At 37.5% G+C, this 72,089-nt stretch overlaps 2 protein-coding genes across 3 annotated transcripts; both read right to left on the bottom strand.

Annotated features, from left to right (window-relative positions):
• Positions 1-50,508: 50,508 nt before the first annotated feature.
• Positions 50,509-61,458, bottom strand: LOC145571238 (uncharacterized). Of its 2 annotated transcripts, XM_081630324.1 has the most exons (10): positions 61,310-61,458; positions 56,082-56,142; positions 54,277-54,344; positions 53,333-53,604; positions 52,582-53,233; positions 52,240-52,484; positions 51,922-52,125; positions 51,728-51,820; positions 51,511-51,627; positions 50,509-51,428 (listed from the first exon to the last, which is right to left on the bottom strand). In XM_081630324.1, the coding sequence occupies exons 5-9, from the start codon at positions 52,724-52,726 to the stop codon at positions 51,574-51,576; spliced, it is 741 nt and encodes a 246-aa protein (XP_081486450.1). In that variant the 5' UTR covers positions 52,727-53,233; positions 53,333-53,604; positions 54,277-54,344; positions 56,082-56,142; positions 61,310-61,458; the 3' UTR covers positions 50,509-51,428; positions 51,511-51,573. The 2 variants fall into 2 exon arrangements, with proteins under 2 accessions (XP_081486450.1, XP_081486491.1); XM_081630365.1 differs by lacking the exon at positions 54,277-54,344.
• On the bottom strand, positions 58,514-59,554 carry LOC145629334 (uncharacterized). The gene is made up of 2 exons (XM_081681911.1): positions 58,869-59,554; positions 58,514-58,760 (listed from the first exon to the last, which is right to left on the bottom strand). The coding sequence occupies exons 1-2, from the start codon at positions 59,552-59,554 to the stop codon at positions 58,514-58,516; spliced, it is 933 nt and encodes a 310-aa protein (XP_081538037.1).
• Positions 61,459-72,089: the final 10,631 nt, after the last annotated feature.

The following is a 72,089-nucleotide window of genomic DNA, read 5'->3' as shown; positions in this document are numbered from 1 at the left end:
TGTTGATTCTTGCTTTTATTATTATTTTACCTTGTTTTCCATATTTTTGTTCATTATGTTAGTTTAGGTTTTGTTCTAGGGAAATGGATGAAGGTTATGTTAATTAATTTAATGATTGATTGTGGTTAGTATGAAATTGTTTCTTGATTATTGTGTATGGATGATGCTTTTATGGATTAGAATCTTTCTAGCTAATTGATTCTATGCTTTTAATTGGTTTTTCAATCAATTGTGCGAAAGTGAGTTGTTTGAGAACCCTAAATTCCTCCATATCTTTGCTAGGCTAGTTGCACGAGAGTGAATTAGTCTAGTAGGATTATTAACATGTTTAATTGCGCGAGAGTGAGTTAAATGTGTAAATCGTCCTAATTGAGGTCATTTTCATCTAATTGTTTGATGTTGTTGAATGCATTGATGTAATTGGATTCCACTTTCCCTAGTTTTAGTTATTTGCTCTTAGTAGTGTTTAATTGAACCTCTCTTACCTCACAAGCTTTCCTAGTAGTCTAATTAGCATAGATTGATACACTTAGTCCTTTTGGGTTCGACCCTTTACTTACCCCTATACTCGTATTAGGGTAGTTTAGGTATTATAAATTGTTAATTTGATTAGGGTTAGTAGACTAACGACACTATTTTAACCCCCGATCAACAACCTGTCGAACTAGAAATACCATCTCTACGCATTGCGCTAGAGAGTAAACTCGATGAAGTTGAATGGACTAGGGCAAGATATGAAGAATTGATTCTACTCGACGAAAAACGACTAGAAGCTCTTCATCACACTCAGTGTTACCAAACTCGCATGGGTAGGCATTTTAATAAGAAGATCATGACAAGAAATATCAAAGTAGGAGATTTGGTATTAAAAGCACTAAGGAAAAATGTTTTAGACCCAAGGGGAAAATTTAGACCTAATTGGTCTGGACCCTACATTGTTAAAACAATCCTGTCAGGAGGTGCAGCAAAGCTAACTGATATGGACGGCAATGAATTCTTAAACATGACAAATCTTGACCAACTTAAGAAATACTACCCATAAGTACTTGAGTAGGATACTCAAAAGAGCTACGTTTGGCCTGATTCCTTAAGAAATGATACGTAGGCAACCCTTTACGGGTGCGGCCACTTTATTTTTTGACATCTCCGCGTTCCAGAATTAATTAAAAATTCAACAAAAAATCGGCGAATCATTGGCGTCGCAGAAAAGAACCTGGCGCCAGCAAGAAGTCATCAGCGCCAGCCGATGGAATTGGCGCCTGGCGCCAGACATAAATGACAGGCGCCAAATGTCAATAACTGGCGCCAATCTGGAAATAAATTCTGGGTGAATTTCGGTGTTTTTCGGAAAATTTTTGACTTCCATACTCGAAGAATTTCTGGAAAATAATTTTTTTTTTTTTTCGATTTTCATTGCTTTAATAAAATAAATTTAAAGTGAATAATTTAATTGAAAGCTGAAATTTCATTAATAAAATAAAATTACATTATTGATGGAATTTAAATAAAGCAGAAATAAATTAACTTTAAATAAAAAATAACAATCTAAGTCTAATAAATCTAAAGCTAAGCAATGCTCTTAATCTTTCTTTTCCTTTCTAGCTCTTTTCCAATTCTTGTCTACTTCCTCCTCTTCATCCATAACTTTAGCTAGTAGGCATCCTTTAGAGGACCTACATTCAATTTTGGAGTAGATGGTCTCCCCTTCAGCTAGCACTCCATGCTTCTTTTCCACCCAAGCTTTTTTATCTGTGGGGTTAGCTTTCCTTTTCCCTTTATCTTTGGTAGCACCTTTCTTCCTAGGCATTGCAGGTGTTTTAAATTCAATTCTTGCACCTAGGCATTCCTTGGCAGGAATCACCCTGTCACCTAGACGATTCTTCACATCGGTTCTACCCTGATCAATCGAAGATTTCTTCAGCAACCACTTCTTTACATCATTGGGCAAAGAAGGAGGGAGCTTTTGGGTAATCACTTCCCATAAAGGTCTAGCACCCCAGTAAGCATCAAATCTGTCTACTTCTTGAGAAATAGGGTACTCAAAGGGAGGACAAAGATCCCCGGAAGGAATATTCTGAAGCAAGTCGTATTGTCTTTTTACCCTACAGGGGTAATAATAAGTTACACGAGACAGGCTTGGAAGACGGCAGAAAGGTTGCTTGTTAACACCAACCATCCTTTCTATTTTCCACCATGGGACGACCCACTTGATAGTGAAATCACGTGATTCAAAGACTTTTCTCCACCCATGGCGCCCAATTTTAGGAATGCGTTTCCTCCTTCTCACGAAACAATTGGGAGTATACTTTTCAATGTCGTCCGGAGGGCTAATTAATCCTAGTCTCTCCATTAGCCACATCTGTAAAAAATTGCAATGCAAATAAATTATTATTACAATACAAAAATATATTTTTTTATTTCTGTAATCAAAAATATTATTTTTCTACCTGTAATAAAATTGGAGACCGCGAAGAGGCGCTTTTGGGTCCCTTTTCAATTCATCTAGACTAATCATAGTCTCTCCAACTATTAATGGCATTGGATTTCTCCCTGATTCAATTTATTCTAAAACAGTGGTTATAATTGATTGGCCCTCATTATTTTTACCACTACTAAGGAAAAATTGATTAAGCATGCAAAACAGGAACGCCCTTCTTCTATATATATGAAAAGATTCAGAAAGAGGTTTATCAAAATAATGGCGTGCAAATTCTTTCAAATTAACTATATTGCCATCTACTATTTTTGATAAATCCCTTTCCTTCAAATTAAAGAAGCGCTCAAAATCCTTATAATAATATGCATCTACTCTAGGGATTGCTATAAGGTCTATTGCAGGGAAGCCTAGGACAGCACAAAATTTCTCCGGCAAAGGGCTAATCTCATCATACCCTATTCTGAAACAATGAGTATCAACATTCCAAAATTCTAAAGCGGTATGTATGAAGTCTAGGTCAAGATCTACCCCTTTGATGCCATAAATTCCCCCCAGGTGAAATAATTCTAATTCCTTTCTCTCCCTCACATTAAAAGATCGACACCATTCATGAGTGTATTGGGTGAAGGTTTTGGTGACTAAAGACATGATTATTGTTTTTCTAAAGAAGAGAATTATTTATTCGCTGGAATTATGAGAAGAATCGACTGGGCAGGGGGCTATTTATACACAAATTGCGAGGAATTTTAATTAGACTGAAATACGGTATCAGCGTCAATTGGCGTCACAATCCCGTGATTGGCGCCAACTGCCAGCGCTTGACGCCACACGCTAAGTGTAGCGCCTGGCGCCACGCGCCATAGTGTGGCGCCAGCTGGCGCCAAGTTGCTAGACCAGCCGCGCGTGCTCAACTTGTGTTTTTAATATTAAACTCGAGTCGGTTAATGACTTTATGGCTCCGTTTAATTTTCCTAAACATCTTTTTTATCCTTTTTTCTTAATTAATTAAATATAGCTATTATATTTAATTTATATTATTCTTTTTGGACTTTATTTTAAATTCCAAACACCCGACATTTTATTCGATTTTTTCCTTTTTATTTTTTCTTTTTTGGGGGAGAGAGTCGGATACCCTCCATCAATAATAAAAATGACGGAATTTTTGCGCAAAATTGTTGTCACACTTCTCTTGCACACACAAACATACACACAACAGTAAATAAATTCATAATAGCATAAATATACAAAATGTGTCTAAATAATGAGTCTAAGGCAAAGTTCTATAAAAAAAGTCAAATAAAATATACACGGGAACAAACTACGGCGCCGGAGGACGTAGGCCCATCATATCATTAAATTGCGCCGTACGAGGAGTCACTTCTCCACCAGCTCCAGCTCCAGCTCTAGTCTCCGTAGGAGGAGGAAGACTCAATATAGGACCACTCCACCTAGGATCAACCTGAGGCTGAGGCCGCGGAGGCTGCTGCGATGACGAGCATACCTCGTACATCCCACCACCTCTGAAAGCCAAGGTAGCCTCTCCTACCGGTGCAGCATGAGCACCCTCAGAAAAAGATCCCGAGCCCTCAACAATGTCAGCTCGAGCAGCCTCAGAGCGACCGCCTCTAACCCCTGACGAAGTGCGACGACGTCTCGAGCTGGACCTCGCCGGATCCCTCCGCCCCTCAGGTCTCGCGCGGGTGTGAGAAGCGATAGGCTGACCCTGCAAAAAGAATTAAATCAGAAACAAGGCAAAATTGAAAAACAGTAATGCAAGGAAATACATGAAGAAAGACTACCTCTCGGGTGACGTCATCCCGACGGCAAGTGGCCGCATTCCTCATCCGGACGAGCTGGCTCCGGAAGGCATCTATGCATCGTGCCATCGCCGAAACCACCTCGCGTGAAAACTGTCAGAAAAATAAGTCAGTAAAAACGCATGATATATGAACACAAACATTCTGAAAAAACTAGGCTTACTCGGGTCTGGTGACGAGGAATCGACCGCTCTACGAAGCGCTCGCCCTCAGGAGCCGGAGAAATCATCTCCTCGATCGGCCCGTACATCTCCTGGTAGTGGATGGACATACGGGGTGGCGTGAACTTAGCAGCACCATCCTGATAAAGAAGTAAAAATCAGTAAAGCATTACTTGGGGGCTACTTAGTGGAAAGTAAAGCTAATAAAAATCTTACCCTCACATCCTCAGCCGGTTCGGGGGCTGGAGCTAACAAAGGTAGTAGCTCCTCAGCATAACACCGCCCGAGGATCACATGGGACCGCCAAGGGGTACCAACTCCCTCAAACATGCTCGACAACCGCGCCTCGTCGAACATATGACGTGGTGGAGCAGCAGGAACGACGAAGACATCAGAAGAATGCTGTCTAGCAACCCTTTCTCCTAAGTACGCGACCGCTCCATAAGTCCCCAAGAAATAGCGACGCTCAGCAGAGTACTTTGCGGCTAACCCAGGGACTGTCCAACCGCCCCACGGCCGGTACACCACCTCAAGTCCCTATAAAGAGCATCAATTAGGCAAGAATATATCTAAAGCACCGCGGAAGAGCAAGATAAACAATAAAAGTCGTACCGCGATGATTCGGTTCCGGACATGTGTAGTGGACATGTCCACATGATGACCGCCCCAAGAGGCGCTCACTGGAAATCCCCGCGGCGATGGTCTCGCCGGCGCAGCAGAAGGAAAGTACTCGTAGAACCAAATCTACAAAGAGCTAAAAGTGTGAGTAAATGCTAACTAATATGTAGAGCTAAACCTTATAGGGAATAATGTTTACCTCTACGACCTTCCAAAAGGCAGACATAGCAACGTTCGTCCCAAAGGACCAGTGTCAACACGAGTCCCTCAGCGCACGAACAAAGTCAGCATAGGCCAAGCTGGCCCAGTCATAAGTCCCGATCCGGTGAAGATCACGGACAGCAGGGAGGTAGTAAAGCAATGCCCTACTACCCTTGTCAGGGGAGAATGTCTCTGACAACAACATCAGCACAAAGATGCGCACCCGCTGCTCTCGGGTGGTCGCATCGTCATCAAGAGCCGCTGCCAGGGTCGAGCGGCGAATTCCTCTAGCACTAAACCGAGTCGTCTCGACCTCAGCTCGGGCTCGAAAAGCGATCGGCCCCAATAGCTCATCGACCTCCGAAGAGAAGACGTCGATTCCACTGTCAAACGGCAGTGGCACAGAGGTGAACTCCAGTCCTGTGATGAGACTGAAGTCCATAGGGGTGACCATCATCTGGCGTAGGGGAATTGGAAGGTGTTGGTGGTGTCCCAAAAGAAATCCACCAAAGCGCGCACTACATGATGACCCCCGCTCGAGGCTATCATAGCCTCGGAGGTCTCGAACAGAGTAGCTAGTCCGCAAGACTCACATAGGAGTCTCGTCTCAAGATCCCTGGAGATGTACATCATGTACAAATCGCCCAAACCATCACAGCCAGAGCCGTGATGCCGTGTCCTCCCGGGCGCTATGCCCTGTCTCACCCTCTCAGAAATGTGGTGGACAGGGGCGAAGAACAGGGTTCGCTCATCCCACTCCGGAAGTCGACCAAGCGAAGTGGAAGGCGTAACGTCATCCTCTACGGGCTCATGCTCCCGTCTAGTGTTTCGGGACCGTGAACCCGAGCCTCGTTGTCTAGCCATACTACATTGTGCAAAATTATCATAAATTAAGGTTCTATAGTATCTAAAGTTCGCCTAGCCGCATGATACTATGTTTGCAAAAAAAAAAAAAAACAGAGTACGTAGTACTAAAACAGAGCACTAATTCAAATTGAGCATGACAACATTTTTCAAGCAAACAAACAATTTCTTGCAACACTATAGTGATTATTGTGACAAATTGGACAAGAATTGCTAGCAAAAATATCAAGAACGAGTCACATTGTTCTTCACGACCTTAAGAGGTCCAACAATGGCAAATTGCTCATTTCTTCACCAAATTGAGTCAAAAAAGTATCAAATTACTCCCAAGGAAATATACAAACATAATTAAGCAATTTCATGGCATAAAACTTGACAAACAAAGCAAATTGAGCATTGTAAGTATCGAATTTTCATGAAATTCGTTAATAAACATGCCAAGAATTCATAAAAATTGATGTGAGTTTGAAGAAAACTTACATAGATCGGGAAAATAGATGAAAAGAGCTTTGATTTGCAACAAATTTGAGCGAATTCGGTTGAGAAACGAGCAAGCACCGAGCAATTGAAGTTTTCGGACTTCTTTCGAGCAAAATCGCGACGAGCAGCAGCAAAATGAAGAGGAAAGGGGTATTTAAAGAAATCCCTGTGTTGGCTCCAAGCCCTATGCATTGGCGTCACAAATTTGCCTGGCGCTAATGCTAATAAGGTGGCGCTGATGGTTTTTCAGCGGCGCCAAAGCACCCAGCCACCTGATGAGGTTGTGCTAGTCTTCTGCAACATAGTTTTGGGTTCCTAGGTACGCCAATTAGCCCCTCTAAGCAATTTGACATGATTTGGTAATCGGCTTGATTACATAAAGTGATCGACCTGATAAAAGATCATCTCACTTGGCCTAAAGCGCCTAAGCATTGGCTCATTAGCAAAAAGCACCGACATATAGGTTCAAAAGCAAAAGAGCACCGACATATAGGTTCAAAAGCAACGAAAGCGCCGACGTACAGGCATAGCGGAAGCAAATTTCAGGCGAACTTTTAAAGATTGACAGACGTGGATCTTCGGTAATTTCCTTTGGAAAATTAACGCATCAAATGAGGATGACTTCAAGAGAAGATATCTTCGACAGCATTCCCTAGCTTGCGGAGAGTTAGCACAAACAACTAGAGGTAATTTCGGGTGAAGTTGTCTTCGATCATATTCCCTTAGGCATGGAAGGTGATCATAATGCAGATGAGGATTATTTCAAGAGAAATAATCTTCGATGGTATTCCCTAGGATGTGGAATATTATCAATGCGGATGAGGATTGTTTCAAGAGAAATAATCTTCGATAGTATTCCCTTGGACGTGGAATATTATCATAGCGGAGGAGGATCGTTTCAGGCGAAGCAATCTTAAAAATTGAAAGCAGTTACGGGCGTAGCGGTTTTCAAGCGGGATGGCATTCTCTAGCTTGCAGGAGGTCATCAAAACATTCGGTTACTTTCAGAGAAGTTTGCTCGACGGTGCAAGATACGCGTTTCTTAAATCTTTTATCTGTTTAACTAATGCTAGTTTGCAGGTATCGGCGTTACAAGATTGATTTAGGATCGCAGAACGTTCTGAATCATTCTCCGTCCCTATCGATACTTTGACTTTTGTTTTCGAAACTTGCGTTTCTCCAAACTCAGTTAAAGTGGGGGCTTCTGTAGACACCCATTTGTGTCTACCCAAAACCAAACCCTGTGACGAGTACCTTTCACGTCGAATCATAATCGAATGAAGCGAAAGTGTGAAAAGTCTAGTGTTGCGGAAAGTTTTTATTTATTTTCTCTTCTCTCTGTTTTTGAAAACTTATTTTAAGAAAACAGCCTATCCAGTTTGGTTGGTCCATGATATGGGTCCAATAGTAGTGTAGTTGGATGGGGCTTGCAAAGACCTTTCCAACAATATATTATAAGCCCAATTCCGATGAATATTGAGGAAGTTATGGCCAATTTACTAAACTGGGCCCGGTTTAAGCTTTATGTACGGCCCAATGATCTTGGGGAGGGCCTAATATGATTTATCATTCCTAATGCAATTAGGAATGGTTTTAGTCTTCTAGATTCTTCTATAAGGTTCTTTTCATTCCTAATTCAATTAGCATTGATAAATTGACTTTTGTTGACTTTTCAGAGTTTTAATCAAAATTAAATAGCATTTTCGAGGAAATTATATGATTTTATCCTCCAGTACGGCAAATTTATCTGATTTTCGAAAACGCGTTAAAATCAGGCTTGCCGCCTAACCCCAGGCCTTGGTGCCTGGAACTAGGCCTGGCGCCTGACGCTAGTGTTGGTGCCTGGCGCCAGTTAGCCAGGGTTGGCGCCAGCTCTGTTTTTTGTGCGTCAGACTCTGTTTTGTCTAATTTATCTTTTTGGCTGATTTTCTTTATAAATATCGTATTAAAAACTCCGTTTTATTCATTCATTCATCACCTATTATCACCAATTCTCACCTATTCTCACTAATCATTCTCCAATTGATCATCTACATCCATCATTCACCTACAATCAGTTTTAATTAGCATTCTCTTAATTCTTCATTCATCGTTCTTCAATTCTTTCTTCTTACTTTTCTTTTCATACAAAATTCCGCATTCACAAGATCTAGAAACACCTAGCCATATTCGAAGTTGCCTTCGCCCTAGACGTGAAAGGTTTAATTTCTGAGGGTTTTGTCCCAAATCTCTCTTTCAATTTTTTAATTTAATTGTTTGTTTATTATTTTCCTTGAAGTTACTAACGTGTGTATTTTGTTATTAGAAAGAGGTACGAGGCATCAAAGTAACTACTTTAATTGGTTTTAATTGTTTATGATGTAGAAATCATGTTTACATTGTTCTTATCCTAGTATCATGTCTAGGGTATTTTTAATATTAAATATGATTGTTACGATGCTTCCTATGTTCTTCCTAATATTCATGATTATTAGTATCATGTTAGGGTTAAAGCTTTGATTTTTATTGCTTAGTGACATGCTAGGGTTTGTTATTAATCTTGTTAGTATCATGCCTAGGATCTTGCTATTATTATTATGCTTTAATATTAATATGATTATGATTATTATTATTATTATTATTATTTTGATGATTATTATAATTATTATTCATGATTTATTATTATTATGTTGCTTGATGCTTATTTATTTTTATTGCTTGATCACGCTTTTATTGCATGTTTAAAGAGTATTTTGTACTTGTAATCACGCTTAATAAGATATTTAATAATCTTGTTTAGGGTTAATTTGATTATAATTCAAGTGATCGCCAATAATAGTTTATTTGTACATTAATATTAAACCAACATAGATACACAGGTTTAGGGTTAATCCTATTGATTGCATGTTAATTAAAAAGCGCACATGAATACGATCTGAATAAAGTAGAGGCCTATTATTAGGGCAGGTTCAATCTCTTTTAGGTTGGATTTGTACCTTCATCCCCGAACCCTTATTTGGTTCTAGACCTTATGGAGTTGACGATCTCTTGGATCATTAAGGGGTGTAACCTTCACCTCGTGAACGGTTTACAAGTTCCTTAAAAACTTGTTGGCGACTCTTTTGCTCTATCTTCTTCCCTTTTGGACGCCACCGTACTTTAGTGTATGATCACAGTGGGGTTCAAGCAAGTGGGATTTTAAGGCTTGAACCCCACTATGATCATACTAGCTTGAACCCCACTGTGATCATACACTAAAGTACGGTGGCGTCCAAAAGGGAAGAAGATAGAGCAAAAGAGTCGCCGACAAGTTTTAGGAACTTGTAAACCGTTCACAGGGTGAAGGTTACACCCTTTAACGATCCATGAGATCGTCAACTCCATAAGGTCTTGAACCAAATAAGGGTTCGGGGATGAAGGTACAAATTCAACCTAAAAGAGATTGAACTTGCCCTAATAATAGGCCTCTACTTTATTCTGATCGTATTCATGTGCGCTTTTTGATTAACATACAATCAATAGGATTAACCCTAAACCTGTTTATCTATGTTGGTTGAATTTAATGCACAAACAAATCTATTATTGGCGATCACTCGAATTATAATCAAATTAACCCTAAACAAGATTATTAAATATCTTATTAATCGTGATTACAAGTACAAATTCCCTTTAAGCATGCATAAAAGGTGTGATCAAGCAATAACAATAAATAATGTATCAAGCAACATAATAATACATATCACAATAATAATTATAATAACAATCATCATAATAATAGTAATATCATCATAGATAAAATAATCATCATCAAAATAATAATAATATTCATAATCATCATAAATTATAACAATTATAATCATAATCATGTTCATGTTAATATTAAAGCATAATAATAGCAAGATCCTAGGCATGATACTAACAAGATTAATAACAAACCCTAGCATGTCACTAAGCAATAGAAATCAAATCTTTAGCCTTAACATGATACTAACAATCATAGATATTAGGAAGAACATAGGAAGCATCGTAACAATCATATTTAATATTAAAATTACCCTAGACATGATACTAGGAATATCATAATAACAATTAAAACATGACTTTTACATCATAATATCAATTAAAACCATTAAAGCACTTACTTTGATGCCTCGTACCTCTTTCTAATAGCAAAATACACACGTTAGTAACTTCAAGGAAAATAATAAACAAAACAATTAAATTAAATAATTGAAATAGAGATTTGGGACCAAACCCTCAGAAATTAAACCTTTCACGTCTAGGGCGAAGGCAGCTTCGAATATGGCTAGGTGTTTCTAGATCTTGGGAATGCGGAATTTTGTATTTGAAAAGCTAGTTTTGAAAAGAGAGATGAATGAATTAAGAGAGAATTAGGGAATTAATGATTGCGAATGAAAACTGATTGTAGGTGAGAATTCGTGTGAATTGGTGAATGAAAACGGAGTTTTTAATACGTTATTTATAGAGAAATCAGCCAAAAAGATAAAATATCAAAACAGAGCACTTCGCGCACGTATAACGAGATTGGCGCACCTAAAACAGAGCTGGCGCCAGCACCAGCTAATTGGCGCCAGGTGCCAATGGCTAGCACCAGGCGCCAATGGCTGGCGCCAGGCGCCAATTCCTGTAGTCAGGCGCCAGGCCTGTTTTTGACGCGTTTTCGAAAATCAGATAAGTTTGCCGTACTGGAGGATAAAATCGTATCTTTTCCTCGAAAATGCTTTTTGATTTTAATTAAAACTCTAAAAAGTCAACGAAAGTCAATTTATTAATGCTAATTGAACTAGGAATGAAAAGAATCTTCTAGAAGACTAAAACCATTCCTAATTGCATTAGGAATGATAAATCATATTAGGCCCTCCGCTAGATCATTGGGCCATAACTTCCTCAATATTCATCGGAATTGGGCTTATAATATATCGTTGGAAAGCTCTTTGCAAGCCCCATCCAACTACACTACTATTGGATCCATATCATGGACCAACCAAACAAGATCGGCTGTTTTCTTAAAATAACTTTTCAAAAACAGAGAGAAGCTAGAGAAAAAAAATTAAAACTATCCGCAACACTAAACCTTCCACACTTTCGCTTCATTCGATTATGATTCGACGCGAAAGGTACTCAACAGCGGGTTTGGTTATGGGGAGACACAAATGGGTGTCTACGGAAGCCCCCACTTTGACTGAGTTTGGAGAAACGCAAGTTTCGAAAACGAAAGTCAAAGTATCGATAGGGACGGAGAATGATTCAGAACGTTCGGCGATCCTAAATCACTCTTGTAACGCCGATACCTGCAAACTAGCGTTAGTTAAACAGATAAAAGAGTTAAGAAACGCGTATCTTGCACCGTCGAGCACACGTCTCTGAGAGTGACCGATTGTTTTGATGACCTCCTGCAAGCTAGAGAATGCCATCCCGCTTGAAAACCGCTACGCTTGTAACTGCTTCCAATATAGAAGATTGCTTTGCCTGAAACGATCCTTCTCCGCTTTGATAATATTCCACATCCAAGGGAATACTATCGAAGATTTATTCTCTTGAAACAATCCTAAGTTGTTTGTGACAACTCTCCACAATCTAGGGAACGCCACCTTGCTGTTTCGAGGTTCACTCGTCTCTGAACAAAGAGCTTCTTTTTTATATGTTCACGCGTCTCTGAACAAAGAGCTTCTTTTTGATATGTTCAATTTCCGCTGTGATAGTCTTCGAAAAGATCACTGCTTTTAATCCTTAATGCTGCTATGCCAGTACGCCGGCGCTTTGCTGCTTGTGAACCAGTATGTCGACAATCCTCTTTTATTTGGGAATAGTTGCCAACACAACTCTTATATGATGTATGACAATCTGATTTAGGGAAAGTTGTCAATGCCACGTAACAATCCATCCTTGGAAATGTTGCCACGATGAAGCGACAATCCGTATCTCGGAAAGTTTGCTAAAATCCAATTTTCGAAAAAGTTGCCAATGCTTCGTAACAATCTTTCATAAGAACTTTTCTACGATCGACAATCCACATCTTGGAATATAACTCTTGAAAGCAATCCACCTTGGAATTTTGCCAACGCTATGCGACAATCCTTTTGGGAAAATATTGCCACTATTGACAATCCGCGTCTTGGAACATTTGCGAAACAGAGTCGACTGACAATCCACTTCGGGAAAATTTGCCACTTATTGAAATGAATGACAATCCACGTTGAGGAACTTTGCCGAAATTTATGATGAATATAGTCCTACAATAATCCTTTGGGAAATTTTGCCATAGGGAACAGGGTGTATGACAATCCAATCTCGGAAAACTTGCCAGCGATCTATGAATGTATGACAATCTGAACTTGGAAAAACTTGCCAAACAAAGAAGGAGCACGACAATCCGCGCTTGGAAATTTTGCCAGAGATGACAATCCAATCTTGGAAAAATAGTTGTTGAAGAAGATTCACGACAATCCATTTTTGGAAATATTGTCAGTTGGGGATGACAATCCAATTTTTGGAAAACTTTGTCGTTTAATAAGAATGCGCGACAATCCATATTGTCGTTTAAGTGCTTGCTTTTGAACCGATTGTAATGAGCCAGTGTTTTAGGCGCTTAAGCTAAGTGAGACGATCTTTCGCCAGGTCGATCACTTAAACTGTAATCAAACTGACTAGTTAATCATGTCAAATTGCTTATAGGGGCTAATTGGCGTACCAAGGAACCCGAAATTGCTGCATAAGGTCGAAATCACCTTTTTGAGAGGCTTCGAGCTATGTCGTTGCTGAGATATTTCTGGCACCAGGAATTGGAGTAGGGTCCTCCCTATTCTACTGCACCTGTATTTATTTTGACTATAGAACTTTGCCAATCTCTTTAATCATCTTAGGGTTGACCTAAGGTTTAATGTCGCTTGACTCATTGACTTGACACAACTCAAGGTATAAACTTGACTCGCTGATTGACTGACTCGAGGTTGACTCGACTCGAAGTAAAATGACGCATGTGTTAGACTCAAATAAAAGTGATATGACACAACATGACTCAATGTGTACATGACTCGTGTGTGCATTGTAATGTGATCGTGCGAATCAAGCAAAAATTTTCCGTCATTTTTGTGGAGGGTACCGACTTTCTCCCGAAAAAAGAAAGACACGAAAAAGAATCGAAGTGAAGTTTGAAGATGCATGTTGAATGAGCTTAGTCAAATGTCATTTGATACTATCTCTCAAGGTGCAAGGATTATTCCATCCTAGGATATCTCAACTGTTGACTCAATGATGAAAGCATTTGGGTAACTTACGCACGGAGGCTAAGCACTTCATACTTCGTGATGCAATGACAATTATGACTGATGAGCGATTTTGATATGATAAGGCATGCTTTAGCGTTAAGATTTCATGAAAAAGGGTTCCTAAGGGAAGTATATTTGGCCATGTATCTGTGATATGTGTGATAGTGACACTAAAGCTAGGCCGCAAGAGCTAAGTGTGTGGAGAAAATATGATTTTTTAGAAGAGTCAAATAATAGTGACTCTTAGGTTAGGTAAGCTAATGATGTAGGGATCAAGCCCCCAAGTCTAGCTCTAAGTGAATAGGGATGAGAACAGGGAATCCCTTGATAAGATGAATTGTGAATGTAAATATAAATGCATTTTTTATTACGGCCGCACCTCGATGTGAGGTTGCCTACGTATCCGTTAGGAATCAGGCCGACCGTACCTCTAGCCGAACCTCGCACAAGTGTGTATACCTCAAAAAGGTCTTTTTAAGGGTTGTAACGTGGTTAGGCTAAAGGTTTGAAGAAGAAGGGGATAAAGGCTCAAGACCCTAGATAAGCCCCCAAGGTGTGCAACCTCGCTTTTGAATCTTTATATTTTTATGCTTGAGTTTATACTCTTTTTTAACTCACTTTTATTTTTTGCTTTAGCATTCATCTTTATTTTTATAAGTGTGGGCAATCCCAATCACGCGGTCTATCACTCACTTGGCATTCATGTTTCTCAGGCACGGTACCGAGCACTCGATAAGAGACGCAATCTGAGACGTGTTCTTATCAAAGATATTTTCATATCAAAGACATTGGAACACTTGCCCTTTTGTACACTTTATTTATTTATTTTTTCTTATTTTTGTTATTTTATTCTTTTGAATTTGCTCAAGCTTTCTTTAGAATTGCATAAGTTGCACACCATCCCATCCCAAGGTTAGGTAGATGTAGGTTGAAAAAAGAAGTGTATATCGTTAGACGAGGCTCAAAGTGGTTTATGAAGAAAGGATTGCATATTTGAAAGGTGAAAGGAGATATGATGTGGCTACAAGGGGTGCCTTAAATCATTGGTATACCTTGTGCTTAATTCAACATGGATTTTTTTTTTTTTTTAATGCAAAATAATGAAATGATCATATATAAGGAAATAAATGCTCATTTTATTAAAAGAAAAAATATTAATCTACAAAATTAATCTAAGGGAAAAGAAAAGGTGCATATGCTAGACTTATTAGGGAAAGGGTAAATAAAAAAGAAATAGAAAAAAGAAGTCACGAAATCTTGTCGTTGAAGCTCGCCTCTTGTCTGGTGTCATTCGCTTCATCATCACCCAGTCTTCTCGCTAGCTAGAGGCAATGGGACCTTGTTTGCTTCTATGAGATCTTGAATGAGATTTTTAAACCTATAGCATTCATCAGTAGTATGACCGTTTCCTCGATGGTACTTGCAATAGGAGTTTGGATTCCATCTCGAAGATCAATTTTCTGGTGTTGGATCCTCGGTAGGGCCAATAGGTTTGATCAATCCTCGATCGTAAAGACGGTCGAAAGCAGCATCGTAGGTCATTCCAATGGGTGTGAACTCTCGCCTGGGTTTCCTTTTAGATCCTTGATTGTCCATGGCTAAGACACCATTATGGTCAAAGGTACTAACATTATTACTAAAGTGGGCGTATTCGGAAGAAGAACGATTGTCGCTCTTCTTTCCTTTCCAGCCACCGTGGTTACTATTGTTAGTAGCTTTTTGCTTTGTGAGGTCGTCTTCGATTTCAATTCCGATGTCATAAACGACCTTGAAAGTATTCAAGTTGTGTTGATATTTTAAGTGCTTTGAATACTTTTTTTGGAGATTCTTGATAAACATCCTCACAGACTCCTTTTCGGTGGGGACCTCAATCATCTTGACGAAAGTTTCCCTCCATTTATTAAAGAAAGAAGTAAAACCTTCATTCTCTTTTTGTCTTAGCATCTCAAGTTGTCTATGATCGGTTTCAACTTGAATATTGCACTTGTATCTATCAACGAAAGCGTTTACTATCAATTCCAAGGTAGAGGTTTTCTCTTTGTCAAGGGAGAAGAACCATTGTTGGCAAACGGTTTCAAGAGATAGTGGGAACAGAGAGGGGAAAACCTTCTTATCGATACCCTTAATGTTCATTATAGTTTCGAAAGCTCTTAGATGAAAATAAGGGTTATCCGTTGCCTTGAATTTAGGGATGTCAGTGGCGTTGAACTTATGCGGAAGAAGTTCCTTGTCCAGCGAGACCCCTTGTGAACTCATGCCTTGAAATTTATAGTCACTAGATAGCTTGCTTAGACTCTCTTGCATGAGGTTCATTCGTTGTTGCTTCACGGGATCATCGATCTTGAGTGTGAGTAGCTTCAGTGTCTTAGTCACAGTAACCAACTGGTTCCTAAGCTCATTGACTTCTTCTTGACTTGCCATTATCTTCTTAGCATTCCTCTTTTGACGAATTGGTTTATCAAAAAGTGAGACTTGAATAAAGAGGTTGTCCTTGATTAATCGCCATTCTCTCCTCGACCAAGTACTGTGGAAAAGGAATTTGGGGAGATTCATTGTTAATTATTTGGCTCAAACATTATTCAACATGCAATGGATGGAAGAAGTGAAGAAAAATGGGAATAGAATGTGAAAGAAGATTTAGATGGAGGAATATGAAGAATTAGGAATAAAATGTACCCCCCAACTCAAATGACGGAAAAGACCGACTCATGCATGAACCTAAAATATGGTCACGGTGAAATATAATCAAACTGTGTGCTATGGCTAATGAGTGTAGGTGATGTTTTAAGACTCGTGTCATGACCATGTGGCTAGACTATGTGACTAGACTCAAGCAAAGACTAAGTTAAGACTTCACGTATATGCATTAAACTGGACAGACTGTGGTATTTTAGTCATAACTTTTTATCTGTGACTCTGATTTGGATTAAACCAACGCCAAATTAAAGATAAAACTCGGGGCTACAGACCCATAGGTTGTACGACTCGTAAATCTTCCTAGAACTCCGGCTATGACCAAAACAAGTTGACGCTTGTGCAGTATACGGGAATAAAAATCCGGGTTGACTTAAAGGAACTATGACTCGATTTTATATTTATTTATTAGCTCAAATTAATTAATTAATTAATTAAACAAAGTCCTTTAGTCATTAATTAGTTTATTTAGTCTTAACACAAGTCAAACAAACGGTTAAGAGAAACATAGAATATAAGCACAACAAATAATGCACAATTAGTCAAGTAGGCACAATATGATGCAATGAGTTTGCAACCTAACCATGGCTCTAGTTCTCTAAAGTTCGGGATATGGTTTAGTCAAAGAGGGTCCATGGTTAATTTTTCGGATGCACTGCGCTTAAGCCTTACCGTGAAGGGTTGGCGCAAGTGGATGGGACACCGCGAGCTTTAGAAAAAACTCGCTTCCATGGTTTGGTGAATTCAAAATCTCGGATGTACCCTTTGTTGCATGGAGCGTTCAATCGGGTGGATGGAGCATGAATTCCCAGAAGGTTATGTCCATATGTAGAACACATATGGGTTTCAGAAAAGTGAGAACAAATTCAATCAGGAAGTAGGATCGAGCAAACAATACGAAAAACCGGTCGAAATTAGAACGCATATTTCTGGCTCGGTATTGGGGGAAATTGGCGCCAGCAAACAGAGACTGGTGCCAATTTTTTAACTGTAGCGCCTGGCGCCAATACTGGCGTCTGGCGCTACGGCTAAAAGTCTGGCGCCAAGCTCTGGCCCTAACGCTACTTCCCACATGCCTCAGACGCTTTCTGTGCTAGATAAAATTTTCCAGTTTCCCGCGGTATTATTTCGGTCCTAGTTGTGAAAGATATTTCTCAAATTTCCTACGCGTAAAATCCTATGTTTTTAACTCATTACGGATGGTCTTTCCAATGAGATCGTTTTTATTCATATGACAATAATGTTAATCAAAATTACGCAGATGAAATACTTAGAACTTTTCGAGCCTCATCCACTCATTCTAAATCATTGCCGAAACAAATTCAGGAATTAAAATAGAAATCCTCCCCAGTGAAGTCGCCAAAAACTGTGGGGAATAAATTTCAAGCGTTAAACCCCTAGCTTGATTTCCACTATGATCATACACTAAAGTACGGTGACGTCCAAAACGGAAGAAGATAGAGCAAAAGAGTCGCCGACAAGTTTTAGGAACTTGTAAACCGTTCACAGGGTGAAGGTTACACCCCTTAATGATCCATGAGATCGTGAACTCCATAAGGTCTTGAACCAAATAAGGGTTCAGGGATGAAGGTACAAATTCAACCTAAAAGAGATTGAACCTGCCCTAATAATTGGCCTCTACTTTATTCTGATCGTATTCATGTGCGCTTTTTGATTAACATACAATCAATAGGATTAACCCTAAACCTGTTTATCTATGTTGGTTGAATTTAATGCACAAACAAATCTATTATTGGTGATCACTCGAATTATAATCAAATTAACACTAAACAAGATTATTAAATATCTTATTAATCGTGATTACAAGTACAAATTCCCTTTAAGAATGCACAAAAGACGTGATCAAGCAATAACAATAAATAATGTATCAAGCAACATAATAATAAATATCACAATAATAATTATAATAACAATCATCATAATAATAATAATATCATCATAGATAAAATAATCATCATTAAAATAATAAAAATAATAATGTTCATAATCATCATAAATTATAATAATTATAATTATAATCATAATCATGTTCATGTTAATATTAAAGCATAATAATAGCAAGATCCTAGGCATGATACTAACAAGATTAATAACAAATCCTAGCATGTCACTAAGCAATTAAAATCAAATCTTTAGCCCTAGCATGATACTAACAATCATAGATATTAGGAAGAACATAGGAAGCATCGTAATAATCATATTTAATATTAAAATTAACCTAGACATGATACTAGGAATATCATAATAACAATTAAAACATGATTTCTACATCATAAAATCAATTAAAACCATTAAAGCACTTACTTTGATGCCTCGTACCTCTTTCTAATAACAAAATACACACGTTAGTAACTTCAAGGAAAATAATAAACAAAACAAAACAATTAAATAATTGAAATAGAGATTTGGGACCAAACCCTCAGAAATTAAACCTTTCACGTCTAGGGCGAAGGCAACTTCGAATATGTCTAGGTGTTTCTAGATCTTGTGAATGCGGAATTTTGTATTTGAAAAGCTAGTTTTGAAAAGAGAGATGAATGAATTAAGAGAGAATTAGGGAATTAATGATTGTGAATGAAAACTGATTGTAAGTGATAATTCGTGAGAATTGGTGAATGAAAACGAAGTTTTTAATACGTTATTTATAGATAAATCTGCCAAAAAGATAAAATATCAAAACAGAGCACTTGGCGCACGTAAAACGAGATTGGCGCACCTAAAACAGAGTTGGCGCCAGCACCAGCTAATTGGCGCCAGGCGCCAATGGCTAGCACCAGGCGCCAATGGCTATAGTAAGGCGCCAGGCCTTGTTCTAGGCGCCAATTCCTATAGTAAGGCGCCAGGCTTGTTTTTGACGCGTTTTCGAAAATCAGATAAGTTTGCCGTACTGGAGGATAAAATCGTATCTTTTCCTCGAAAATACTTTTTGATTTTAATTAAAACTCTTAAAAGTCAACGAAAATCAATTTATCAATGCTAATTGAATTAGGAATGAAAAGAACCTTCTAGAAGAATCTAGAAGACTAAAACCATTTCTAATTGCATTAGGAATGATAAATCATATTAGGCTCTCCCCTAGGTCATTGGGCCGTACATAAGGCTCAAATCGGGCCCAGTTTAGTAAATTGGCCATAACTTCCTCAATATTCATCGGAATTGGGCTTATAATATATCGTTGGAAAGCTCTTTGCAAGCCCAATCCAACTACACTACTATTGGACCCATATCATGGACCAAACAAACTGGATTGGCTGTTTTCTTAAAAAAAGTTTTCAAAAACAGAGAGAAGAGAAAAGAAATTAAAACTATCCGCAACACTAAACCTTCCACACTTTCGCTTCATTCGATTATGATTCGACGCGAAAGGTACTCATCACCGGGTTTGGTTTTGGGGAGACACAAATGGGTGTCTACACCATGCCTACCTTACGTGAGTATTATTACTAAGACTTTGAACTCCATCCGAATCTAACAGATCCAGATTTAAATAGAATTGTGTGTGGTAATGAGGTAGACTTAGAAAAACTTGCAAATTTATATTTTAATCTCCCTGTCTGTGAGTCTTATCATGTATACCGTAGAAGGGCATATATTTTTTTGCATGTTTAGCAAGTTTTTATTTGCAAACGGTAGGGTAGGACATGCTTGTTTAGCATCCGTGCTTGAACATGTTGAATCTGGGAGGTCTCCTATGCCTACGTGCCTTGGAGAAACTTTACGCGGCCTTGACGAAGAAAAGCTAACCGGAAAGCCGTCAAGAAGGGCTCTCTGGTACAGCTGCAGGTAAAAACATGCTCCGAATAACCCCCGTGACAAAAAACAGGTACCGTGTCACGGTGGCCTTCTGCCGTGACACGGTTAGTTCTGTCGTGTCACAATGGAATCTGCAAAGTATTATTATTATTTTTTTATTTTTATTTTTTTAAATTTGCAAATTTGGTTGATGGAGCGTTTAGAACTTTTTGAAGCCCCCGACGATATTGAAAAATATGGTCCTAACGATCTAGTCCGCAGGAAGAAAAATGATTCTGTAAACATGTCGTATGAAGATTGGAAGAATTTCTTTGCAAAAAGAGAATTTTCCATTCGTTGGGTGGTGCCTTGGTGGAGGCTTACTAGGATGGTTGGTACGAATGATACTCCGTATTGTCGTGTTCCTAGTATCTCAAGACTGACTTTTTACTGTCCTTCTCGACTGATGCGATAGTATGGACTTGAACAAGTAGTAGTTCCATACTATAACGATAGTCCTCGTGAAGTATCGTTGCATGAAAGTAACGTTCACAAGTACGCGACTTATTGGATTGAAAGACCTTTGTGGACCGTTTCCGCAAGTAACCAAGCTCCTCCTCCCTTATCTAGTGCATACAAGGCATGGTTCGTTGAATCCTAGAAGTAGAAGGGATCGAGTCGGATCGCGCAACTTTGATGTGAAGAGCCGTCTTGGAAATAAGAAAGCGCCTCCAAAAGATCGTCTAGGTCCAAGAACATAAGGGATTGAGTTTAAGACTCCTATAATTCCTAAAAGGAAGAACTATGTGAAAGGTAAGGGTAAAGAGAAGATGGTTTATAGAGAGAAACAACCAAAAAATTCTAAGAACGGTGGAAGTTCGACTAGGGGTGTGACGGTTCGGGCTACAAAAAACACATTAATGGTGAAGGCTGACCTAGTTGAAAAAGAGAAGGAGGTTCCTAAAGTGAAGCGGGATTAGATCAGTATTGCTTTGCTTTTATGATTTATATTTTTTTGAAATAAGGCGCATGATGCCAATAATTGTAGTCACATTTATTTCAATAATAATAGCATATTTATTTTCACCTTAAATTAAAATTAAAATGACTTTTTTTTTAATATCCGAGTTAAGGAGTCGGACGCAATGGAATAATGAAAAAAAAAAAAATCGAACAAATAACTGAATTCGCAAAAACTGCGTCACTAAAAAAAATCGGAAAGTCTGAAATTCAACCGTGCCATGTGGAAAATGCCGTGAAACGTTGGAATCTCCCGTGTCACGCTGAAATTTTTTTGTTTTTTTGCAGGTCCACCGCGCCACAGTGGAAATTTTCTGTGACACGATGCAGTTTCCCGTGGCACGTAAACCCCCCCCCCCCTTTTTTTTGTTTTGCAATTCCACCGTGCCACGGTGGACTATGTCGTGACACGGTGGATAGTCCCGTGTCGCGGCAACCCTTCCCTTTTTTTTTTTTTGTTGCAATTCCACCGTGCCACGGTGGACTATGCCGTGACACGGTGGATAGTCCCGTGTCGCGGCAACCCTTCCCTTTTTTTTTTGCTCTGTTTTGCTGTGACGCAATGCTAAACTGGCACGTATACTTGATCGACGAAGGAAGGATTTTATTTTTTAAAGCGGCCGGACCCCCTTGAGGGGTTTCCTACGTATCCTTAAAAAGGAATCAGGCCAAACGTAGCTCTATTGGGTCATGAACCCATGCAACTAGGCATAGAATTTCTTGAGTTGATCCAAGTTGGTTAAATTGTGGAAACCGTTACCGTCCATGTCTACCAATTGTGCCGCTCCGCCGGACAAGATGGCTTTAACAATGTACGGGCCTAACCAATTTGGTCTGAATTTTCCTCTTGGATCCATAACATTTTTGCGAAGTGCCTTAAGCACCAGGTAACTTTCTTTGATGTTCCTAATCTTGAATTTTTTATTAAAATGTCGAGCCATACGTTGTTGGTAGGTTTGGACATATATGATGCAAAGCTGCCAAGCGTTTTTCATCGAGTAAGACTAGTTCATCATATCTTGCTCTAATCCAGTCGACTTCATCTAGTTGACTTTCCAACGCGATTCGGAGAGAAGGGATTTCGAGCTCTATTGGTTGTACAGCTTCAACTCCATAGACCAAAGAGAAAGGGGTGGCCCCCGTTGATGTACGAATAGAGGTTCGATAACCCCAAAGGGCAAAATGTAGCTTACTTGGCCAATCCTTGTAATTTTCTGTCATCTTTTCGATGATAGTTTTCACATTTTTGTTGGCCGATTCGACCACACCATTTGTTTGTGGTCTGTAAGGCGATGATCTGTGATAATTCCGCGCATTCGGCTTGGAAATGAGTTCCATTATCACTGATCATCTCATGAGGTACCCCGTAACGGCATATGATATTTTTCTCAATGAATTGAGCTACGTGTTTTGCCGTTAGTTTAGCATATGAGGCAGCTTCGACTCATTTGGTGATATAGTCGATTGCTACGAGGATGAATTCATGCCCCCCTTGTCCTGGTGGCGTTATTTTTCCAATGATGTCGATGCCCCAAGTGGAGAAAGGCCATGGAGAAGTATATGTGTAGAGAAGCGAAGGTGGAACGTGTTGTAAATTTACGTAGACTTGACACTTCATACATTTCTTGACGTATTCGTGACAATCTTTCTCCATAGTAGTCCAATAATAACCTTGTCGTTGAATCTTTTGGACTAACATCTTTGCATCCATGTGCGTTCCACATATACCGGCGTGAAGGTTTTCCATGGTTCTGTGTGCTTCTTTCTTGGCTATGCATAAGAGATATCTCCCCATTGCAGTCCTCTTGTGGAGTTCTCCCCTGATGAGCACATACTGTGAGGCCAGGAGCCTCAAAGCACGGCGTGCCTTTTTATCAGTATTAGGAGGGCATTCTCCTCTTGTCACATAATTAAGGATATCTGTATACCATGGCTCTTCATCTTCTTCTTGTGGTTCCTGTTCATCGTCAAGTGCATGATCATAAGCCGGTTCATATCTTCTGGTCAACGACATTCTAATTGTATCCGTTGGAATTCGCACCATTGATGCTAATTTAGCTAGTGCGTCGGCGAACTGGTTTTCTTCTCTCGGCAAATACGTATATTCCACTTCATCTAGTTGCTCCGTGAGAGTTTCTAAATGAGCTTGATACGTAGCGAGACTTTCACTTCTCACCGACCTTCCATCTCTTGGAGATTTGGTTAATGATTAGTGGAGAATCAGCGTAGATTCTAAGCTTCTTAATTCCCAAGGCGAAAGCTGTTTCTAACCCCAAAATACATGCTTCATATTCTGCGGCATTGTTGGTGACATCAAAGTCGAGTTTCATGGAAATTGGGATATGATCTTGATTGGGTGATACAAGCAAGACTCCTACACCACAACCTTTTTGGTTTGAAGCTCCATCGAAATAAAGCGTCCAACTATCATCTTCGGTCATGAGTAAATGTTCGTCAGGGAAATCATACTCATCTTCTTCTTTCTCAACTTCTTCTAGCGGAAAGTCTGCTAAGAAGTCTGAAACCGCAGAACCTTTGATGGCTTTTTGTGGTACAAATTTCAAATCGAACTGAGCAAGATTGACTATCCACCTTGATAATCTGCCATTGAGTGTTGCTTTTTCGAACAAGTATTTGAGAGGATCCATTTTGGACACAACATGCACTGTATGAGTGAGCATGTAATGTCTTAGTTTCTGTGCGGCCTACACAAGCGCGAGACATAACTTTTCAAGTGGTGTGTATCGTGTCTCGTATCCTTGAAGCTTCTTACTCAAGTAGTAAATTGCATTCTCCTTGCTTTCAATCTCTTGTGCTAGCATTGCCCCCATCGTTTCTCTTGTGACCGTAAGGTAGAGTCAAAGAGGAAAGTCAGGTATTGCTAGCGCTAGCACGTGTGGGTTTGCCAGGTATTCTTTGATTTTGTCGAAAGCTTTTTGGCAAGCGTCGTCCCATGTGACAGGGATATTTTTCTTAAGCTTCTTGAATATAGGTTCACATATCGCCGTGAGTTTTGATATGAACCTACTTATATATTGCAACCTTCCAATGAAACCTCGAATTTCTTTCTCATTCTTGGGCGGTGGCATGGCCATGATCGCTTTGACTTTTGTGGGATCTATTTCAATCCCTCGAGAACTGATCACATATTCAAGTAATTTGCCTGATGTGACTCCGAATTCACACTTTGTTGGATTTAATCTCATATTGTACTTGCGGAGTCTTTCAAAGAACTTGCGAAGTGCAATGTTGTGGCCTGGGCGATCTTTAGACTTAACGATAATATCATCGACATATACCTCCACCTCTTGGTGCATCATATCATGTAACAATGCTGTGGCTGCTCTTTGGTAGGTGGCACTTGCGTTTTTCAACCCGAATGGCATTACTGTATAGCAATATGTACCCCATTGTGTGATGAATCTGGTTTTCTCCATATCTTCTTTAGCCATTAATACTTGATTATATCCGGCGTAGCCGTCCATGAACGATAGGAGTGCATGGTTTGCTGTGTTATCGACCAGAATGTCAATGTGAGGTAGAGGGAACCCATCTTTCAGGCTTGCCTTATTGAGGTCCCCGTAATCAACACACATTCTGACCCTTCCATCCTTCTTTGGATCTAGAACCACATTTGCTATCCATTCTGGATACTTGGACACTTTGATGAAACCTGCGGCCAACTGCTTTCTGATTTCTTCTTTGATTTTGAGAGCCACACCCGGTTTCATACAGCGCAGCTTTTGTTTTACTTGCTTCATACCTGGAATTAGTGGTATCGTATGCTCAGCTATATCCCTGTCAATTCCTGACATATCTTGGTATGACCAAGAAAATACATCAACAAATTCACTAAGTAAGTTAATTAGCTCTTTGCGTTCATCTGGACTTAGTGTTAATCCAATTTTTACTTCTTTAATAGTCGTATCATTGGAAATATTAACTGTTTCTGTATCTTTGATAACTGCCGTTTTATTTTCATGTTCTTCCATTTCTTTTATTATTTCCTTGTCATTTTTATCATTAGCAAAGCAATATTGATCAGGGTTAGGGGAATGACACGCATCATAAGCAAAGGTACTCATTTTATTGAATTCATCGGTGAATACATCAAGAGGGGTAAGGTTAGCTGCGACCTCACCGGAATTATTTAGGCTAGAAAGAGAAGACTCAACAAGAGACTAAGGATTGGACTCTATAGCAGAAAGAGGGTTGGCCTCAGACTCTAAGGACTCGTCTACAGATTTAGGCTCAAACTCGGACTCGGACCCAAACGACTCAGACTCATCAAACATAAGACCTTTGCCAGCGGTTATTTCCAACTTCTCTCTTCTTGGTGTAGTGATCCTCAATGTCTTGCGCCATCCCTTTGAAATATCATCAGCCTGGACGATTTACTCGGAGGGTTCAAAATCTTTGTTTGATATGACAGCTTCAATGAGCTCGGAATCATCATTGCAGGTAGACGTGGATTCATTCTTTTCTAGTCCGAAAAGGAGGTTAATGTTTAGATCATCAGAGCTTGGACTAGCTGGTTTCTCAGTTGTGAAGAGTTCTTCGCCTTCATCGACAAAGTTATAATCGAGGAACATCTCGAATCCTGGTTCACGTTTCCCATCGTGGACGAAAGGCTCAGGGAATTCATAGCATGGGAAGTCTTCCCCTTCTTTAATGTACTGGCCATTGAGAGTGAATGGATATGGATCCATGGCCATTTTGGTCTTCATGATTCCAGCGTTATTGCGAGCCTTCATTTTCAAGAGGGCTTGTTTCACATCTTCTTTTGTTGGCTTGAATCCCAAGCCAAAGGTATCTTTCTTGAGTGCACTAGGATGGCCCCAAAGTCCAGCCATTTTCTTTTTGAGCCCGAGGGTCGTTCCAGGGAAATGCCCTTGCTTCTTCATAATGGCATTAATGTTGGTGTTCGAATAGGGATCGAAGTCGAGATGACAATTCTCCTCTTCTTCGATCATGAAAACATCATCGAGTAAAAATGTGATGAGGGAACACACGAAACCCTAAAATGATAAAAACTCTAAAAAAGTATACCGTGACACGGGAAATCCCACCGTCAGACGGGAAACATTCCCGTGACACGGTACACATTTGCATGACGCGGGAAATATTTAGTGAAAGGGAGGAGAAAACGCGTTAAGGGTTTACGCGGAAAGGACATGGAAACCCCCGTGTTTAAATAATACGTCTAAATAATTTCGTTAAAAAAGAGTGCTTAAAAAATCGTATTTAATTAAAACTATGCTTTGACCAAACATCCAGACTAATCCATGGACTATTCAAAAATTGAATTTAATTAAATACGATTTTTTAAGCACTCTCGGGATTAAATACTGAACCCGACCAATAGCGGCGGTGAAAGGTTGTTCATCATTGGGTTTGGTTTTGGGGAGACATTTTTAGGTGTCTACAACGAGCCCATTTCATAGCTTTCAGGCAAGCCTAAGCTTCATATTGTAGAGCTGAATTTGCCGTTCTATGCCTTCCTCCTTTGTCCGTGCTTGTATCAGCCCCATATCCCAAGACTAATCATCCAATTCCTGCCCTCTTAGTCCTTTTATCCCAGGAGCCATCTACCCCTACCAAGAAGTTTTCAAATCCCTCTTTTTCTTGCCCCAGTTGAACATGATTAAAACCAGGAGGAAGAATAAGGCCCACCCTTTCCTCACCTTCATTATTGTAGTACATTTCTTCGTTTAGAGTGAAGGTTTCATGATCCTGCATTGCTTGGTTGATGAATTGCGTTACCAAGCTTGTTCCTCCACTAATACCATTGTAGCTCCTTTCGTTCCTCGTTCTCCATAGTCCCCATAGAGTTGCAATAAATAAAACAATACGGGTACAATATGTCCTATCCTCGCTATTAAACAACAGGATAAATGATTGAATCCAATTTCTCAAAGAATTGTACCTAGCAGAGTCAGAGGTGTTGGCATGGGACTGTTTTCCCAGGCCTCTTTTGCTAGATTACAGAATCTGAATAGGTGTTGGCTGTCTTCAGAGGCTATTCCACAATAGCCACAAGTATCATCTATTTGTATGCCCCTTGTGGCTAGATTTACCTTGACTACAATCCCATTATGGTAGAGGTTCTACAACAATATCTTCCATTTCGATTGGATGTGAATTTTACGGTAAGCATAATGTTGACACCCATTTGTGTCTCCCCAAAACCAAACCTAGTGATGAATACCTTTCACGTCGAATCATAATCGAATGAGGTGAAAGTGTGGAAAGTCTAGTGTTGCGGATAGTTTTTAATTCTTTTCTTTCTTCCTGTTTTTAAAATCCTATTTTAAGAAAATAGCCAATCCATTTTGGTTTGGTCCATAGCAAGGGTCCAATAAAGGTGTAGTTGGATGGGGCTTTAAAAGAGCTTTCCAACGATAAATTATAAGCCCAATTCCGATGAATAATGAGGAAGTTATGGCCAAATGACTAAAGTAGGCTCGGTTTGATCTTTATATGCGGCCCAATGATCTAGAGAAGGGCCTAATATTGATTTATCATTCCTAATGCAATTAGAATTTATTTTAGTCTTCTAGAATCTTCTAGAAGGTTCTTTTCATTCCTAATTCAATTAGCATTGATAAATTGACTTTGGTTGACTTTTTAAAGTTTTAATCAGAATGAATGAAGTATTGTTAAGGAAAATACGATTTTGCCCTTTTATACGGCTAAATTTTATAAAAATTAAGAAAACGCGTGAAAACGGCTATTAGCGCTTGACGCCAGTTATTAGCGCCTGGCGCTAAGGCTTGGCGCCTAGCGCTAACCTTTAGCGCCTGACGCTAACCTTCAGCGCCTGGCGCTAACCTTCAACGCCTGGCGCTAATGTCCAGCGCCTGGCGCTATTGTCCAGCGCCTGGCGCTAATTGAGTTTTATTCTCGTTGAATCTCTGATTCGTTTTTCTATCCATCCGGCTGATTTTCTCTATAAATAGCCTCCTAAAATCTCCGTTTTCAATCATCAATTCTTCTCATCAATAATCAACAACTCTCTAAATTCCGCATTCACAAGATCTAGAAACACCTGGCCAAGTTCGAAGTTGCCTTCGCCCTAGACGTGAAAGGTTTGATTTCTGAGGGTTTGGTCCCAAATCTAGTCTAAACTTTCTTAAATTTCTATTTCAATTATTTAATTTAATTGTTTGATTATTATATTTTCATTAAAGTTACTAACGTGTGTATTTTTTTATTAGAAAAAGATACGAGGCATCCAAGTAAGTGCTTTAATTGTTTAAATGATATTTTTATATAGAAATCATGTTTAGGGTAATTTCTAATATCAAGTATAATTAAAAGAATGCTTCCTAGTATCATGTCTAGGGTAAAGAATAAGTTTCTTAAATCAATTATGATTATTATGATGCTTCCTATTTTCCTTCCTAATAGGATGTTAGTATCATGTTAGGGATAAAGCTTTGATTTTTATTGTTTAGTGACATGCTAGGGTTTATTATTAATCTTGTTAGTATCATGCCTATGATCTTGCTATTATTATGCTTTAACATGATTAATTTAATTTTATAATAATTATTATTGTTATTATTATGTTGCTTGATATTTATTGTTATTGCTTGATCATGCCTTTTATGCATATTTAAAGGGAATTGGTACTTGTAAACACGCTTTACCTCGTGAACGGTTTATAAGTTCCTAAAACTTGTTGGCGACTCTTTTGCTCTATCTTCTTTCCCTTTGGACACCCCCGTACTTTAGTGTATGATCAGAGTTGGGTTCAAGCTAGGGAGAACGCTTGAAATATTCCCTACACATAATCATCTTATTTTGTAGAATGTATTCATTTTTGCTAAGAAACGAGCTATATGCTACTGATATATTTTTTTCCTTGAAGATTGTTACTTTTGTAAGTTGGATTGTTGCTGTTTATTTGAGAGCATGTTAATTTTTATACTCATGAATGAATTCATGTATATAGGACCCGAGACTATTAGATTATGTATATAATTGTTGTATTTATTATGTTTATACCTAGTTAGTTGTACATAAACCTAGTTAGCTGTTTATATTGTTGTAGACACCCATTTGTGTCTCCCCAAAACCAAACCCGGTGATGAATACCTTTCGTGTCGAATCATAATCGAATGAAGTGAAAGTGTGGAAAGTCTAAGTGTTGCAGTTAGTTTTAATTAAATTCTCTTTTTCTGTTTTCGAAAACCTATTTTACTTAATGAAAATAGCCAATCTAGTTTAGTTTGGTCCATGACAAGGGTCTAATAATAGTGTAGTTAAATTGGGCTTGAAAAGAGCTTTCCAACGATATATTATATGTCCAATACCGATAAATAATGAGGAAGTTATGGCCAAATTACTAAATTGGGCTCGTTTTGATCTTTATATGCGGCCCAATGATCTAGAGGAGGGCCTATTATGAATTATCACTCCTAATGAAAATTAGGATTGATTATAGTCTTCTAGAAGATTCTTTTGAATCCTAATGTGATTAGGATTGATAATTAAGTTTTATGAGTTTTATTTGGAATAAAAGAAGTGTTTTAAATGAAATTACGATTTTACCCCCCGTACGGACTTTTATGCTTAATTTTGTCAAGAAATAGAAATCGTGTTGGAAAATTGCCTGCAGCGCCGAATGCTAGGCTGTCGCCTAGCGATAGACCCTGTCGGGCGGCGACAAGCTTGTTGCGCGGCGACAGGGGCTATTGCGGCGACAGAGGTGTGTTTTATTCCTTTGCAAACTCTGATTCTTTTTTTTATCATATCCGGAATTTTTTCATTATAAATAGCGTCCTTAGACCTCCGTTTTTAATCATCAACTCTCATCGAGTATTTCTTGATTCTATCTCTGTCTTTCTAAACCAACCCTTTTACAAACACAATTCCTCATACATTAGCACTAGACACACCTAGCCAAGTTCGAAGTTGCCTTCGCCCTAGACGTGAAAGGTTTGGTACTTCTGAGGGTTTGGTCCCAAGTCTCTATTTCAATTATTTAATTGTTTGATTTTAATATTTTCCTTGAAGTTACTAACGTGTGTATTTTGTTATTAGAAAGAGATAAGAGGCATCGAAGTAAGTGCTTTTAATTGTTTTATTGAGCTTTTGATATAGAAATCATGTTTAAGATGCTTTTCCTTGTATCATGTTAGGATGCTTTTCTAAGTATGATGTTTAAGGTAAAGAATAAGTTCCTTATATCAATTATGATTTCTATGATGCTTCCTACTTCTTTCCTAAATATCATGTTAGTATCATGTTAGGGCTAAAGCTTTAATCTTTGATGTTTAGTGACATGCTAGGGTTTGTTATTAATCTTGTTCGTATTATGCCTAGGATCTTGCTATTAATATTATGCTTTAACATGATTATTTTAATTATGATTGTTATTTCAATTATGATTGTTATTATTGTTATTGTTATTATTATGTTGATAATATTTATTGTTATTGCTTAATCACGCCTTTTATGCATTTTTAAATGGAATTTGTACTTGTAATCACGCTTAATGAGATAATTAATATTCTTGCTTAGGATAATTTGATTATTATTCAAGTGATCGCCAATAATAGATTTATTTGTGCATTAATATTCAACCAACATAGATTCAACCTAATGATTGCATGTTAGTTAGAAAGCGCACATGAATATAAGAAGAATAAAGTAGAGGACTATTATTGGGGCAGGTTCTTTCTCTTTTAGATTGAATTTGTACCTTCATCCCCGAACTTCCAGTTTTGGTTCCAGACCTATTGGAGTTAACGATCTCCTGGATCCTTAAGGGATGTAACCTTCACCCTGTGAACGGTTTACAAGTTCCTAAAACTTGTTGATGACTCTTTTGCTCTAGCTTCCTTCCCTTTTGACGCCACCATACTTTAGTGTATGATCACATTGGGGTAATGCTTGAAATATTCCCTACAATTGTTATATTTAAACTCTTTCTGAGTAATGAGAAGATCAAGGGATTATTTCCTATATGGTATCACGCTAGGTTTTTCTGTCTCTTCTTTTCTTCTCTCTAGCCACCTATCTTCGCTTCTTCCTACCTCACCTTTCTCCATGGATGACTCACCTAAATCTCCCCTTTTTCCACTTTTCTCTTGCTGTCACCAATATCAAGAGCCTCATCCCCATTACCTTGACAATGGAACTCTCTCAATGTTCTTCTTGGTAGAGCTTTTCAAAATACAAGCAAGAGCATACCAGGTCATGGACCATATCATTCCTGCTTTCGAAAAGATGCCTCTTCGTCTTCTTCACTAACAACTGATCTTTAGTTATGGACTCATATTGATGCTATCGTCCTCCAATGGATATACGACACAATATCCAACGACCTTCTCCACACCATCATCAAAACCTGACTCCACCGCTCAAGCTGCTTGGGAAAGGCTAAAGGATGTCTGTCAAGACAACCAAACTAATCGTGTCGTTCAATTGGAATACAAATTTTCTTAGGTTGATTTGCAAAATTTCCCTAATGTTTCTTCCTATTTCCAGCACATTAAAATGCTAGCGGATATAGGAGCTAAAGTCTCCGACCACCGCCTCATTATTACTCTCGTTTGAGCCCTCCCTAAGGCGTACGGCAATGTGGTTGCCATCCTCCAGCAAACCGACCCTCCTGTCGCTTTCCAGAATTCTCATTCTATGCTTTTGTTGGAGGAATCTCGTTAAGCCGGTAAAGCTTCTAACCAAGCCAATGCCGCAAGTTTTGCTGTTCTTGTTGTTGGGCACTCTTCGTAGCCCCATGACATATATTCTCCTCAAAATGGCCACTCTGTCAGGCCTTAACAAAATAATAACCGTAATGGAGGGCGTAGTGGCTTCGGCAAGGGCCGTTGTAGCAACAACAAAGGCGGAAAGGGTCTTGGTATCATAGACACGGACAACATTAACAACCTTAAGGTGCTTGGCCATCCCCACCATAGGCTCACGTCACCTTAGGCTCGCCCACCAATAAGGCCTAGACCTTAAAAAGATGACATTCTCGGCCCTATGCCACAACAGGAGCAATCTTACAGCACTCAAGCTCCTTCAGCGGCAGTGGGTTATGCTCCTACCCAAATCGAGGCCGCAATTAACACTTTATCTCTCACTCCCCCTGACGAAAAATGGTACATTGACATTGGCGCAACCTCGCACATGACATTTCAACAAGGTACTCTCTCGTCCCATTTTGATTTGAGAACTCCTCATAATATTATTGTTGGTAATGGCAGTGGTATTCCAATTCGAGGTTATGGTAAAAAATCCCTCCCTTCCTTTTCTTTAAAAAATGTTCTCCATGCCCCCAACCTAGTTAAGGTTCTCATTCAAGTCCGTAAATTTACTAATGATAACTTCGTTTCCATAGAATTCAATTCGTATGGTTTTTCCTTGAAGGACCTTCGGACGGGGACCATTCTTTTGATATGTGATAGCTACGAAGAGCTTTACCCAATCACCACCTGTAGGCGTCGTTTGAAGTGCACCTACATTAAGCATGTTGTGAATATGCTTGGCACTCTTTGGAAGTAAGAATTGACATATACAATTAGGGACAACGATTAGGGACAAGGAGAGTAGGAAGCCGCCAACAAGTTTTTAAGGAACTTGTAAACCGTTCACGGTTCATTTAAGGCAACCACGAATAAAGGGACAATGAAAGGCAACAACAATTGACCCGTAAAGGTTACACCCCATTCATAATCCATAAGATTACTAACTCTATATGGTTCGGAACCACGAAAGGAGGATCGGGGATGATGATACGAAGTGAATCATGGAGTCACATTCGCCCGTATTGGCCTCTACGTACTCGATTCTTATAGTGAAAAGTGATTCATGCGATCTTAAAGGCATGCAAACAAAATATTCAATTTGCTCCAAACTATTATCAAGATAAATTGGTTGAATATTAATGCAACATATAATTCTAAAATATTTATGATCACTTGATTAACAACAAGATTAAAAAGGAACCTAAGCCGGTTGTCCAAATTATCTTATTAGGCGTGATTTTCAATTACATATTCCCTTTAAACATGCAATATGGTGATCATAAATAAATAATAGAATATACATTAATATTGAAAGCAATTCAACAATAATAACGTTAGTAAAATCAAATAATAATCCTAATCATGATACTAGCAACAAGGATAAAAATAAGAGTAATTAAGTGAATCAATTACTCACTTTCCACGTTTCCTTGAATTGCTACATCATGAATAAACCGTTAGTAACTTCAATAAAAAAAATCAAATGGAAATTAATTAAATAAATGTATATTTGATTTGGTCCAAACCCTCAGTTAATTATACCTTTGACGCCTTGGTTTAAGTATATAACTTTGGGTATTGTATGAAGTCCTTGGAGTGCTTAAGGAAGGAATAAAAAAATAGGGAGGCTAGTGTTTACACTAAAGAGGGAAAAGAGAATTATTTTGTTATCAACCTTGTTTATGATTGAAAAAAGGGGAGATGTGACCTCTATTTATAGAGAAAAAATAAGGGTCGAAAAAACAAGATAAGATCCGAATTAAATCGGAATAAAACTCGATAGACTGTAGTTTTTACGGTTTTTGTTTTTATCATATCTTTTGATCAAAACATTGGAATAAAATAAATAAGATATTGTTGGAAATCTATTGAACTCTACTTTCTAACCCAATTAAAATCAGATCAAAATATTTTTTAGAACAAAAGATATGGCCGAAATAGTGAGACGGTGTCAGTTTTGGATAGAGTTTGATATTTTATTCATATCTTCTCCGTTATAGCACGAAATTGATATTATAATGTATCATTGAAAATATAATTTCAAGGGCTATCCAACCATATAATATTTGGATAAAAAATATGAGGCACGAAAATCATATCTAACTATCTTTGAACGTCTTTTAATTCTTATAGAATTAGAACTTTTAAAAAGAAAAGTTTTATTCAATTTCAAACTCTTTAATCTTATCTTTTCAAAAAGGATAATTAAGATATTTTAAAAACTTATATAAGCTTTTAATTAATCTTAATTGCTTTAGGAATGGGATTAAATGATCATTGGGTCGTAGGTAAGGTGGGCTTAGGTTCGGTTTGTGCTCAATTTAATATTTTGGTCATAACTTATTCGTTATAACTCGGATTTAGGCTTATAATATATCGTTGGAAATATCTTTTCAAGCCCCATCCAATTATTAAATCATTGGACCCAGATTATGGACCAAAAAAAACTAGATTAAACATTTTTATAAAAAGGACACGAAATGAATGGTTTTAAAGGACACGAAATGAATTATTTTGGGTTTAAAGGCACAAAAAGAGGAAAATAAGTTATGGTTTGGGGAAATGGGCAAGGAATTGGGTTTGTTTATGTAATGAAAATATGGATTTAAGCACTCCAAAATTAAATACTCAACCCGACCAATAATGGCGGTGAAAGCTTATTCATGATCATGTTTGATTTTGGGGAGACATTTTTAGGTGTCTACACCACCACCATCACTCAATCCTCAATTCCCTTTTCTTTTGCCGCCTTCTCCTCTTCCTTGTGGCATGAAATATTAGGCCACCTTAGAGCCCCTATTTTAATTTCTCTTAAGTAGCATAATTTTATTAAGTGTAATAGAATATTTGACTGTTTGTTCTTCTTGTATTTTTGGAAAGCATGTAAAATTCCCCTTTTATACATCTACAACTTACACTACTTTGCCTTTTGGCATTTTGTATAGTGACATTTGGACATCTCCCAAATTTAATTAAGTAATGAAAGTCATCACTATTATGTATTATGTTTTATTTGTAGATGATTGTACCAAATTTCTTTGAACTTTTCCTATTGCTAGAAATCTCAAGTGTACTCAATATTTCTTGAATTACATGCTCTTGCTAAAACTACATTTGAACGTGATGTAAAGTGATTTCAATGTGATAATGGGGGTGAGTATAATAATGACCCTTTACGAAAATTTATGGAATGGTTTACAGTTTCTCATGCCCCAACACCTCTCCTCAAAATGGAAAAGCCGAAAGAAAAATTCTCACTATGAACAACATCATACGCACCTTACTTGCTTACTCCTCTATGTCACCTTCTTTTTGGCATCATTCCCTTCTAATGGCGACTTATATTCACAATATCCTTCCCACAAAACTCCTCTTATGACTCACCTACAAAATCCTATATCAACATGACCCATCTTACTCACACTTGTGGGATTTTGGTGCCTTTGCTATCTTCTTCTTCCCTTCACCTCTATTAACAACTTTAATCTCGCTCCACACCATGAGTACCGTGTTCCTAGGTTATCCCTCTAACCATCGAGGTTACAAGTGCTATGATATTTCTATTTGAAAAATCATCATTTCCCGAGCTGTGATTTTTTATGAAACTCAATTTCCTTTCGCAAATATTCACACTCCTATACCCACTAACTATGATTTCTTTTTTAATGGACTTTCTCCTATCCTAACCCATCAAAATCTATAATCATTCCACTCCACCTCCTGCAGCCCACTTGAGATCTCCACCTCAAGCAAGCCCACTTGAGATCTCCCCCTTCATCTCTTACGGCCCAACAAAATCAAGCCTATCCCACTCCAATTTTTGGATTACCTCTATGCCCATCTCCAACATCTCTGGGCAACTCATCTCCTAGGCTCACAAGGAGTCACCCCACTCCCTTCATTTTTTGGTCTCTGCCCGCATCCACTCTACATCGGCCTAGTAACAATACCACCACCCAACCAGCCCAACAAGCTAGCAGGCCCCCACTCTTCCTTTGAGTATCCAAACACGCAGACCACATGGCATTTTTAAGCCTAAAAATATCTTCAACTTGAACTTCATTTCCACTCTCTCACCCTTGCCTCCTAATCCCATTGCTGCCCTTTCCGACGCGAATTGGAAACATGCCATGATGGATGAGTTTAATGCTATTATTAAAACTAAGACGTGGGAGTTAGTACCTCGTCCACCTAATTTCAATGTTATACCTTGTATGTGGCTTTATAAACATAAAAAGAATTCTAACGGTGACTTTGAGAGGCATAAAGCCCATCTTGCTGTTAATGGAAGGAATCATTATGTTGGCATTGATTGTGATGAATTTTTCAGCTCGGTCGTTAAACCGACAACCATTAGGACATTTCTTAGCCTTTCTCACTCCAAATCTTGGCCCATTCATCAAATGGATTTCAAGAGTGCATTTTTCAATAGTGACATCGCCGAAACGGTTTATTTGCACCAACCTCTGGGTTCACAAGACAAGGATAACCCGGGTCATGTTTGCCTCCTCATAAAGGCCCTCTATAGACTCAAGCAAGCCCCTCAGGATTGGTACGTATCATCGATTTACATCTTTTGTGGATACCATTGGCTTCTCTCATAGCAAATCTGACAACACTCTTTTTATCTACTCTCATGGAAAAGACTTGGCATATAAATTCCTCTATTTCGACGACATTGTTCTCACCACCTCCTCTAATAACCCCCGGTTGTCTATTATGTCACGGTTGAGCTTCGAGTTTGTTAGGACTGATATCGGGCCCTTGAGCTCTTTTCTCGACATTTCAGTCACAAGGCATGCTGGTGGTCTTGTCCTCTCGCAATAATCATATGCGGCCGAAACTATTGCTCATGCAAACATGTCTTCTTGTAAGCCTTCTTCCACCCCCGTAAGTCGTCTTCCACCCCCGTCGACAATAAAGCCAAGCTAAGCTCTTCTTCCTTCCCACCTGTTGATGATCCCAATTTGTATCGCAGCCTAGCCAGGGTGTTACAATACTTGAACTTCAATAGGCTCGATATATATATCTCCTACTCCATGCAAAAAAATTTCTTATACATGCATGACCCACGCAAATAACACATGCATGCTCTTCACCGCATCTTGCGGTATCTTCAGGGACCTTGAAACTCGGACTTCATCTCTATTCCTCTCCCACAACTAGCCTTATTTCTTTCTCGGATGCGGATTGGGGAGGCTGCCCCGACACCCGCCGATCGACTTTGGGGTACTGTGTCTTTCATGGGAACAATCTAATTTCATTGTCTGCTAAACGCCAACCCACGTTATCAAGGTCCAGCATCTAGGCTGAATATACTGTTGTGGCTAACGTTGTAGCCGAATCTTGCTGGCTGCGCAACCAACTATTGGAGCTTCACTATCCTATCACCAAAGCCACGGTTGTGTATTGTAATAACGTTAGTGTCGTGTACCTTTCCAGCAACCCTGTCCAACGCCAAAGAACTAATCATATCGAAATGGACATACACTTTGTCCTTGAAAAAGTTACTCTAGGCCAAGTTCGTGTACTACACGTCCCTTTTTGATATCATATTGCCGACATCTTCACTAAAGGCCTCCCGCCACTGCTTTTTGATGACTACCGCAACAATCTAAGTGTCCACAAACCTCCCGCTTCGATTGCGGGGGAGTATTATATTATGTATATAATTGTTGTATTTATTATGTTCACACTTAGTTAGTTGTACCTAAACCTAGTTAGTTGTTTGTATTCTTGTATTTAAACTCTTCCAGAATAATGAGAAGATCAAGGGATTATTTCCTATGGAGACCGACATGAGAGAGAGATTCCTAGGATAATCCATGGAAACTAGGTGCAAAGCTTATTGAACCAGTTTCTCTGTCCTAAATTATACTTAACAACGGAATTAACAATGGTTATGGTTTTTTTGTTTTTTTTTTTTTTTTTTTTTTTTTTTTTGACAAGAGCAAAGGATTAACAATGGTTATGGTTGGCATTAGAAAGTAAACATTTCATAGTTAAAAAGATTCATTTTTGCGATGTATAGAACCATAGAATAAAGCATTGGATTGTTTAATTTGGTGATTGATTGTGGGCTTTACAACAGCCTGGTGCACCCCATAAGTAAACAGTGATTAAACGTAAACTTATTATTAATTAATTAGTCCGTTGTAACATTATGGATTTAGATTATTGCTCAAGGAAGGATCTTGGATAGAGATTATGCAAAATTATGCACACGATTGGGTTGTCTAGCTTTTTGTCATTTTATGAACGAATATCATACATTTTGCTTTTGAAATCTTGTCTAAAGATCTATGATGACATCCTGTAGATGCACGTACTTACTAAGGAAAACAGCCAATCCAGTTTGGTTGGTCCATGATATGGGTCCAATAATAGTGTAGTTGGATGGGGCTTGCCAAGAGCTTTCCAACGATATATTATAAACCCAATTCCGATGAATATTGAGGAAGTTATGGCCAATTTACTAAACTGGGCCCGGTTTGAGCCTTATGTGCGGCCCAATGATCTAGGGGAGGGCCTAATATGATTTATCATTCCTAATGCAATTAGGAATGGTTTTTGGTCTTCTAGATTCTTCTAGAAGGTTCTTTTCATTCCTAATTCAATTAGCATTGATAAATTGACTTTTGTTGATTTTTCAGAGTTTTAATCAAAATCAAATAGCATTTTTGAGGAAAATATATGATTTTATCCTCCAGTACGGCAAACTTATCTGATTTTTGAAAACGCGTTAAAACCAGGCTTGGCGCCTGACTCCAGGCATTAGCGCCTGGAACCAGGCCTGGCGCCTGGCGCTAGTGTTGGTGCCTTGCGCCAGTTAGCCAGGGTTTGCGCCAGCTCAGTTTTTTGTGCGTCAGACTGTGTTTTGTTTATTTTATCTTTTTGGCTGATTTTTTCTATAAATAACGTATTAAAAACTCCGTTTTCATTAACCAATTCTCACGAATATTAACCTACAACCAGTTTTTATTCATCATCAATTCTTTCTCATTCTATTCTATAATCATCTCTTTCTTTTTCTAAACCTTGCTTTTCAAATACAAAATTCCGCATTCACAAGATCTAGAAACACCTAGCCATATTCGAAGTTGCCTTCGCCCTAGATGTGAAAGGTTTAATTTCTGAGGGTTTGGTCCCAAATCTCTATTTCAATTATTTAATTTAATTGTTGTTTATTATTTTCCTTGAAGTTACTAACGTGTGTATTTTTTTATTAGAAAGAGGTACGAGGCATCAAAGTAAGTACTTTAATGATTAATTGATTTATGATGTAGAAATCATGTTTATATTGTTATTATGATATTCCTAGTATCATGTCTAGGGTAATTTTAACATTTAATATGATTGCTATGATGCCTTTTATTCTCTTCCTAATATTTATGATTGTTAGTATCATGTTAGGGTTAAAGATTTGATTTTTATTGCTTAGTGACATGCTAGGGTTTGTTATTAATCTTGTTAGTATCATGCCTAGGATCTTGCTATTATTATTATGTTTTAATATTAACATAAACATGATTATGCTTATAATTGTTATAATTTATGATGATTATGATTATAATTGTTATAATTTATGATGATTATGATTATAATTGTTATAATTTAAGATTATTATTATTTTGATGATGATTATTTTATCTATGATGATATTAGGATTATTATTCATGATTATTATTATGATTAATAGGATTGTTATTATGATGGTTATGATTTATTATGATATTGGTTATTATTATTATGTTGCTTGATATATTATTATTTATTGCTTGATCACGCCTTTTATGCATGTTTAAAGGGAATTGGTACTTGTAATCTTGCTTAATAAGATAATTAATAATCTTGTTTAGGTTTAATGTGATTATAATTTCAAGTGATCGCCAATAATAGATTATTTGTGCATTAAATTCAACCAACATAGATTAAACAGGTTTAGGGTTAATCTTATTGATTGCATATTAATCAAAAAGCGCATATAAACACGATCAGAATAGGGACGACGAAGATCCCCGGAAGGAATTGTTTGAAGTAGGTCGTACTGTCTTTTTACCCTGCAGGGATAATAAAAAGTCATCCTGGACAAGCTTGGAAGACGGCAGAAGGGTTGCTTGTTAACACCAATCATTTTTTCTATTTTCCACCAAGGGATGACCCACTTGATGGTAAAATTATAAGAGCCAAAGACCTTCTTCCATTCATGGCGCCCCATCTTCGAGAAGCGTTTCTTCCTCCTCACAAAGCAATTTGGAGTATATTTTTAAACATTGTCTGGAGGACTAATTAATTCTAGTCTCTCCATTAGCCACATCTGTAAATAAATTTAATGCAAATAAATTAATATTACTATACAAAAATATGTTTTTGAAATCTATAATTAAAAATATTATTTTTCTACCTGTAATAAAATTGGAGAGCCCCTAAAAGGTGCTTTTGGATTTTTCTTTAATTCATCAAGACTAAGCATAGTCTCTCCAACAATTAATGGCATTGGATTTCTCCCTGATTCAATCTGCTCCAAAACAGTTGATATGATTGCTTGACCCTCATTAGCTCTACCACTAGTGAGAAGATATTGATTAAGCATGCAAAAAAGAAACGCCCTTCTTCTATAAACATGAAAAGACTCAAAATAAGGTCTATCAAAATAATGGCGAGCAAATTCTTTCAAATTAACTACGCTACCATCTACTACATTTGTTAGATCCTTGTCTTTTAAATTAAAGAAGCGCTCAAAATCCTTATAATAATATTCATTTATTCTAGGGATTACTGCAAGATCTAATGCAGGGAAGCCTAAGATAACACCAAATTCTTCCGGCAAAGGGCTTATTTCATCACACCCTAGTCTAAAACAATGAGTATCCACAACCCAATATTCTAAGGCGATATGAATAAAATCTACATCAAGATCTACCCCCATTAACACCATAAATACCCCCCATATGACAAAAGTCTAACTCTTTTCTCTCCTTGGCAGTCAGAGACCGACACCATTCATGAGTGAAGTTGGCAAAACTTTTAGACACTAGAGACATGATTATTATTTTTTCAAAAGCTAAGGTTATAATATTTAATCTACTAAAATTATGAAGAAAATCGGCTGGGCTGGGGGCTATTTAAGCACAAAATCGGCACAGTTTCATCAGCGCCAGAAGCCAGACACTGGCGCCTGACGCCAGAGCCTGGCGCCAAACGCTAAGAGTTAGCGTTTGGCGCTAACCCAAAATGCGTGGCGCCAGATAGCGCTGACGTGTTTTATAATACGAGCTTTTCAAATATCGCGTTTTCTGGCTGATTCGAGTCTGAACAATGACTTTACGATCTTTTATCCTTTTTATACCCCTTTTCTTTAATTAAATATATCAATTATATTAATTATATTTTTTTGGGATTTTATTCAGACTTAATTTTTAAGTTTTTCGTAAATCCAATATTTTTATTTTTCATTTTCTTTTTTTGGGGGAGAAAGTCGAATACCCTCCATCGATAATAAAAATGACGGAATTTTTGAGCAAAATTATTCTCACAATTCTTTGCAGACACAAACATGCACATAAAAATGAAAAACATCAAACACATCTAAATGAGTCAAATAAAGGCAAAGTTCTATACAAAGTCAAAATAATAAAAAGCACAGGCATAAACTACGGCGCTAGAGGACGTACACCCATCATCTCATAAAACTGCGCAGTACGAGGAGTAACCTCTCCACCAGCTCTAGCTAAAGCTCCAGTCTCCTAGGGAGGTGGAAAACTCAGCTCAGGACCTGTCCACCCAAGGTCAACCTAAGGCTGAGGCTGTGGAGGCTGCTGCGATGACGAGCCGACCTCGTACATCCCACCACCTCTAAGAGTCGAATTAGCCTCTCCCTGGCCTACCGGCGCAGCGTGTGCACCCTCAGATGAAGAGCCCGAGCCCTCCACCGCCTTTGTTCGGGCAGCCTCAGAACGACCACCCCGACCGCCAGAACTAGTACGGCGACGTCTCGAGCTTGACCTCGCCGGCTCTCTCCGCACCTCACGTCTCGCCCGGGTACGAGAAGGAACATGCTAACCCTGCAAGAAGAAACTAAGTCAAAAACAATCAAAATAGAAGTAGTAATGCAAAAATAAGAAGGGAAACTACCTCCTGAACGGCGTCGTCGCGACGACACGTAGCCACATTCCTCATCTGAGCGAGCTGGCTCCGGAAGGCATCTATACACAGTGCCATCGCCTTGACCACCTCACGCGAGAACTGTCAAAGAAATAAAGTCAGTAATGATGCATAACATATATGGACAAAAATTGCAAATAAATAAAGTTTACCCGAGTCTGGTGACGAGGGATCGATCGCTCCACGAAGCGCTCACCCTCAGGAGCCGGAGTTATCATTTCCTTAATCGGCCCGTATGTCCCCTGATAATGAATGGACATACGAGGTGGCACGAACTCAGTAGGTCGAGCGTGACAAAAGCAAATCAAAATCAGTAAAACATTACTTGGGGGCTACTTAACGGAAGGTAAAAGATAAAACTCATACCGCCACTTCCTCAGCTAGTACAGGGACTGGGGCTAAAAACGGCAGTAGCTCCTCCTCATAGCACCGCCCAGGGATCGTATAAGATCGCCAAGGGGTACCAGCTCTCTCTGACATGCTCACTAACCTCGCGGCATTGAACATGTGACGCGGTGGAGGAGCAGGAATGACAAAGGTGTCCGAGGAATGCTGAATAGCAACCCTCTCTCCAAGATATGAAACTGCTCCATATGTCCCTAAGAAATAGCGACGCTCAGTAGTATACTGCGCGGCTAACCCAGGGACAACCAAGTCGGTCCACGGCCGGTACTACAAGTCAGGCTCCTACAAAGAACGCCTATTAGATAAGAATCTATCACGGGTAATATGAGAGTGTTCAAATATGCAAATAACCATACCTAGATGATCTGATCTCGGACATAAGCAGTAGACATCCCAGCACGGCGGCCTCCCCAAGAGGCACTCACTGGAAATCCGCGCGGCGACGGTCTCGCCGGCGCAACCGAGGGAAAGTACTCGTGGAACCAAATCTACAAAAGGCAAAAAGTATCAGCACGTGCTAACTGGAGCTTAAAGCTAAATTTTATGGGAGATAAATTATATCTCTACGACTCTCCAGAAGCCGGACAGAGCGACGTTTCCCGTGAAGGACCGGTGTCGACACGAGTCTCGCAACGCTCGAACAAAGTCAGCATAGGCCAAGCTGGCCCAGTCATAAGTCCCGATCAAGTGTAGATCCCGGACCGCAAGCAGGTAGTAAAGCAGCACTCTACTACCCTTTTCAGGGGAGAATGTCCCTGACAGCAATATAAGCACAAAGATGCGCACCCGCTGCTCTCGGGTGGTGGCATCATCCACAAAAGCCGCCGCTAGAGTCGAACGACGAATCCCCTTGGCGCTGAACTAAGTCGACTCTACCTCAGCACGAGCCCGAACATCAATCAGACCCAACAACTCCTCAACCTTAGGAGAAAAGACGTTGATCTCGTTGACGAACGGCGGCGCAACAGAACTAAACTCTAGTCCCGTAATAAGACTGAAGTCGGTCAGGGTGACCATCATCTCACCCCAAGGAAAGTGGAAAGTGTTGGTGGTGTCCCAAAAGAACTCCACTAGGGCACGAGCTACGTGATGACCCCCGCTAGAGGCAATCATAGCCTCCGAGGTCTCGAAAAGCGCAGTCAACCGGCAAGACTCCCAGAGAAGTCTCGCCTCTCCGTCAATGCCGATGTACATCTTGTACAGGTCACCCAGGGTATCGCAACCTGAGTCGTGCTAGCGCGTCCTACAAACCGTAATCCCGCGTCGCACCCTCTTAGAAATATGGTGGACAGGGGAGAAATACAGAGTCCGCTCATCCCACTCAGGGAGGGGACCAAGAGAAGTGGACGGGTCGGCGTCCTCCTCTACGGGCTCATGCTCCCGTCGCACGTCTCAAGACCGTGAACCCGAACCTCGTTGTCTAGCCATGCTACATTGTTCAAAATCATCATAAATTAAGGTTCTATAGTATCTAAGGTTCGCCTAGCCGCATGATACTATGTTCGCAAAAAATAGAGTACGTAATACTAAAACAGAGCACGATTTCAATTTGAGCATACACAACATTTTTCAAGTATTCAAACAATTTCTTGCAATACTATGGTAATTATTCTGACAAATTGGATAAGAATTGCTAGCAAAACATCAAGAACAAGCCACATTGTAGACACCCATTTGTGTCTCCCCAAAACCAAACCCGGTGATGAGTACCTTTCACGTCGAATCATAATCGAATGAAGCGAAAGTGTGGAAAGGTCTAGTGTTGCGGAAAGTTTTATTTCTCTTCTCTTCTCCCTGTTTTTGAAAACATTATTTTAAGAAAACAGCCGATCCAGTTTGGTTGGTCCATGATATGGGTCCAATAGTGGTGTAGTTGGATAGGGCTTGCAAAGACCTTTCCAACGATATATTATAAGCCCGATTCCGATGAATATATTGAGGAATTTATGGCCAATTTACTAAACTGGGCCCGGTTTGAGCTTTAAGTACGGCCCTATGATCTAGGGGAGGGCCTAATATAGTTTATCATTCCTAATGTAATTAGAAATGGTTTTAGTTTTCTAGAACATTCTGGAAGGTCTTATCATTCTTAATTCAATTAGGACTCTTTAGAGTTTTAATCAAGATCAAATAGCATTTTCGATTGAAATTATATTATTTTATCTTCCAGTACGGTAAACTGATCAGATTTTCAAAAACGCGTTGAATCCAAGATGGCGTCCAACCCCAGGCCTTGGCGCCTGGAACCACGCTTAGCGCCAGACGCCAGCCATTAGCGCCTGGCGCTAGCCACTGGTCCTAGCGCCAATTAGCCAGGGCTGGCGCCAAGATGGTTTTGCGGTCTTCAGACTCTGTTTTGATAAATTATCTTTTTTGGATGATTTTCTCTATAAAGATCGTATTAAAAAACTCCGTTTTCATTCACCAAGAATCATCAATTCTCTTCTTCATTCATTCACAAATCATTCACAAATATTCATCTACAATCGAATTGTCCATCAATTGTTTTCATTCAATTTCTTACATTCATCTCTTTCATTCGTTCTTTTCTTAAAAACTTTGTTTTCACATAAAAAATTCCGCATTCATTAGATCTTGATACACCTAGCCATATTCGAAGTTACCTTCGCCCTAGACGTGAAAGGTTTTAATTTCTGAGGGTTTGGTCCCAAATCTATCTTTCAATTATTTAATTTGATTGTTTTGATCATTATTTTTCCTTGAAGTTACTAACGTGTGTATTTTGTTATTAGAAAGAGGTACGAGGCATCCAAGTAAGTACTTTTATTGATTTTATTGATTTATGATGTAGAAATCATGTTTACATTGTTGTTATGATATTCCTAGTATCATGTCTAGGGTAACTTTAATATTAAATATGATTGCTATGATGCCTTTTATTCTCTTCCTAATATTTATGATTGTTAGTATCATGTTAGGGTTAAAGATTTGATTTTTATTGCTTAGTGACATGCTAGGGTTTGTTATTAATCTTGTTAGTATCATGCCTAGGATCTTGCTATTTTTATTATGCTTTAATATGAACATGATTATGATTATAATTGTTATAATTTATTATTATTTTGATGATGATTATTTTATTTATGATAATTATTTCAATTATTATTAATATGATGATTATTTTCTTTTATGATTATTATCATGATCATTTAAATTATAATTTATTTTTATGATGATCATTATTTATTATGTTGCTTGATACGTTATTTATTATTTATTGCTTGATCACCTCTTATTGCATGTTAAAGGGAATTTGTACTTGTAATCATGCTTAATAAGATAATTAATAATCTTGTTAGGGTTAATTGTGATTATAATTCAAGTGATCGCCAATAATAGATTTATTTGTGCATTAATATTCAACCAACATAGATTAAACAGGTTTAGGGTTAATCCTATTGATTTCATGTTAGTCAGAAAGCGCACATGAATACGAGCAGAATAAAGTAAAGGCCTATTATTAGAGCAGGTTCAACCTCTTTTAGGTTGGATTTGTACCATCATCCCCGAACCCTTATTTGGTTCATGACCTTATGGAGTTGACGATCTCTTGGATCGTTAAGGGGTGTAACCTTCACCTCGTGAACGGTTTACAAGTTCCTTAAAAACTTGTTGGCGACTCTTTTGCTCTATCTTCTTCCCTTTTGGACGCCACCGTACTTTAGTGTATGATCACAGTGGGGTTCGAGCTAGTGGGATTTTAAAGGCTTGAAACTATTCCCTACACACATTGTCTTCTCGACCTTAGGAGGTCCTACGGTGGTGATTTGTTCGTTTCTTCACCAAATTGAGTCAAACAAGTCTCAAATTACGCCAAAGGTAATATATAAACATAATCAAGCAATTCAAGTTTTGAATTTTCAAGAAATTCGTGAACAAACATGCGCGAAATTCATTAAAACCGGAGTAAGTTTGGAGAAAACTTACATAGATCAGAAAAATGGATGGAATAAGCTTTGATTTGCAACAAATTTGAGTAAATTCGGTTTAGAAACGAATGAGAACGGATGAATTGAAGTTCTACGGTGATTTCTCGAGCAAAATGAGCACCAACAGCGAAAATGAAGAAGAAAGGGGTATATATGGAAATCTCGACTCTAGCGCCAAGCGACAGGCCTTGGCGCCAGACGATAAGGCTTAGCACCTAATGCTAGTGCCAGCGCCTGGCGCTAGTGCCAACGCCTGGCGCTTGAGCCTTATATGCGGCGCCAACAATATTTCAGCGGCGATAGAATGTTCAGCCACTCAGTGCGGTTGTTTCAACCTCTTACAACAATTTTTGGTTCCTTGGTACGTCAGTTAGCCTCTTTAAGCAATTTGACATGATTTAGTAATCGGCTTGATTACAATTACATAAAGTGATCGACCTGATGAATGATAGTCTCACTTGGCTTAAAGCGCCTAAGCATTGGATCATCGCAAAGCACCGACATACTGGTTCAAAATTCAGTAAAAGGCACCGACATACTGGTTCAAACTTCAGCCGAAGGCACCGACATACAGGTTCAAAATTAGCAAAAGCACCGACGTACTGGCATAGCGGAAGAAAAGTTCAAGCGAGCTTTTAAAGATAGACAAGCGTGGGTCTTCGGTAATCTTCCTCGGAATATTATCGCAATAAATGAGGATAGCTTCAGGCGAGGATATCTTCGGCAGCATTTCCTAGCTTGCGGAGAGTTGTCACAAACAACTGGAGGTGATTTCAAGCCAAGTTGTCTTCGATCGTGTTCCCTAGCTAGCGGAAGATGGTCACAAAGCGCTAGAAGGTGGTTTCAATCGAAGCAATCTTCGATGGGGTTCTCTATCTTTCAGAAGTCTATCATGGCAGAATTGGAGGCAGTTACAAGCGTAGCAGTCTTCAAGCGGCATTCTCTAGCTTGCAGGAGGTCGTTAAAAATACAGTAATACAACAATTCCGCAGAAAATCGGTTACCTTCAGAGACGTGTGCTTGACGGTGCAAGATACGTGTTTCTTAACTCTCTTATCTGTTTTAACTAACGCTAGTTTGCAGGTATCGGCGTTACAAGAATGATTTAGGATCGCGGAACGTTTTGAATCATTCTCCGTCCCTATCGATACTTTGACTTTTGTTTTTGACATTTGCGTTTCTCCAAACTCAATCAAAGTGGGGGCTTCTGTAGACACCAATTTGTGTCTCCCCAAAACCAAACCCGGTGATGAGTACCTTTCACGTCGAATCATAATGGAATGAAGTGAAAGTGTGGAAAGTCTAGTGTTGCGGATAGTTTTTATTTCTTTTCTTTTCTCTCTTTTTTGAAAACTTATTTTAAGAAAACAGCCAATACAGTTTGTTTTGGTCCATGGCAAGGGTCCAATAATAGTGTAGTTCGATGAGACTTGAAAAGAGATTTCCAACGATATATTAAAAGCCCAATTCCGATGGATAATGAGGAAGTTATGGCCAAATTACTAAACTAGGCCCCGGTTTAATACTTATATGCTGCCCAATGATCTAGAGGAGGGCCTAATATGGATTTATCATTCCTAACGCAATTATAATTGATTTTAGTCTTCTAGATTCTTCTAGAAGGTTCTTTTCATTCCTAATTCAATTAGCATTGATAAATTGACTTTGGTTGAATTTTTAGAGTTTTAATCAGAATAAAAGAGTATTTTTAAGGAAAATGCGATTTTGCCCTTCTATACGGCTAAATTTTATCTGAATTAAGAAAACGCGTGAAAATAATATTTAGCGCCTGACGACAGACATTAGCGCCTGGCGCTAATGCTTAGCGCCTGCGCCTGGCGCTAGCTTTAGCGTCTGACGCTAATCTGTTTTATCATCGTCGAAACTCTAATTTGTTTTTCTATCCGTTTGGCTGATTTTTCTCTATAAATAGCCTCCTAAAACCTCCGTTTTTCATCATCAACTATCATCAATTCTCTCTAATTTTCTTATATTCTCTAGTTTTCTTATTCTCTCTAGTTTTAAGAATTTTTTTCTCTCTAATTTTACATATAAAATTCCGCATTCACAAGACCAAGAAACACCTAGCATAATTCGAAGTTGCCTTCGCCCTAGACGTGAAAGGTTTTAATTTCTGAGGGTTTGGTCCCAAATCTCTCGTTCAATTATTTAATTTAATTGTTTAATTATTATTTTCCTTGAAGTTACTAACGCGTGTATTTTGTTATTAGAAAGAGATACGAGGCATCCAAGTAAGTGCTTTAATTGATTTATTGTTATTATGAAATAGAAATCATGTTTAGGTTGTTATTATGATTCTTAGGGCTTGTTCACATTTACTGAACTGAGCTGAACTGAAATGAACTGAACTGATTGGAGCTGAACTGAACTGAACTGAACTGATTGGAGCTGAACTGAACTGAACTCAAATTAAGTAAATGTGAACAGGCCCTTAATGTTATGTTAGGGTGTTTTGATCTTCCTAGTATCATGTTTAGGGTAGCTTAAATATCAAATATGACAATTGTGTTTCCTGCGATGCTTCCTATTTTCTTTCCTAAAATTCATGTTAGTATCATGTTAGGGTTAAAGCTTTGATTTTTGATGTTTAGTAACGTGTTAGGGTCTGTTAATAATCTTGTTAGTATCATGCCTAGGATCTTGCTATTATTATGCTTTAACATTATTATGATTATTTTTATGATTTATGATTATAATTGTTATAATTATCGTTATGATGATTATTTTTAATTATGATTGTTATGATTATAATTATTATTATGATGATAATTATTATGATTTTGATTATTATGATTATTATTATGTTGCTTGATATATATTTATTGTTATTGTTTGATCACACCTTTTATGAATGTTTAAAGAGAATTTGAACTTGTAATCACGCTTAATAAGATAATTAATAATCTTGTTTAGGGTTAATTTGATTATATTTCAAGTGATCGCCAATAATAGTTTTTATTTGTGCATTAATATTCAACCAACATAGATTAAACAGGTTTAGGGTAAACCTAATGATTGCATGTTAGTCAGAAAGCGCACATGATTACGATTAGAATAAAGTAGAGGCCTATTATTAGGGCAGGTTCAATTTCTTTTAGGTTGGATTTGTACCTTCATCCCCGAACCACCAGTCATGGTTCCAGACCTATTGGAGTTAACGATCTCTTGGATCGTTAAGGGGTGTAACCTTCACCCTGTGAACAGTTTACAACTTCCTAAAACCTGTTGGCGACTCTTTTGCTCTAGCTTCTTTCCCTTTGGACGCCACCGTACTTTAGTGTATGATTACAGTGGGGTTTAACTTAGGGATAACGCTTGAAATATTCCCTACAGTACCGTCACTAGTACATAATTAACCTTAAGTAACACCCTAAAAGTGTTACACAAAGTGGTAAAAGTGTTATTATAGACAATTGGTAACACTTTATTGGGTGATACATCCACCCATGTTACCAAAGGTCTTATGTAACACTTTGGGTAACATTAGGTAACACTTTTAAAAGTGTTATTATAAACCCTTTTATGTATCACTTTTAACATTATTAGTATCATTTCTAAAGTGTTACTATTTATTTTTTATGTAACACTTACTTATTTTTAGTAACATTTTTCAATCATATAGTATCACTTTATCCGACATTATGTATCACTTTTTCGAACTAATGTAACACTTTGTTGATTATTAGGTAACATTTTTCAATCATGTTTTGACATATAGTAGCACTTTATTCGACATTATGTATCACTTTTTACAAAGTATTGTAACATTTTATAGATTAATAGGTAACATTTATTATTATTATTTTTTATTTTTTGAAAAATACAAGAAAACATAAATTATATGTACAACAACTATATGAATGCATAATCAACACATAATAGAAAATAATTTGGATTGAAATAACTTCATATTTCTCACAAAAAAAATCCATAAACACCAATTTAAATGTTTGGCCAAACAATATAATAATCCAAACACAAAGAATATTAAGTTCGATCTCTAGCTTGGAAAAAGTAAGGAAAAACAAAAAACTTCCAATTTGAAAAAAGACAACGATAACAATAAAAAAAACAATAATAATAACAGCGTATAGCAGTAGCTACACAGCTAGCTAGCAGAACGGCAAATGTCATCAGCAGTCTTTAGCAGCAACTACCAGTAGACAGTAGTGGAAGCTTCCAGCAATAGCAGACATGAATTGGCAGCAACCGGCAGTAGTAGACATGAGTTGGCAACCGAATGAGCAAGATTCAGCAGCAAAACAACAGCAAAACAGCTGAAAACAGCAATAGAGACAGCAGTAGCAGCAAAACAGCTCGAAACAGCAGCAAAACAGCTCGAAATAGCAGCCAAAACAGCGCGAAACAACAGCAAAACAGCTCAAAACTGCTGAAAACAGCAACATAGACCAAAACAGCAGCAAAACAGCTCAAAACAGCAGCAAAAAAGCTCAAAACAGCAGCAAAACAGCAACAGAGACAACAGTTGTAGCAAAACAGCAGCAAAATAGCTCGAAACAGCAGCAAAACAGATCAAAACAGCAGCAAAATAGCGGTAACAGTAGCAAAAAAGCAGTAAAAGAAAGTTCTTGTTGATCATCAATTGCTATCCCAATTCTTCATCTTCATCCGTTTGATCCTATGTATAGGGCTTTAAGAACTCATCGGGAATTATTGGATTGTTGCTCTTTCCCCTTAGTGAACATATCCCTGGTTGCTTTTTTCTATGGCCAAAGTTATTTGGTTTATTCATTACTTCATAGTATGCAACTCTCCATCAATTTCACTTTGAATTTGTACCTCCTCCATCTTGTCCTATAATGGGAATCTAACAATCAAACAACTAATTTGAGATAAATAATCATATTCAAAAAAATATGCAAACAACAGGACTTACAATGTTACTTTGGGTTGGCTCATAAGATGTTTTGTATTTCTTATCTACTTTCCTTTTACGACTTTATTTGTACATGAGTGCCAAGGATGGTGGCTTTTTTTCAACATCTAGTTGTTGCTGGAATAAAAAAAAACACATCCAAATAAGAATTGAATGAATATTGTTTACATGATCCTAGTGAGAAAGATATAGAAGGAAAAATGGTATAAAAATATACCAATTTATGATGTTTCCTCGCTAAAGTCATAGGACCCATGGTGTGCCTATCTTTTTTATCTATACTTATTTCCCTTTTCTTCTGGTTGTCTTCCTGCATGCATGCATAGCACACGGTTCATAGTTTAACACATTTCAATTTGAGAAAGAAATAAACAATTGTAATATAAATGGAAACAAACAACATAACTCTACCTGGACTGGTTCCAAATTCCAAAATTCTAGCAACTCTTTGAAATGTGCTTCTGGAATTGTATTAGGTGGATTTGCCAACCTATCACCATCATTGTCGTACGGATTAAAGTGTGTTGCCTTTACACTAAATTTATATCTACGCCACAGCCTTCCCACGGATGTCAAAACACAATCTTTACCTTTTTCCGAGATTATGTATTTCTTCTGTATTAAGTAAAATATTAAACAAATTAGGAAGCAATAAATTACGTCAGCCACTTGACATATAATAGCACATAAACTAATCAAATCACACCATTTAAAAAAAAAGGTGCATACCTTCACGTAACTCCAAATTTGTTCCTTGTCCGGAACATAATGCCAACTAATCTTGTTCAACGGTGCTAGAGAAGAATTACGAGCTAAAGTCCCTAAGAATCTTGTAAATGTATTCATAGTCTTATCATCGGGACCAATAGGCTTTCCCATTTCATTAAGAACAATAGGCTTACGCTCCTCTAATGTCCATTCATGGACATCTTTACACATAGTTGGTCCTCTAGTTCGCTTACTTTTTGAAGGTGCTACATGAATATTAACTCGACAAAGTCATTAAAATCATATATTGCTCTTAACATATCTATCTTAAAATATTTAGAACGGAATGATAGTGATCATTACCTATTTGTTCACTTTCTTGCTCTTGATTCATTAGTGGTACATCTTGCATTATTCCTAGCTCCTCAGGGGTAAGAGTACTCAAATCCTCACTAAAAGCATCTTCTTCATCATCATATTGTTCCAAAATGCGTTCATTTGAACCCATATGATTCTCATAATCCTCCTGTAAGTCATGTCCAAATCTTTGTGGTTGTGAAAAACTTTGTGCTTATGAACTCCCTAAATGCCAATCTGAACTAGCCATGTTAACAGGCTGTGAACTAGTCATGTTAACAGGTCGTAGTTGTCTTCGTAGTAATAAATCACTTTGTTTTGCTCTCCTCTCTTTTTCACGTAACTGTGTTTGCATTTGCCTATAAGCACTGAGTGAACCAGGGGCAACCACTGTCTTACTCTGCCCTGCCTTAGTTTGGATACCATTCCCAATCCCAACCTATTTCTCTTGCTGATTATGGATTCCTGATTTTTTCTGTGCAGTAGACTTGGCCAATTGGATTTTTCTTTGTGTTGAATCTCTCCCTTGTAATCCTTGATCAGAGTGTTGTCTCTCGGTGTCTTGAAGATGCATCTTAATTTGATTAGCCATTGGTACTGAAGAGACACATGTCGTGTCCTTAGTGTTTGTGGTTATCTTCCCTCTCAATGCCACAACCTGAAATTTAGTATTCACGAGAATCATTAAACAAGTATTACATGATTTTTGAACAGTTATGATTCACAAAATTAAGTTGTAAAAAAAAAGTTTTACCACCTTCTTTGAACGAGATCTCAAGTTTACAACATTTTTCCTTATCTCATTTTCATCCTCTTCACTTGAGTGGTTCAGTTCACCCTCTTCATCAGGTGTATACTCGTCAGTATCTTTAGTCACCTTCTTCCTTTTTTTCGTTTGTTTCGATCCCTTCATTGACTGTTTCATTTCATAAGCCATGGATGTAACCCCTAAATCCTTCATCCTGATTCTATTTTGTTCTATAGTTTTTTGTCTAAGTTTCTCATATTCTGCCATCTAAATCTTTCTTCCTACAAAGAACACAGAAGGCAGTCAGTTAGAAATTCCACCAGAACAAAAACTCAGCAGTCAGCACAAGTGACACAAAATTCAGAATTCTCTATTATATTTATATAGTAACCTGATAGTCTGATAAGTAATCCAAAAACCAACTAAAAAAAAAGGTCCAAGTAAGCAAAACTTAGTTTATATTATGCAAGGTATATACAGAGAGTTGATTATTTGACAGGTTGGGGTGATGGGAATTGAACCTCCAACCTCTTAGTTGAGAGGGTGGGATCTCTAATTTTCTACCATCCAGTTCCCACTTGATTCTCATACCTTACTGCTTCTTTGAATGCAGGAAATGCAATCACATATATACTTCGTATTAAGCATGCAACAATGTTATGCAGTTATTGTGTACGAGTAAGAAGTTTAAAACCATTAATAGACACAATCCATGGCTTTGTGTAATTTCACAACATAATAAGGACAATTTCTTTTTGGAATTGGTCAAAGCCCTCAAAGGTTGTTATATACATACCTAGATAAAGCTATCTGAATATATACCCAGCAACTTGTCTAGCAAATGAAGAGACATGGGTACAAACTGTTAGACAACCAGCATATCGTAACTAAAACACAGGCTTTGCACAACAATAACAAGAAGCCACAGGGGCAAGCTAAGAATTATGACATACTTATAAACATAAAATCAGCAACTTCAAAACTCTGAACCAGTCACGAAGACAGCAACATGAGCTGAAATCTGCAGAACAAAGTCAAGACAGTAGAAAAGGAGCTAGAAGTCACTACTCTGAACTCAGGAGATTGGGGTCTAAAACACAAATCTTACAGAGTATTTGATACACAGAAGCGCACACTGAAGCCAGCAATAACTCTAATAACAGCTTCAAGAACATAAAATCAGATTTTAGGCCAAATAGGCACTAAAACAAAGCTAACAAACCTGAACCCAGTAAACCATCCTTGCTGGAAAGAATATTTCAAAAATAAAACAGCAGCCATTCTCAAGTAGCACAAACAACCAAAGATAGTTAAGATCTTCATGTAAAAGGGTAACAGAAAGGTGGAAAAATAAAAAGTCTAATAAGGGGCTGCAAGCTGATGATAGTGGAGAACAACAAACAATATAGCAGTTTATAATAAAAGGTCTGAGTCTCTGAGAGAGAAAAGAAAGGGAATACAAACCTGTAAAAAATGTTATTGACTTTTCAATGGATTTATTTTAGCTTTTAAGATAGTTTTATATGTGCATTATACTTGAGCTCTGTTTTTTGTAGGTCCGACCTTAGATATTGACTGGCAGAACAATGTTTCTTTTGCAACAAGCTCTACAGATAACATGATTTATGTATGTAAAGTCGGGGAAAGCAGCCCTGTTAAAACCTTTGCAGGTCATAAGGTTTGTTTTCTTCTTCTTTGTTGTTTTTACATGCATGTCCTAATCCTTATGTGAAGTCAGGTGCTGAGTTGCTCTTTTTGTGCTCAATTTCTCAGTGACTAGCTAACCATGTTATGAAAATTATACTAGTACTTAAGTTAAATACCCGTATCCACGTCAGATCACAAGTCAGATCACATGGAATTTCAACACAAGTCAGATCACAATTTCATCAAAAAAACTCTCATTTATAATGACAGAATTAAATATACAACACAAGTCAAGAGATCAAATTACTCCCCACGCATGACTCATACAACAAACAGTTGCATCAGGTTCATTAAAATGTAAGGGACTAATCACAACTCTAATCATTCAATTCTCATGCTCATAATCAATTCACATGTTCTGAATTAGCTCTGAATTTCAGTTCTGAAATTCAGCACTGAATTCAGTTCTGAATTTCAGTTCTGAATTCAGCTCTGGATTTCAGTTCTGAATTCAGCTCTGGATTTCAGTTCTGAATTCAGCTCTGGATTTCAGTTCTGAATTCAGCTCTGGATTTCAGTTCTGAATTCACCTCTGAATTTCAGTTTTGAAATTCAACACTAAATTCAGTTCTGGATTTCAGTTCAGAATTCAGCTCTGGATTTCAGTTCGGAATTCAGCTCTGGATTTCAGTTCTGAATTCAGCTCTGAATTCCAGCTCTGAATTCAGCTCTGGATTCCAGTTCTTAATTCAGCTCTGGATTCCAGTTCTGAATTCAGCTCTGGATTTCAGTTCTGAATTCAGCGCTGGATTTCAGTATACTCAAAGGTACCAAAATTCCCAAGCACCTAAGCACAGAAAAAGCACCTAAAAGCACCTGAGCACCAAATTGCAATAAAACTCTGATTAGCTAATAGTCTTAGTCATATATTGATCTTGCGAATACTCAGACTTAGACTGTTAGCAAGATTAATTTACCTCACACGCTAGCTTTATAAATCTTGCAAAAAGTGTGACGCAAATTAATCTTCCTAGAACTAAAGTCTGATCATTTATAATCATGCAGTGCAAAGATTAAAGTTCATTGAAGTTATGTAAATAATATAAAGTACCTTAGTGAAGCCCACACAACTAACCTGCTGCCCGAGCACCAAGATACCACACAGCTCAAAACTGCCAAAGGTAAATACTGTCACTATAGTATCAAACCTCAAATAAATTTAATAATTTATATAAAGGTTAGAGTAAATTCTGTAGCACAACACTAAATTTAACAACTTATAAATTTCATAAGAAAACAAGTTCTAACAGAAAAATAGAACACTTCAATAATAGTTTGTCAAATCTAAATAATAAGTTCAAACGAAGGATAATTATTATAAAAAAAATAATCTAAACATGTCACTTTGATGGTTCCATCCAATCCCAATCAGTTTCATCTTTATCGGAACTTTCTTCGAGATTATGATCCCTCCTTTCATGGTCAACGGGCACCTCAACTCTGTCATAAGGAGCTTCTCTGCACCAACTTTGGTGTTCATCTCCATCAGTAGCCAGAATTACATCCTCTGCGGGTTCACGAACTTCATTCATATATGTGTGTTCAGATTGCCCCTCGGCATAAAAAAAGTCTCTTGGCAAACTTCTGTGCACATAATGCCAATCTTCTTCAAGGTCGTCTTGAGTGTAGAACACTTGATGCACTTGTGATTCCAAGACAAAAGGATCATCTTTAGAACACAATTTCTTAAAGTTAACGCAAGTGAGTCCATAATCATCTACTTCCACATGGAACCAATCACACTCGAACAACACAACATTAAATTCACTCCAATAATCGACCTCAATTATCGATTTTATAGCCCCATAATATGTCACATTACCAAGAACAGGATTGTGATCCTTGCTACTTGCAAAGCTTGGAGTCAAAGCGGTTAAAGAGACTCCACTATTTTGAGTTTTACACCTTTCATCATGATCTCTAGTGTAGAACTTATATCCATTGCAAAAATATCCGGTGTACCTCCTTGCAATAGTAGAAGGACCTTTTGATAGCCACTTAATATGATCCGAGACATTATCCACCACAACCTTTTCTCTAAACCAAACCATGAATTCATTGCTATGCTCTTGCGCCTCTTTCCACCTTCTTTTTCGTTTGTCTCTAGACTTCTTCTTCACAAACTCTTCATGTTCCCTTCATAGTATTAACCATATAAGTAAGGTAATAAAACAATATAAATGTAAACACAGTTGATAAGATATTAAAAAAATTACTCACTTGATATAATTCTCAACTTGGTCATCTTCACAATTAAACAACACATAACGATGTGCTAGAGCCATTGTGTCTGAATCAAGAGTGTATGCCTTCCCTTTCTTCTTCCCTTTCTTTTTCCTCCCAAAAGGATAACCTGCCTTAGGGAATAAAGGTGATTCTTCATCAATTTCATCAGTTTTCTCTTGACTTTTGTTAAACCACTTAGATCGTTTCTTTACACTAGCATTCAAATACCTAGAGCAAAATATCAAGCACTCTTCAGCCAAATAACCTTCCGCTATAGAAGCCTCAGGGCGACATCGGTTTTTAACATATGATTTTAACTTTCCGAGGTACCTTTCTATAGGGTACATCCAACAATCACACACCGGTCCACCACGCTTGATTTCATCAACCAAATGAATTGGTAAGTGGATCATTATGTCAAAAAAGAAGGTGGAAATATTCTTTCTAGTTCACAAAGAGTCTCGACAATTCCTGCTTGAAGGGGATCCAAATCTTTCGGATTGATGACTCTCTTGCATATTTCCCTAAAAAAGCCACTCAATCTCATAAGAGGTAAAGCAACGTGCTTTGGTAAAGTTTTTCTAATTGCTGACGGAAGCAAGTGTTGCATTATTATATGGGCATCATGACTCTTGTACCCTGATATTTTCCCCTCCTTGACTTGTACACACCTTGCAATATTTGATGCACAACCTTGAGGCAGCTTTGCCTTCTTCAAAACACTACAAAATATGCTTTTCTCTTCCTTTGTCATTGAGAATGATGCTTTGGGCAGTAAAACATACCGCACGTCATCTGTATCTATAGGATGTAGTTCTTCCCTTATACCCATTTCTTGCAGATCTAATCGAGCCTTATGATGATCTTTTGACTTTCCAGGTACGTCTAACAAAGTTGCCAGCACATTATCACATACATTTTTTTCGATGTGCATGACATCCAAATGATGACGACAACCACAATCTTTCCAATAAGGCAAAGTGTGGAAGACAGAGGACTTTCTCCAAGGACAATCTACATATTTCTTCTTTGGTTGTAACTTTCCAAACTTGTTTTCCCAGTTTTCCAACAAGCTTAAAATTTGATCCCCTGTTAAAGGATCTGGAGATGTCCTCTCTTCCTTTTCCCCATTAAAAGACACCATATCATGCCGCCAAGGATGATTAGAAATGACATTGATGTCTATCTTCAACCATTGGTTCAAGAACTCAAAGATTTGTGGGAGTATGGGTTAGACACCTATGATGCGGAGAAGCATCAAACATTTAAGATGCATGCAGCTTTACTATGTTGTGTGTTCATAGTTCGAAATGGATTGAATCCGTCACTTGCAAGGCCCAAACGAACATTATGTGTCTCACTAGAAAAATCTGGGTACTTTTGGTCAAACTCTTTCCATGCCTCACCATCAGCGGGATGCCGCAATAACTCATTTTTCTTTCTTTCTTCATCGTGCCACCTCATTAGCTCTGTTGTTTCTGAACACATGTACAACCTTTGAAGCCTTGGTTTAAGAGGGAAATGCCAAAGAACTTTTTCAGGGACTTAATGCACTTTCTTAGGTGGTTGATTGCTAATATCTTCTTGAGATTCAGTCTGTGTTTCTTTCTACCTTGGAGCATGACAAACATAGCAAGACGTGGTAGCTTCATGCTCCTTCCAATATAGCATACAATCATTACAACATGCATCAATCTTGTCATAATGAAGACCCAGATCTTTTATCAATTTCTTTGCCTCATTAAAAGAGTTAGGAAAATTGGATGCATGCGGTAACACTTCTCGAAAAAGCTCCAAAAACTCTGAAATTGCTATATTAGTTAACCCATGAGTACACTTCAAAAGGTAAAAACGAATAATAAATGATAGCTTTAAAAATTTTTTGCACCCAGGATATAACTCTTGTTTACCATCTTCAACTAACTTATAAAACTTCTTAGCCTCATCATTCGGCTCATCTCCAACACCTTCACACCTTTCTGCCACATCTCTATGAACATCATATATCAGACGTTCAATATCATCATGCATGTCTTCAACATCCCTCTTAGTATTTGATGTTGATGACATGCCCTTTTCATAACAATGCCATCCTTCAGTGCTGCCAGGCTCAATCCCATTTGCAATCAAATGATTGAACACTGTCTCTCTACGATGCCAAAAGCGATGATAGCACACCTTAAAAGGGCAAGTAATTTGATCTCCAATTGCTCGTGAAGAGAACTCTTTATCTAAATAATCCTCTACACCTTTCTCATACTCATGACTAGATTGTAAGAAGTTGGTCCAACTACTCATTTCGTCTCCTTTATCAAAATTTAAACACAACGAATTTAAAGATTTAAAATATTGGCATATAATTTTAACATTTATAAAAGGAATGACAATATATTTAATCAAGGACCAAGGCAAGCCCTTTCAAGCTTTAAGTATTGAATAAGGAAAGAAAATCTAAAACTGACTTAATCAAATGAAACTATAGCTAAACTAATTTTATTAAACCTTATTCTAAACTAGCTGTTATAATGACTGAAAAACTAGCTACTAACATAATTACTATCAGAATTCCGGGGTAATAACCCCAAGCTAATAATCATTCGATTGCAAGTCACATCACAACAAGCCAAGCATATATACATGCATACATATAAAATGAAAATCATGTTGCAAGCCACATGACTATTGAGAACATTGACTTAAAAAAAAAAAAAAAAAAAAAAAAAAAAAAAAAATCTACACAGGTATGTCTCAATATTTCTGTTCAAATTCCAATCTGTCAAAGTTCTGACAACTTCAGTTTATTATATGGTGGGAAGGACTAATCAGAGGTGTCATTACCGTGGCCTTATCCTACAAAGCATAAATATTCATTTTGTGATTTGTAGAAAAATCTGCAACACTGAACCTTTTTTTTTTAAATGAAATTATATTACTCCAGTTTTCAGGTTTTGTAGAGGTATAAATTGAGAGATCATTGATGATCAGTTGTAATCTCATTGTTGTTCTGTTTAGTACTCTGGTTAGTTTTCTGCATACCCTCTTCATTTCTATATATTTTTTGTGCGTGTGTTACACCAGAATTTTACCCAACATTGAATTGCATAGCCTAAATAATATTCGCCCTTACAATCTTTCTATATAACGCAGATAAATACACACACCAGTTTGGAAGCGGAAAAGGATGCAGAACACTGTACTTATAATCAAAACTTGTGAATTTCAAGCATCATAAATGTTTAGTGCTTATATTGGTATAAAAGATAGTGTACAACGTTTTTTCAATGGCAAAAACAAACTATGAACAGATAGTTCAATATTATAATTCTAAGAATTAAAGATATTTAACCTTCCCTAATACATTATTTTGATATTGATAGGTGAATGATTGAACCAAGTTAGGAATTAATAAAGTCATGAAGGCTAATAGCATCAAATTTTAAGGCTCGCACCGGGCTGCCCCGGGTTAACACACCCAACACAGATTCTTTCAACATTTTAAACAAAACAACATCTAATGATTCTAATGAATTTGAAAATATGTTCAGCTTCGTGACATTGCATAACATCAACATAATTACCATAATTAATCGAATGCTACAAAAGCACACACAATTGATCACAAACCCATAGAAAGAAGACTATTTTGTCTGATCAAAGTTTCACATAATCAACTAGTAACTCAGAATATAACATTAATTCTTTTTTTTTTTTTTTACAGGAAGCAGTAGCAATTTATTAAATCAGACTTATAATGTCCTGTAGTACAGCATCATATACACACACGGGTACCTCTTCCATCCAAACTCTAACAAAACATTCTTCCTCCACTACTATATGCGCACACATTTTGCAATTTTACACTAATGAATTTGCATGTAACCTCTCTACAAACTTAAATTAAATTTCAATTACAAAACATAAAAATAAATAAATAAAAAAAACTTGATTCCGATAGATTCTTGAAAATTAATGAATAATTAATTCATAGATTCTTGAAAATTAATAAATAAATAACTAAAAAAATTAAAACAACTACCATAAATCAGAGATTACCTGCAATTGAAAGCACGAAAATAAGGCTTGATTTCGATTATACCCAAGATCGTCACAGTTCGCTGCTCCTAAAGGAGGAAATTCAAGGACGAAAATAGCGATCGTCACAGTTCGCTGCTGCTGAAGGAGGAAATTCAAGGACGAGTGAGTGTTTTTTTTACTTCTTTGGCGGTTTCAAGCATTATTTTAGCCCAAAATTTTACAAAATTTTTTATTTCACTCTGGCGGCAATAATAACCTAGAAGTAAAATTTTACCCCAAAATATTGTAAAATAAACTCAATGCTAGGAACGTAAGTAAAATAATGCTTTTTGCGGTTTCAAAATAGGAACGTAAGTAGAATTCAAAATAATGCTAGGAACGTAAGTGTTACTAGGAATGTAATTATTTTACCCCAAATTTTTACGTTCCTAGTAACACTTTTTTTTTTTTTTTAAAAAAAAAAAATCCTAGTAACACTTATTGTATCACTTTTTTAATTGAATTTTTTATTTTTTCAAAAATAAAAAGGTAACACCTTTTAATGTTACTATAAAATGTTACCTATTTTAAAAGTGTTACTTTGTAATGATACCTATATTAAAAATGTTACAGTGAGTGATACATTAGAAAAAAATGTTACCACAGTGTTACTTATGAATATAATAAATTTGCAATTTAAAAAGTGTTACCAAACGGTGATACATAAAGTCAATTATGTACTAGTGCGTTCAAGGGTATTTGTTAAATATTATATTGGGGAAAATAGTTCACTGTATTTTTCCATTGTATTTTTCCATTCATTCTCTTCGGCTATATTACAATATATATAGACAATAATAGGAATACCTAACCCTAATATTCCTGATTATCATATCTTCCTAATATAAATATATTCACAATATCTCACGTATATCTTTTCACAATAATACCTCATATGATATTATTCTCATAATATCATATCACAATCTATGTCCTATCTCAATACCCTCCCTCAAGTCGGAGGTGCAGATCTTGAACGTCCGACTTGGACATTAAAATAAAACCTGCTTCATGTCATCATCAAGTTGCTAATCATCGAATGATCCACCGAAAATCACAAAAATAATCTTCTTGAACTCGATCAGCATATATGCCACATTATTCATCTTCATTAAAATCATCAAATTTCTCCATGATCAACAATATAATTCAACAAAGTCACTTAAAAAAATAAATAAAATAATATAATAATTTGTGAACTCTCACAATATTTCTCACAATCTCATACAGAAAAGCTGTGAACTCTCGTGCACAATATCTCACGCAAGTCATTGACCCACGTTGTTTAAAAAAATAATTAGTATTGTGAACTCTCACAATAACTCTGTGTTGGACGCAAATAACAAATACTGCGTGCAATTGATTACTCCTCTTACACGAATTCGTGTGTTTAAGATATTTTCCCCCTTGATGAGAACGTCTTCCTTTTCGAACCCATCAATCAATACAACGAGAACGTGTTTCTTTTCGAACCTGTCATATTTTTCTTCTCCTCTCACACAATCTCTCGTGTTTAAGGTTTTTCTCATTCTCTCACACGAACTCTCGTGTTTTTCATCCTCTCCTCTCACATGAACTCTCGTGATTAAGTTTTTTTTTTAATTCTCTCCTCTCATACGAACTCTCGTGATTAAGGTTTTTTTTTTCATTCTCTCCTCTCACACGAACTCTCGTGTTCATCCTAGGATCTCCCTAGGCTCTTGATACCATGTTAAATATTATATTGGGGAAAATAGTTCTCTGTTATTTTCCATTGTATTTTCCCATTCATTCTCTTTGGCTACATTACAATATATATAGACAATAATAGGAATACCTAACCCTAATATTCCTGGTTATCATATCTTCCTAATATAAATATACTCACAATATCTATATCTTTTCACAATTATATCTCATAGCAAGACATGTTATTTTGCCATGTGTCAGCAATTTTGCGATTTGGCATATATTGTGACGCCACATCATACAAATTCATTAATGATTGAAAACTCAATATATGCATAACCTCTATATATTAATGTTTTGTTTAATTGAAAAACTCTTCATATACATAACACTCTATTTAAGTTTCCCTAACTTGGAATGTAACTCCTTAATGATTGCATAATAATAAAATTTGTAAGAAACTAAACATTACTCCATATTTTTATGCATTAATTCATAAGATTGTATATATATAGAGTAAAAGTTTTTATTTATATATATTACAATTGTAATTATAGAGTGATTTTGTAGGGTGCATTATATATATATATTGACATTTATACATATTTGATTTATCAATTATATATATTTTTTTCACATTGGATTGATTTATCATTTACCCTATACATATGGAGGGTCAAAGTGTCAAACCACCTCATACAAACAACTAACTACTTAAGCTATCATATTAAAAAAAAAAGCTCTTAAGCTCTCAATGACAAATTAAACAAGCCAAAATATATATAGTTCAATTAAAGTAATAAATTTATAATGACCCGGGGCATCACCCGAGCCAATAACTAGTAACTTGATTAAAAAATAAAAGGGGCCTTTATATAGGCAACAAACAAACAAACTTCAACTAAAATAAAGGAAAATAAAGTGGGAGCATAACCCACGAATCTTACTGTTATGCTTATACTTAGGAAGTAATTTCTAGAATTCCTAACAAATAAAAAACCACTAACTTATTAATCCTAAATTAAAGCAAAGTCAAATAGTCAACTTTGAAGCACTACTTCCACTAATTATCCAACATAACCCCTTGATTCAAAGTTGCATACTCCCATTTGCAATATGAAGCATTCTTGTTTCATGGAAGCAAGTCACTTAGTAAGTATGTCTGCTACATGTTGATTGGTACTACAGAATTTCACTTCAATACACCTTTTGCTACTAAGTCACGAATGAAGTGGTGTCGGATGTCAATGTGCTTCTTATAACTGTGGAAAACTGCATTTTTCGTCAGATTGATTGCTGATTTATTGTCACTAACTCAGTAGCACCTTGTTGCACTTGAAGGAAGTCTGCTAACAATCTCCTTAGCTAGATTGCTTGAAATGCTACTGAAGTTATGGCTGCATACTCTGCTTCAGATGAAGATAAAGCCACTGTACTTTGTTTTTTTTATGACCAAGAAATAACACCAGACCCAAGAGTGAAGACATAGCCAGACGTGCTTTTTCTGTCATCAATGGAACCAGCCCAATCATTGTCACAATAGCCGACTAGCTTCATTTTATCAACCTTCTTATACCAGATTCCATACTCGGATGTACCCGCTATGTAGTGCAATATTCTTTTCACGGCTCCAAGATGATGCTTTGTTGGACTATGCATATAACGAGAGACAAGACCAACTGAATATGCAATGTTCGGTCTTGTGTGAGATAGATAGTTCAAACCACCTACCATGCTTCTGTATAGCTTTGCATTTGCTGCACCTGTATCATCATTTGCACATAATTTCTCATTAATATTCATAGGAGTACATGCTAGAGTGCACCCTGTCATCTGGAACCTTTTTAGAAGATCTTCTGCAAATTTTCTTTGAGATAAAAAATGCCATCAGCTTCTTGCTTCACCTCTAATACGAGAAAATATTGCAATAACCCCACGTCTGACATCTCAAATTTCTTCATCATGCTACACTTAAATTCAGCAACAATTGATTCACAAGACCCCATATAGATCATATCATCAACGTACAAACAAACAACCAGAAAATCAGCAGTACCCTTCTTCTTCAAATAAAGTGTAGGCTCATTTTCACTTCTTTCAAAACCATTCTCCAAAAAATAAGAATAAATTTTTTTATACCATGCACGTGGAGCTTGTTTAAGGCCATACAATGCCTTCTGCAACCTATAAACTTTGTTTTCCTTATTTTGAACAACAAAGCCTTCAGGTTGAGCAACAAAAACTTCCTCCTTCAACTCTCCATTTAGGAAAGCCGACTTTACATCAAACTGAAAAACAGGCCAACCAAGTTGAGCAGCTAAGGCAAGAAATGTTCTTATAGTTTCAAAACGAGCCACGGGAGAGAACGTCTCATCGTAGTCAACACCTTGCTCTTGTGCATAGCCTTTACCCACTAAACAAGCCTTGTGTTTTTTCACACTTCCATCAGCTTGATACTTGGTACGGAACACCCATTTCAACCCGATTGCATGTTTTCCTTCCGGAAGATCAACTAGCTCCCATGTTTTGTTCTTCTCTATGCACCTCATTTCTTCTGTCATTGCATCTTGCCATATTTGTTTCTATGCAGCATCATCATAGTAAACAGGATCTAACACTGAGAGAGCAAAGTTAGTTGTCTCATATAATTCTCTGAGTGAACGAAACCTCCGTCGAGATTCTGGTGTACTCTCTGATGATGAGGTTGTGTTGCTGTCATATTGTGAGCTTGGACTTGCTAGAGGAGTAGGGTTAATGTCCCCTTCATGTGTAGCATCAGGTACAACATTCGCAGGAGCTTCACCATCATCATTAAAAGGAACCTGTTTTCCTGCTTAATGAGAACTCCAAGACCAACTAGCAGACTCATTAAATAACACATCACGACTGATAATGATTTTGCCATTTATTGGATTGTAAAGCCTATAAGCTTTGGATTTCAATCTGTAACCAAGAAATATACATTTTTTTTATTTATTTTTGAGTTTATGACAAGCTGATTTAACCAAAGCATAAGCAATACAACCAAAAACTTTTAAGTGGCTTACCATAGGCTTCACCTCATGCCAAGCTTCGTATGGAGTCTGATTCATGACTGCCTTTGTAGGAGAGATGTTGCGAAGATACACAGATGTTGCTACTGCTTCTGCCCAAAACTCATCAAGAAGTCCTCTTGCCTTCAACATGCTTCTAGCCATCTCTACGATAGTTCGGTTCTTCCGTTCAGCAATGCCATTTTGCTCAGGGATATATGGTGCAGTGAGCTGATTGGAAATTCCAAGCTCCGCACAAAAGGCATCAAAATCATTTGAGCAAAATTCACCACCATTGTCTGTGTGTAGCTTTTTAAGAGAACACCCTGATTGCTTCTTTACAAAGGCTCTAAACTTCTTAAACATGTTAAGTGCCTCAGACTTGTATGTTAAGAAGTAAACCCAACTCATTCTTGTATAATCATCAGTGAATCATAAGAAGTAACAACTTCCATTCAAGGACTTTGTATTCATTGGCCCACACAAGTCAGCACGCACCAACTCAAGACATTCAGATGCTCTCCATGACTTCCCAACAGAAAATGGTTTCTTACTATGTTTTCCCAAGACAAAACCCTCACAAAATCCCAAAGTATCGATGTTTGGAAGCCCCAAAACCATCTCTTTTTGAGTCAACAATTTTAAGCCATTAAGATGTAAGTGAATGTAGACACCTAAAAATGTCTCCCCAAAACCAAACCCGATGATGAACAACCTTTCACTGCCATTATTGGTAGGGTTGAGTATTTAATCTAGGAGTTCTTAAATCCTTATTTCCATTTCATAAAACAACCCAACTTCTAGCCCATTTCCCCAAACCATAACTTATTTTCCTCTTTTTGTGCCTTTAAACCCAAAATAATTCATTTCGTGTCTTTTAAAATCATTCATTTCGTGTCCTTTTTATAAAAACGTTTATTTCAGTTTATTTTGGTCCATAATCTAGGTCCAATGATTGAATATTTGGATGGAGCTTTAAAAGAGCTTTCCAACGATATATTATAAGCCCAAATCCGAGATATAACGAATAAGTTATGGCTAAAATATTAAACTGAGCCCAAACCGAACCTAATCCCACCTTACCTACGACCCAATGATCATGTGAAGGGTCCAAATGATTTAATCCAATTCCTAAACCAATTAGGATTAATTAGAAGCTTCTATAAGTTTCTTAAAGATCCTAATTATCCTTTTTGAAAAAAAAAAGATTAAAGAGTTTGAAATTGAATAAAACTCCTTTTTTTGAAATTTGTATTTCTATCCGAATTGAAAGACATTCAAAGATAGAAAGATATTATTTTCGTGCATTATAGGTTTTATCCAAATTTTACATGGTTTGATAGCCCTTGAAATTATCTTTCTAATGATATATTATAATATCAATTCCGAGCTATAACGGAAAAGATATGAATTAAATATCAAACTCTATTCAAAACTGACACCATCTCACTATTTCGGCCATATCTTTTATTCTATAAAATATTTTAATCTGATTCCAATTGGGTTAGAAAGTAGACTTCAAGAGCTTTCCAACTATATCTTATTTATGATTAGGGTTATTTGATTTTACTAACGTTATTATTGTTAAATTTCTTCCAATACTAATGTTTATTCTATTATTGTTATGATCACCATATTGCACGTTTAAAGGGAATATGTAATTGAAAATCACGCCTAATAAGATAATTTGGACAACCGGTTTAGGATATTTTTTAATCTTGTTGTTAAATCAAGTGATCACTAATATTTTAGAATTATATGTGGCATTAATATTAAACCAATTTAGCTTAATAATAGTTTTGAGCAGATTGAATATTTTGTTTGTATGCCTTTGAGATCGCAGGAATCACTTTTCACTATAAGAATCGAGTAAAGGCCAATACGGGCGAATATGACTCCATGACTTACTTCGTACCATCATCCCCGATCCTCCTTTCGTGGTTCCGAACCATATGGAGTTAGTAATCTCATGGATTATGAATGGGGTGTAACCTTCACGGGTCAATCGTTGTTGCCTATCGTTGTCCCTTTATCGTGGTTGCCTTTTATGATCCGTGAATGATTTACAAGTTCCTTAAAAACTTGTTAGCGGCTCCCTACTTTGCTTTTTCCCTAATCGTTGTCCCTAATCGTAATGTCAATTCACACTTCCTATGAGTACCAAGCATATTCACCACATGCTTTTAACGTAGGCGCACTTCAAACGACGCCTACAATTTGGCGACTCCACTGGGAGGATTCTTGATTATTTATCGATTTTAGTGATCGATATTTAGTTAAGATGAGTGCATGAGACTTGAAAGATTCTTGAAAAATATTCCTGTGATTTAATTGGCATTGTCACATATGCATATGCATTTTAGGTCACCTATTTTTCCACAATAGTACGTGTTCTACGTATGTGGCTAGCCCGGGGGATTTAAGCTCTATCAACCCAAAAACGTTCATGACAATAAGGGTTCATCCGAGTTTTTTAAATCCACCCAAACCATGGAATCGAGTTTGATTTCATCACGAACTTGCGGAGCCGCCCGTTGGCATACACCCTCAAGGGAGGCTGCCTTGCTAACGCGTCCAAACTCATAACCATGGTACCCTTTTACACCCTTTTAATCTTGACCATAGTCGAACATTGAACTTGACTTTGGGTTGCGAACTTCATTGCATCATTTGTGACAATGTGCTTATATGTGCATTTTTTGACTTTTTTTTTTTTTTTTCTCTTATAAAACCCTTTTTTTTTTATTATTAGAGTCGAGTCATAGATTTTTTTTTTAAATTTTTGAGTCACCCGGATTTTTATTCTCGTATCCTGCACAAGAGTCAACTTGTTTTGGTCATAGCCGGAGTTCTAGAAAGAGTTACGTGTCTTTCCACCTATGGATCTGTAGCCCCGAGTTTTATCTTTCATTTGAAACTAATTTCGTCCCAATAAGAGTGACAGATCAAAAGTTATAACTTATATACTACATCTTGTCCAGTTTAGTTGTCTTTTTAGCTTCAATTTTCTTTCTTTTAATTAATTTTTTTTATATCTTTTAGTGTCAAGCTAGTAGCCAAGTCCTTTAATCCGTGTCAACCCGTATAACATAGGATTATAGATTTTTATTATTTTTTTTTATACCCATGAGTCTTAACTCTTCTAGAATTCTAGTCCTTTTCCTAGTTTCTTGTGATTGATTTTTGTGCTAACCTTATCATGTGTTCTTTGTCTTTGATTTTGGTTGATCTTATTTATGACTAACGATTGCCAATGGACCGTTTTCACCTAGTAAATAGCATAAACATTAAAATTGGACAAAATTAATCAAGTTAGTTTGTCTTCCGTGCTATTTGGTCATTGGGTCCTATGTTTTTCACAACGTCCTCATGTCTAGCCATGCGATCATACCACGAGTCTTAATAAACTCACCTAATCTCACATGTTGAGTCATTGCACACACTTTGTCTTCGATTAATGCACTATATTGTTTATGATCGTATACTAGGACCATACATGAGTCGTTTTCCGTCGTAATAGGATTGAGTGGAGTATTTCCCATCAGTTTTCAAATTTTTTTCATACACTCTTCCTTTTCAATCTGAGTATTGAGTCAAAGCATTAAGTGAGCTCATTTTGTTCTATAATACTCGAGTTCCACTAGTGAAGAATTGGAAGAATAAGGGGAACGTCATTCCTTCCTTCTTTTCTTCCAATCAAAGCATCAGCAATAACAAAATTCTTGTTCCTCTTGGCGGTAAACAAAAATTCATAAGCAACCATGAAGACGAAGCACAAGACAAGTCTCTATACAAGATTTCTTTTTTTTTTTTCTTCTTTCGTTTCATCCCTTTCCCCTAAGAACTCTAGCATAAGTTCTCCTTATCCTTATGTCTATATGCCATGTTCCATCAATGAGCATTTCTTTCCTTTGCATTCGATCATGTCATGCGCAAAAAAAAAAAAAAAAAAAAAAAAAAAAAAAAAAAAAAACAATTTGCCGAATTGAACACAAGGTATACCAATTATTTAAGGAACCTTTGCAACCCATTCATTCTCCATTAACCATTCAATCACATATTCATTTCTTCATCAATCATTTTAAGCCTTGTCTAACGTTGGACCTTCATTTCTTCAACCCACATTCACTTAACCCTAGGATGGGAAGGTGTGTAATTTGTAAGCAAGTTCACAAAAAAAAAAAAAAATGTATAAAGGCAAGTGTTCCAATGTCTTTGATATGAACACGTCTCAAATTGCGTCTCTCATCGAGTGCTTGGTACCGTGCCTGAGAAACATGAATGCTAAGTGAGTGATGGACCGCATGATCTGAGATTGCCTACATTGATTCAAAAGAATAAAAAAAAAAGAAAAAAGAAATTCAAAACAAAAAAATGTTGAAAATAAAACTTGCAAAGTCCAATTCACAATTACACGTCTTAGGGATTCTCTCGGGTCTTGAGCCTTTTACCCCTTTCTTCCTTAAACCATCAGCTTATCCACATTACAACCCTTAAAAGACCTCTTTTAGGTGTACATACACCTGTGCAAAGTTTGGTTAGAGCTACGTTCGGCCTGATTCCTAACGGATACATAGGCAACCTCACATCGAGGTGCGACCACATTCACATTCATATTCACATTTATATTCATATCCATGCATGATCGAGTCAAATAATATCCAATGCTTACCCCTACCCATTTAGAGCTAGACTTGGGGGCTTGAATCCACATCATTTAGCCTACCCAGCCTAAAGAGTCATCATCTTTGATTCCTCTCACATATATTTCCATCACCATAACCTTTGCAGTCAGCCTTAGTATCACATTCACACACTTCAGTCACACATCCATATCCATATCAATCATCCTTCCCTTTAAGAGCCCTTTATCATGAAATCTTGTTTCGACACTGTGCATGTTTCATCATATTTAAAGATAACATTCATTAGAAGAAACATTGTATACTTGCTTAGCTTCTTGACCTGAGCAATATTCGTTGTTTCATGCATCGCATAATGTGCTGAGAAACATTTATATATCAATAATTTTTAATCATACAAAGCATATCGTGCTTAGCTCCTTCACCTAAGAAACATTCATTATGAAATAGTCATCAATCATTTCATCTATATACGTGCTTAGCTTCCAGACCTAAGTGACGTTCAAGATCACTTCTTTACACCATATATGATGCTTAGCTCCATGACCTAAGTTCATTCATCTATCGTGTCACATGATGTAATTGTCCTTAACCTCGTGACCTAAGAACATTCATCATGCATACATTATTTTCAAGACAATCAATTCAATCCATATGATTCATTTCGTTTTGCTTAACGAAGTCGTTTTGCTTAACTAAGAAGTTCAAAACTTCTTCCCCTTCTTCATTGTTTTCTTTTGGGGAAGTTCAAAAACTTTTTCAAATTTTTTATCGAGGGAATTTCGAAAATAATATTTTTTTTTCATGTCTTTCTTTTTCGGGAGAAAGTCAGTACCCTCCACTCATCTCATGAAAAAAATTGACGGAAAATTTTTGCTTTTGCATCTTCGTTTGCTTGTGTCTGCACACACACACACACACACTCACAAGTCATACACATGTCATGTCACATTAAGTCAAACTTGGTCAATTCAGTGGTCAAGTCAATCATAATATATACGAGTCTATTGGCAAATTTATTTTGGCAGGTCTCATCTGCAGCCCACGTTCGGGGACAAGCGAACCAACTACAATCCACGTCCGGGGACAAGCGGACCATCTACAACCCACGCCCGGGGACAAGCGGACCATCTATAGCCCACGTCCGGGGACAAGCGGACCATACACAGCCCACGTTCGGGGAAAAGCGAACCAACTACAGCCCACGTTCGGGGACAAGCGAACCAACTACAGCCCATGTCCGGGGACAAGCGGACCATCTACAGCCCACGTTCGGGGATAATCGAACCACCATCATTTCTTGATGCAAGGTTCTGGATACATTGAGACTTGCAATCTCATCATCTGTCGACTTTCCTGAAGCATGGAAAGTATTATCTGGTGGATTTCTTCAAGCATAGAAAACCGCCAAATTCC

Source organism: Chenopodium album, chromosome 1, assembly GCF_948465745.1.
Source record: "Chenopodium album chromosome 1, dcCheAlbu1.1, whole genome shotgun sequence".
NCBI classification, from domain to species: Eukaryota; Viridiplantae; Streptophyta; class Magnoliopsida; order Caryophyllales; family Amaranthaceae; genus Chenopodium; species Chenopodium album.
The sequence above is the reverse complement of the archived record's forward strand: the minus strand, read 5'-3'. Positions and strand labels throughout refer to the sequence as shown.

Bases quoted from the DNA above. Each gene is read 5' to 3' on its own strand.
- LOC145571238 (XM_081630324.1), bottom strand. From the start codon at position 52,726: ATGGGTTCAAATGAACGCATTTTGGAACAATATGATGATGAAGAAGAT. The intron at 52,485-52,581 runs GTAATGATCACT...ATATTCATGTAG, and splicing joins GCAAGAAAGTGAACAAATAG to CACCTTCAAAAAGTAAGCGA. The intron at 51,821-51,921 runs GTAGAGTTATGT...GCATGCATGCAG, and splicing joins GGAATTTGGAACCAGTCCAG to GAAGACAACCAGAAGAAAAG.
- LOC145629334 (XM_081681911.1), bottom strand. From the start codon at position 59,554: ATGAGTAGTTGGACCAACTTCTTACAATCTAGTCATGAGTATGAGAAA. The intron at 58,761-58,868 runs GTAGAAAGAAAC...TCTTAAACCAAG, and splicing joins TATGTTTGTCATGCTCCAAG to GCTTCAAAGGTTGTACATGT.